The 72,089-nt window shown below is 36.6% G+C and overlaps 1 long non-coding RNA gene across 1 annotated transcript; it reads left to right on the top strand.

Annotated features, from left to right (window-relative positions):
• The first annotated feature begins 56,923 nt into the window (after positions 1-56,923).
• LOC123478539 (uncharacterized) lies at positions 56,924-71,319 on the top strand. The gene is made up of 3 exons (XR_006653757.2): positions 56,924-57,267; positions 60,006-60,079; positions 71,206-71,319. It is a non-coding gene; the product is annotated as an uncharacterized lncRNA (long non-coding RNA).
• Positions 71,320-72,089: the final 770 nt, after the last annotated feature.

Raw genomic sequence — 72,089 nt, 5'->3', positions numbered from 1 at the left:
ACTTTTTCATGGGTAATTCATACCAGGAGCCTTTGCCATCCAATCCCTTTGCATGGGACTAACTGCATATCTGTCATAGAGCATTGTAAAATATACTCATATAATTATATATTCCCAGATTCTGTTCAGGGTTAAATTTTAGTTCTTTGAAATAATGGATTGAATCTGTATCCCCTTATAGTTACTTTTAATGTTTTTGCATCATTTCAGAATCTGATGAACACTTTTGTAGCAAATGTATGTGAATGGAGAATTTTACCTTCCATATTAAGTCTTCAGAGATCTTGAAGTCATTCATGGGTATATGTACCTTCTGCTTTAGAGAAGTTATTTATGTAAACACTTTGTTTGCTATTAATGAAAAATTGAAAAATCTTTTTTCTCTCTTCTAGATTCATTCCAAATTCTTCACAGTGAACATTACTTTTATATCCAGGGAAATTAGTTATGTTCTTATATTCCACTTAATCTGTGATAAGGATGTGGATATTTATCTGAAATGAACAATAAATAGTTTTTTATCCTTTTATGGGAACATTGGTAGAGTAAAATAATGGAAATACATAAGTGTAGCCAGAAAAAAAAGAACAAGAAAGGATAGCACTAATGTGATATAATTTATAAAGTTAGGTAGGAAGTTCCAAACCACATATAATAAATAAAATACTGCATCTTGTAAGGGAATAACTTAATAGCATTATAAAAATGTGAAATAATACTTTGGGATGGGGTTAAAAGATTTGAGGAAATGAATGACAAAAGGTAAAACGTTTTCTCTTATAGCACTTAAATGGTCATAGCTGCTTTGAACTTTTGACATATAGTCATATAGTTACCTCTTCAAAATTGGCCATTTTATTAGGAAAGGAATCATGGAGGGACATCATATGAGAAAACTGAGAGGAATAAACTGTAAAAAAGCATGCACTGTATGGTTGCAACTATAATTGCAACTATGAAAACATCGAGGAAGAAAAAATGGAATAGAAAAGGTCAATGAGGTAGTAGGGACTCATTTCTAGCAAAATGAGGAAGATCAGTCAATTTTACACTTATGATAGGGCTAATTTGTCTCATGAGATTGTACTTGTTACAGTTTTAATTCAAAAAAATACTACCCAGCTTCAGTCTAGAAGCTTTATTTATCCCAGAAGGGTAAGTATTCTCATTTACAAAAATAAGTTTCTTCTACACAGTTCATAAAAGCCTCTCGTGTTTGCTGTGAAGCTGAAGAGTGAGAGTGGAACCATCTTGTCGACCCTCTTTCATTCTGCACAGACAGGGAGAGTTGGAAAGGGAAGTCCTGGCAAGATGTTCTTCAATTCCATCACAAGATTGTTCATTTTTCCATTACATACAGTAAGACACAGCCCTGCATTTAACTATTTAACCAGCCAAGGCTAAAGTGATTAAGCTCATCTTTTTTTGATGTCCTAGAAGAGATGGTTAGATGAATGTCAGCTGCCCTGTGGTGATGGAAATGTACTTCCAGCTGACTGGAGATGTTTTTACAGTTGTCCTCCCTTAATTTGAAACTCTCCAAACAAATAAAGATTGGTTTTGCAGCTTTTATTTTTAACTTACCCTCGGACTAGGAATCATGTTAGTTGGTTCTGTTTAATGTACTCTACTGATTAGTCCATTTCTTTAAATCAATTTAAGCACTTTAAAACAACATTATGATGCAATACCTATTTGTAAAGATTTCCTCTTTTTTATTACCTTCTCAGTCTTTAAATTTGCTTTTAAAGTTCTTCACTATCTAACTGGTTAGTTTCCTTAAAGGATACTCTCCTTTTGAATATAATTTCCCCCTTTTTTTTCGTTGTAAGTGACCAAGGAAGTAAAGAGTACTTGAGATATTATGAGGATATTAGCTACATAAAAATTAGAAAATTGGAGGTGAGCTATAAATTTACAAAATAATTTGATACATGGACATATGCCAAAAAGAGACCATCAGAGGAAGTCAGGTAATTGCAACGGTAAGTTACATTTTCTCCTTTGCTATTGGTTTAAGAGAACTTTCCCTCTCATGAAAGGAAATTATCAATAGCTATTTACTAGCTGAGAGGTGATTTCTTTCCTACCTATAGTCAAAGACTAAGCCAACTATTTACTAAAAAAAACATGAGTAAGTGGAGGGCAGGCAGAGAGGGAGAGGAGAAGAGAGGAGAGCAGAGGAGAGGAGAGGAGAGGGGAGGGGAGGGGAGAGAATTGAATTAATTTGGTCATTAGCAACAAAGATCTATTGATGTTTGAGAAAATTATTTCAGCATTTTGTGACGTTTTTTGCCAGTAGGACTGGGTGTTACTTTTGATGCAAGGAAGAGGACCTCTTTTTTTCTACAGCTAAGCAATTCAGAAATAAATGAAGATGAAGATGATATAGCTATTAATCCCAGACCATCCTTGAAAGAAGCCACAGAATAAATGCAAAGGAAACTATGACTAGCCTTGACTAGACAAATCAAAGCATGGGAAAAACACCCTGGAGTCCCTGCAAACATGGCTCTGTACTTGTATGCTTCTCACTTTAATAGCACTGAGACAAATCAGAAGGCAAATTATCATTTACAGTCATACATTTCTCCAATTTCGTTACCTGAGAATCATTACATATTGGTTCTACAAATATGGGGTCAGACTTTATGAGTTTTCACGAGTTTATTTGATTTTTGTGAATTTAGCAAATATATTCTGAATCTCAATAATTTACATATAATTCCACTTAAAGGAGGCATACTAAAATGTAAGACATCAAACAGAGGGCAATCAAGACAGTTCATAATCTATTATTTTTTTAATTAAAATTTCAGGATTTTGATAGCAATTTCTTGGCATTTTTCCCAATAGTTATTCATATTCACATTTTTGTCACTGCTTTCCAGAACAATGAAGAAGGAAAGACTAAGAACAATTCAGCTACCAACTCACTTTTTATATATTTTTAAAAGGTCTCTATTTTTATTTTAATCTTTCAGAAACTTTTCCTCATCATCAAGGAGTCCTGAAAATGATTACATTGAGTAAGAAAGATCATTTTCCCCTAAGTCTCAAGTAGAAATTGGCAGAATGCCCTTTCTCATCAGTTAGGAAAGATGTTATTTAAGTAATTGAGTCTGTCTCATTATTCATCTGTCTGAGAGTTATCTATATTCTCACAAGCTCTTTTTTCTTAGGCCATTGTGAAAATTTCTTTATACAGTTTTAATTTTGCTTTCATCTTTCCTGCTAATTGGCTATCCCATACTCTTGAATCAAGGAAAAGTGAAATCTTCTCCTGAGTTAAAAAATAAATAAATAAAGCAAGTTAAGAATACTGGACTATTGATCTTCTTGAAGGTTGAATATCGTCCTAATCATGTTGATAAGCTATGGGAAGCACCCTCATTTAACTTCTTATCTTAAATAACTTCCTATTTCCAAAAGATTCTTTTACCTCCCACATATGCTACTTTAAGACATTCCATCAAACAGAAAATGTCAATCTGAGTATAGGAAACTTTCCCACATAAATGATTACTTCCCCAATTTTCTTTTGAAAAAATTCCAAATTGTTCCCTTGGTTCTGTGAAAATGTAGGCATTTGGTTCACCTTTCAGTCAGCTCCTTGATTCCAGGAAGTCCCTAGAGTACAGAAGTTATAAAACTAAGACCTGAACTTTCCTCTTCTTTGTAAGAACTTGAGTTCTTATGGGTCAGTCAACCTGACGTGGAGAAAATGGAATGGTTTAAGGTAAATTTTAATGGGAGATCCCTCAAGGACTCAAAGGCAAGGGAGGAAAGCTTCAGATACAGACATCTGACAGGAGGTATTACTTGAAGTAGAAAGTGAGAGGGGATGAAGTGGAAAATTAAGTGTAAAAATAAAGGGATGTATGATCAAATTTTTATTTTCAGAGAAGCTCTAACTATAGCTTGAAGAGTGTTTTAAAGTGACATGGGCCATGCTAGTATATGACTGGGTACTGGATCAAGGCCTGGCTGCTTATCACATAGCTGAATCCTTCCCATGGAAATTTTCATGAACTGTTAAGGTAACAAAAATATTTTATTTTGCATAGACATAAGAAAGTAGCAGAAAGAAGGAAGGAGCTCCTACCCTTCACAACAGCATGGATGGAACTGGAGAGCATTATGCTAAGTGAAATAAGCTAGGCAGTGAAAGACAAATACCATATGACCTTACCTATAAGTGGAACCTAATCGACAAAATAAACAAGCAAGCAAAATATAACTAGTGACGTTGAAATAAAGAACAAACTGACAGTAACCAGAGGGGAGGGGGAAGGGGGATAATGGAGGACAAAGGTGGAAAGGTTGTTAAGGAACATGTATAAACAATCCATGGACAAAGCCAAAAGGGGGTAGGATTGAGGGTGGAAGGTGGGGGTGGGTGGATGGGTGGTGGTGGGAAAATGGAGACAACTGCCCTTGAACAACAATAAATAAACATTGAAACCCTGAAAAAAGGAAAGTATGTATGCTCTGAAAAGCCACAACAAATGTATTTCTCTACTTGGTATGGAAAGTTAATCTAGCAATAGTATATTTCTATAGCATACAGAGATTCAGAAAGTTGACTTTTGTCTCAATCTTCAAGCTAACTTAAAACTTAAAATAATATTAAGCTTTATTGATTTATTGTAGCATATTGACCATGCTTCAAGTGTGTCCACAGGACCTCCAGGCCTAGCCCACACTCAGCAACAGGACACAACTTCTACATACAGACACACTTCACCCTTTTCTCTAGCTTTCATTTTTAATTTTCTTTTTAATGATAACTAATTTTTTTATGTATCAAGTTGGTTGGCCACTGTGCCCAGCTATATAGAAGAACCAGCTATATATTATTCTGGATATTTCTATGAGGATGTTTTTGAAAGATTAGCATTTAAACCAATGGACCTTGAGGAAAAGAGATTACTCTACATAATATGGGTGGGCCTGCTCCAATCAGTTGAAGGGTTGAAAAGAGTGACCACCCTCAAGCTAGAGGCAAATTATTCAGCCTGGTGGCCTCTGGATTTGGATTATAAAATATGGTCTTCCCTGGGTCTCCAGCCTGCTATCCCATCTAGCAGATTTTGAATATGACAGTTTCCATAATCACATGAGCTAGTTCTTAAAATAATTTGCTTTCTATGCTTATATGTATCCTATTAATTCTATTTTTTTTTCTGAAGAAAGCTAACACACTCTTCCTTCTCCTTCCTTCTCCCAAATTATGTTGCACCCATAAAATACTTTTAACTGATAACAGGTTATGGCAAAATGAGGATCTGTCAGGTCAAACATTACCTATCCCCATAAGGAAGAATGAAAACCTAGAACCAAATACAAAAATGGGAGGCATCCCTGATTGACACTAAAATCAATTAAATTTTATTGAGATAGTTATGACACTCATATGCCAATTGGGGTATTTAAATAGAATAGAGTATGTGGTCCATTTTGTTTTAATAAAAGGTCACTGTCTGAAAAAGTATGTCACCAAGAAGATAATAGAATAAAAAAAAATCCAGATCAACTTTCAGAGCTGTATGACCTGGGAAAGTGTAATAATGTCTCTCTGGACCTCTTGTATGTTAGAGATGGTGTCACCTTCTGACTGATTCTGTCTCTTATAGCATCCCACCTAGAGTGACCCTCATAATACCTTCTTATTTAAAAATTCTCCATGAGGTCCATTTTGGCAGGTGGATAAACTCCAGGGCACGTAGCCAAACCTACAAGGCTTTTCATTATCTACATAAGAGGCTAGTTTCTGTTTACTTCTTCCTCCTCAATCCCATCCTGTTTCAGCCACCACCCAATCAGTAAAATTCTCTGAGAGGTCATGTTAGTCCACAGCTCTGCCTGTGCATTCTCCCCTCCATGTACCCGAATGCCTTTTTCACTCCTACTTACCCCCCCAAATCTTAACACAGACATTCTGACTGTAGACTTAGCCTGAAAAGTGTGTTCAAATTTTTTCAAATTGCATAGTTTTATCAAAATATTTTTTGTCAGGGATGCATTTATTAACATACATGTCTATCTGTCTCCTAGATTCTGAATCCTTTCAAGGAAGTGACCATTCCCCACAGATAGGTGCACACAGCGATGCCTGACAATAAATCAGCACTCTGTTAAAGGTAAAAAGGAACACACACAGTTCTGACAAGATTAGCTTGATAGTAATATGAAGCCGTGGCCCACGGGAAAGTGAGGATTAGTGAAAGACAGAGAGGATCAGGTATATGGTGACAAAGGAGAATAAAACATAATGATGTAGAATAAAACATAATTGGCTAAGGTAGAAAACTGCCTTTTTAATTAGTTTAACAGTAAACACGTTCTGTATTCTGAGGTGGGAGCAGGAATTTGTTTGAGGTTCTCTTCTTTTATTCTGTGAGGAGACATTTAATGAGCTTTGGAATCCAGTAGATATGAAACATGGACCTGGGTACTGGAGGAACTTCCTTTACGCCAACACTCTAAGTGTTCTCTTTTTTAAAGTATACATTGCCTGGTAGTTTTTACCTCCTATATTTAGAAGAATGTTATTTTTCTTACAAATGGAGTTGGGCTCAACTGTCTTTGAAAAATTGTTTGCCCTAGATGTGTGTGTGCACTCACACAGGTGTGTATATACGCTCTGTCTAGGAGATAATTATAGCAGATAGTTAAAGTACTGAAAGTGCTTTAGCAGATAATTTACTACTGAAAAATAGTACTAAAGATTGAAGAGGCCACTTTTTACCTCTGGCTACACTGGAGACAAAGTATAATACTAAAGTCTTCCCTGTCATTCCTGCTGACAACTTTACATGGCCTCTCTGGTGTTCCACTAGCCCTCCAGGACAGCCCTACCTCAGGGCCTTTGCACATTCATCTCCTAATTAGCTGTATGTAAACTCCCTTACATCTCAGATGCCTCTGCTCAATTATATGTTCTTATGTTCTAAGTGAGTCCTTTCCTGAAAGACTCCATTTAAAACTGTAAATCCTCCTGTATATCTATTATCTTTTCTTGCTTTATTTCACTTACTCAATATTTTACTTATATATTGTTAATATACTATACTCCAAAAATTATAAATCCTATAAGGACATAAAATTTTAATCTTTTACAATTTATTGCTATGTCTCAATGTCTAGATTTTTGCCTAGTACTGTTACTTATTGAGTAAATAATTCTGGGTCAAAATAATGTTTCCACATGCCTATTCTTAAGAGTTATACATAGGTAGGAGAAACTTCATACTAGAATGATAGAAGAAATAAAAATTTTTCTCCATTATATGTGTTATAAAAGAGATTTATAGGGATGTTCTATACATTCTTGAGAAAAAATAGAATATCATATGGTAATTGAAATTCTGTAGATTGGAATGTTCCATCCTAGACCAGGCCTGGAGAACTTCTGGGAATACGGATGTTTGGAGAGGCTAAAGCTGGCTGGGGAGAGTATGCCAAAGTTGAGATTCCCTGCATCCCTCAGACTCAGGGATAGGCATACCTTGTTTCAATGATTGTATAGAAACACTTAGGGAAGTTTGGGTTCATTCTGAAATGCCAATAAACTTCTGAGAAAAGATCAACCAAGACTCCCAAGCAAGCAAAACAATCCACAGAAATGTTATTTCATGCTGTGTATATTGTATTTCAAAGTTAAAAATACAGTTTGATTGACATTTTATAAAGACATGCACTTTTATGAAATAGACAATATTAGAAATATTATATATATTCAGTAATGTGGGGGAGGAAAGTACATGGACAAAGAGAAAAATAAATGGGAAGCAGGGGTGAAATCAAGCAAAATAACCTGTAGGGGAGCCCATATGCCACCCCCTTACTATTGCTGACCTCTGTTTTTCTGAACTGCCACCTCTAGCTTCCTATGGGAAATAGCATATTTATAACCCACTAGCAACCTAAATTCCAGGTCTTTAAGGTAGCATTTAATCATATTAGGAAACGATTTTGTGTTTTTAAATAAGTCACCAGAAATCTAGCATGTCCAAAGCAGGACTCACCATCTTCTCCATTTAAAAGTGCCATGTGTCTCGTTTCTTAATGTCACCTCCACTGAGACATAAAATCTCAGGGTGATGTTTTATCTTCCGTCTACATTAATTTAATTGTCAGATCTTGCTGGGTTTGCTATTTAACTGTATTTTTTAACCTTAATTTTATACTCTCTCTGCTACTAGGACTTGATAATTTCTCTCTGTCTACTGCAGCTATCTCTTTCCTTCTGTTCTCTATTTCTTTCTTCTATCTTGGGTTCTGCTATCAGAGTTATACTTTCTGCCCAAAGTTCTCAATATTCCATGCACTGTGACTTTCACATACATAACACATTCACATGGACATAGCCAGATATTCACTCTCCTTCCCCACACTTGTGTGCAGAAATAAAGCAAACACAGCATTGCCACTTTTGGGGATTTGATAATTATTAAAATATTTTAAGACCATGAAAGTAATGAAATCAGCCATTCGAAGATTTAAAAAATATTATTTACTGGAAAAGTAAATAAATTAGCAATTTTGATTTTAAACACACTTTATTTTTATACGAAATAATTCACACATAGCAAAAATCAGTGAAAATAACATAATAGAAATCCATGTATAGACCACCCAGATTTAACAGCTGTTAACATTTTGCTACACTGCCTTCAGAATTCTCTTCTTTGTCTTAAAGGAAAAAAATACAACTAAAACTGGGCATCCATCCATACCCCTTCTATGCCTCTCTAGAGGCTGAAGTTTTGTGTAACATTGTGCATATGTTTGTGTCCTATGTGTGTGTACACTGATAAGAGGTTTATTTTATTGTTGTTTAAATTGTTACTTAAATCATATCACACTACATTTACCTTTTGCACCCGACTTTTTTTTTGTCAACATATGTGTAATACATGTTGATATAGTTCATTTAATAAATCTTCTTATGGGATTCCAATATCCGAATAAACTCATGTATTTATATATTCCCCTACAGAAAAACAGTGGTTTTTCCCAGTTTAATCATTATGTCACTGTTACAAACACTGCTGTAACAAAAAGCCATGTGAATATCCTTGTGCACACATGGCTGACTTCCTAGTCTAAAGGACAGCGATATTGCTAGGTAGAAATGGGACCCCTAAATTTCAGTAATACACATCTCTAGCTTTCCTAGGAATTACTGAGTTGCTCACCCAGCAGCATTATATGACAGGTTTCTTTCTCCTCAGTTCACACACAGACTAAGATTTCCAAACTTTAAATTGAAATAGAATTTCATCATTGGTTTAATTTGCAATTCCTGATTCCTAATGATTTTGCAGGAATGTATTTGTATTTTTATTGGCTATTCTCATTTTTGTTTATAAATGGCAAAATATTCATAATTTTTTCTCACTCTTCTATTAAATTGTGACTTTTTTCATTGTACATCCTAATCTCTCATAGGTATTTGTAATATATAGATTACAGATATTTTTTCCAGTATATAGTCTGTTTTCATTTTATTTATGTTGTTTGTTGACAGTAGTTTGTTTGAATTTTTAATATGAATTAAGCCAAATTCATCAATCTTTAGTTTTTCATTGCTATTTGTGTATATGAGCTTTATTTAAGAAAAACTCCTCAACAGTAACAGGTACCTTATTTTTTTCTAAATTTTAAAGTTTATTTTGTATTAAAAATCTGAATCCAAATGAGTGTGTGTGTATGTGCACACATGGTTGAGATAAGGATCTAATTTCATTTTTAATATTTGTATGATCTATGTTCTTAGCATATATTTTAAGTAATCTATCATATTTCTACTGATTTGTCATGCCATATCTATCATCTTTTGTTTCCCTGTATGTACCTGTCTTTTGATTAAATATATATTTTAACAAAAAAAATTATGTAAAAATAATTCTGAAATATACAATTATGCTTTATGTGCTTTTCTGGGTTTATATAATATTTTACAATAAAATATTTAAAACAATCTTGAGCTTAACATGTATTATACAAACACCAATTATAAAAATTTTTATTTTATTTAAAAAAGATATATACTTGAATTGACCTAATTTTAACATATTATTTGTAATATAGATACAACATTGCCAGTTTTAGATAAATGACCTTACCTTTTATTTTGTTAGAGTGATTGATATATAAGTATTTATAGAATTAATTTAACCCAGGTACAGTGCAGAAGTGAATGCCCTTTAATGGACATTTTAAACCCCTCTTTGTCTTCCTAAATTTATAGTTTAAAATTGAAATATAATATTACATAAGGTAATATTAACAGGCTCTAGGAAATAGGACATGGATATCCTTGAGGAAATGGTCACATTTTTCAGCCTAACATAGTAACTTTATAATGACAATGATTGGTGGACACCGGTGATTCATTAGAAGTTTCTTCCTCTCTCTCACTCTTTTTTGAGTTCATATAAAGTTTGAGAAACTTTACTATTATAGGAATAATATTGATTACTCTTTATATGGCAACAAAATCATTTTCAAATTTTGGTACTTCTGACATTCTTCCATAAAAATGGTGGCATACATCAGAATGTTAGCCTTATCTTGGATATGAGTAACTATTTTAAAAGAAAGAACTAATCACATTATTCTTTCTTAAGTTGTTTCTTAATGACTTTTACAACTTATCTCTTAGTTACCTTTCTAGTTTCAATTTTTTTTACTGCACTTCTGTATTTTCTTTTCCTTCCCCCTTACCTCCCCACCCATGCTGACACTCGGGAGCAACATGGTAAAAATAGTGGGGAATAATTGTCTATAATCTAGTTCAAACCAAAGCTCACCAAAGCCAGTCACTAGGGGTGGCATGGGGCAGAGGAGGTGACTAAAATAAGTGAAGGTTTTAAATGTGGGAATGTGGGGGTGAAGCAGTTCATCAACATGGGTGTGATTGGCACCCTCATATGTATCAGGCAAGGTTGAAGCACACCAGTTATTAAGAGTAATTGCTGTATGACTGATAGCTAACCAGTTGATGGTTCCAGAGAAAGAGTTGAATCCATTTATAAATACCTCGTCAAGATCTCAGGGATGGGTCTATGGGCAGGACAGGAGCTGACTTACAAGGGGGACCCCAAAACATCATAATTATCTTCTGGAGGGTGGGCCCCTCATATTACAGGCTTTATCCCTTAGGTGAGTGTTCTAGTAACTCATCTGTGTCAGTGCACCAGCTGGCATTGTCCTGAGAGGCTATGTTTGGCTTCAGTGAATTTTTTTGAAGAATTTTTCAACATGTCTGGACATTTCATGATGGGTGATTTACCAGTGCACCTGCTCACACTGTGCTGAGTGTTCAGCAGTTTTTGACCAAAACTGCATGACCCCTGTGCCGCATGTACCCTTCCTATTCACCTGATCTCACCCCAAGTGACTTTTTTGTTTCCCGGGACGAAGAAAGTCCTCAAAGGGAAACATTTGCAGATGTGGAAGAGCTGAAACAAAAAGTGGCAGAAGCACTAAAAGACATCAAAATTGATAAGTTCAAAAATTGTTTGGAATAGTGGAAAAAACATCTTGATAGGTGTATTGCATCAAATGGAGAGTACATTGAAGGTGATTGAAGTTTAAACATGTAAGAATAAATACACAATTTTAAAAAATAAATTTCAGGGATTTTGGGTCCCCCTTCATATATTTAGTTCGGATTTATTGATAGGTTTATTTCTTCTATCTGAATAATTGATAAATCTTAAAAAAATAAGGAATCACATTTATTGTTATTTTGTATTTATAATCATGAAGATAAAAATGTAGAAGCTCATTAAATACACTGATTGTGAATATCTTTAAGTCAGAGGTCATTTCACACTTTGAATGATTTCACCAGAAATTTGAAATTCTCCTAGAAAGAGAAGCTTCCAATAAAAAAAGATTCAATCTGAAAACTGACTAATAGGATAGAGAGACCAAGCTGAGATTTGTTTTTAGATAGGAAATTATGAGGTGGTTGGGGTTTTTGTTTGTTTGTTTGTTTGTTTGTTTTGGCTAAGTTCAAAGACAGCTATTGTAAACTTGAAAGATGTTTCTGGGTCAATTGGGTGGGTGTCATACCACACATGAAGCTATGTCCTTAAAATTCCCCTTTCATGTGAAGTTTTATTCTCAGTGATGAATTGGAAAAAAATATGGTCTAATACTAGAAATACATTTTAGTGAGAAAATCATGCTGTCTAAGAATTATATTGGCAAAAGTTTAAAATTAAAATAAATCTAAAACACTTTGTCTTAGAGGGATGACTTCAGGATTCCCTTGTGTTTGATTTTGGAGACTTTCTGAATTGATGGTTTCTGATGTGAAATATTCATGGTTCATTTCCATTCTTTACTGACAGTTAAGGGTAAATCTAATCAATAACCCACTGTAGATTCAGTTTGATTTTTAATAAAGCAATGCGATGAATATAATTCCATTTGTAGTTGCTATTTTATCATATATCACATGGTTCAATACTAGACATAAAATTATTTGATCACTGAGTTTCACTCTTCCTCTTGAATTTAAATCTAAGCGTCATTGAATACAAAAGACCACTTACCATGTCTTCTTCCTGATAACTGTTTAGCATGTGGTTAGGGTAAGCAGCCAAATGGGAAATAGTAAAGACATGGAGCTATGCCTTACTTATAGAATAGGTGTGTATATTGGTTTGCTAGAGTTGCAGTAACAAAAGACCACACGCTGGGTGGATTAAAACAGGGAATTTTCTTACAGCTCTGAAAGCTTCTTCCAAATCGAGATGTTGGCAGGCTTGGTTCCTTGCAGGGGCTTTGAGTAAAATCCTTCCTTGACTCTTCTCAGCTTCTGTTCATGGCCTTCCATCTTCAGCGTTCGTTGGCTTACAGCTGCACCACCCAATCTCTGTTCTATTCTCACATGGTGGTCTCCCTGGACCTATGTGTCCTGACATGGCCTGTTTTTCTCTGTGTTCATCTCTTCTTCTTATAAGGACACAAGTCACATTGGATTAGGGACCCACGCTACTGTAATAGGACCTTGTCTTAAGCTAACTGTAATTGTAAGGACTTTAATTCCAAATCAGGCCACTTTCTGAGGTATTAGGGGATGGGACTTCAACATGTCTTTTCAGGGGACACAGTTCAATCCTAACATGTTCTGTTGGAGAATTCCTTTCTAGAAACAACTCTGTTGATATTTAGAACAGCCCTTTTCACAAGTAATTTTGATATGTGCAGCTACTGGAAAGGAAAGGAGTTTGATTCATGGGTGACAGAAAACAAAATCACAAAACCTTAGCACTAAAAGGTACTTCAGCATAACTTTGGTGACTTCTTTTTCTTTCATTTAAAATGATGAAACTGATATATGTTTATGGTAAAAATATAAATATAATTGTATATAATAAAATATCTTCTTTATATACTCTTCTTGTTCTTTGCAGGAAATAAATGTTAGTTTTATATTTGTTCCTCCTGAAATATTCTATTGTATTTATTCAAGAATATATATGTGCACATGCATATATGTATAGATACATGTGTGTATAAACATATAGATATATGTGTATACATACATATATGTGTATGTGTATATATTTATATACATATATATGTAGAAATGGAGTATACTAAATATACTCCTGTGAAATTTGTCTTTTTATTTTATAATAAAGCTGTGGCCCAAAGGTATAGCACACCGGCTTTCAAATGAGCTCTGCACAACTCTGGGTTACACACAGGCATTTCTGGGGCTATGAAAATTAAACATTTATTTTTGCCAAATAAAATGTATACTTCAAGATTCCATTTTATCATATGCATCTTTTTTTTAATACTTAGGGTTTACTTAGTAAGATTTCATTTAAAAATAAGAGCTTTATTGCAAAAAAGGGGATGTAGAGAAAGATAAAAAGAATATATTTAAAAGGATCCCTATATTTTAATCCCCATATAAACTTTCTGAGGAAACAGAGGCCCAGATTAGGGACTGAGACACCATGCATGTGTCCTCCTTTGCCCAGCACTCTACTTACAATAGTGGGTAGCACATATTTGGTGGACATCTGATGCCATATTTTAGGTAGGACCTTTTTAAAATTCTTGCTTTTGTTTCCCAAACCATGGACCACTTGGCTCTAGGCACTTGGCTTTAGGATTCTTGATGAACTAGAATTGGAATTTTGTTGGAGGGCTGCGTGGATAGAAAACTAAGGATTCTGGTGAGAAGGTAGTTGAAGTGATCACACACAGAGTCTAAACCAGATAGAGGAGTGAGAGAATCTAATAAAAGACAAGAATATGCAGAGTGTGGCTTAGAAGAAGATAGAGTAGGTACAAGGGAGTGAAACCGATAGACCAGGAGGCTATTGGTCAGAGACTGAAACACCAGAGTTGAGAATATCATGGAGAGGAGTTCTGGGTGACAAGAGGCTGCAGATTCTGGCTGTGGGTGATGATAAGTGAATCTGAAAGGAAATGAAGGTCATTTTAAGTGACCGTATAGGAAACTCCATGTGGATATGGAAGAACTTCATGATGCTTGTGGAAGTTGGGGTATCGAAAAACACTGTCACCCTTATGACAAAACTTTCAATGACTGGATAGACAGCCAGGATCTTTGGACATGGCACAGACATGGAGGGATGTCAGAACATTTGTGTGAACAGAAATATCACTTGAGAAGTGCAGGAGAAAAAGTATGGAAGCAATATTAAGAAAAAATATTTACCTCATTGTTTGATTCCTTCATGGTATCTGAGGGATGTAGTTTCTGGATATGACCAGAAATAAAATGATGCAGGGAAGTATTCCAGAGGCAGCCATACAAACTCTGGGAAGGGAGGACATCTGTGAGAGGACAGCGTCAAAGAGAAAGCACAGAGAACTGAAGAGTGACAGTGTGAGTGACTGTCCTCAGGAGAGAACTAATGAGCAGTGACAGTTACATTTGGTAAGTAGAAAGGACGTTAAGGACACGGGACATGGAGTAGTTAGTTATACTTCAGTTTCAGATGGAATTCTTTTATAGAGGTTTACCACTCACAGGCAAGTTCATCTGATATGCCCGGGCCCAGAAACTAAGGAGATTGTTCTCAAAAAAGATTGAGGCTACATGCCCTCATCAGCACTTGTGAGTACTAGTCACAGGGAAGATAAAGACAGGGAACATTGCCCTAGTCCAGTGATTTTTCAACCTTTCTCACTTCATGGCACACATAAACTAATTACTAAAATTCTGTAGCACACCAAAAAAATATATTTTTTGCCAATTTGACAAAAAGTTAGGTATAATTTACATTGGTTTACAAAAAAATTAATTACTTACCCTTTTGGCTCTAAAGTGATTTTAAAAAAAAATCAGGTACCTGTACTTGTATATAAGGATTTCTGGTACCAAAAGTTAACTAATTAGATGCAACCTTATTATGTGACATGACTAATAAGATCTACTGCTCTTGTGAAAGAGGAGTGAGTTTGTTGTGGCGTCATGGAGGTAAGCAAGAAGTGAACAACACAGTAGAAATATGTAAGCACAACATTATAACACTGTGTAGAAGGGACTTTGACTTAGCTGGGCCCTGACCAGGAGGGCTTCATAGAAGATATTAGGCTGGAGAGCCTTGATGTAAGAGGCAATGGCATTGCAGGAGATTGGACACAGCAGTTTTCAGGTCTCTGGGTAGACTGGAGGGAGACACTTGAATGCTACAGTTATACAATGGCAAGGTCCTTGGTGCAGGTTTTGGGTAAGTCTTCTGGTTGAACCATTGAGCAGGAACCAAATAGTCACCTCTGATGTAGACATACAGGAGTCAGATATGAATGAGGTCCTGGCTTTTTGATTAGGACGGTGTTCTGTTCTTCAAATGGTTGAACCTACATAATTATTCTGTGGGCGGTCATTGAAAAACTCATCAAGATTTGTCCAAACAGAGGAGAGGGGGCCCACTTCGACGGACTCTACAAAACAATGTTACAAACAAGGTCCTATGGACAAATGCCTTGCCATCCATGTGGTGCATTTAGGCTGGTGTGTGTATATTTCATCTAGCAACACCAATATAATTTTCATGTTCACTCACTATTGTTAATGCATCCTTGTCATCTTCTGAGCATGTCAAAGGGCAGAATGTTATGAAACTGGTAGAAGGAAAAGATGAGATAAAACTTTTGTCCATCAGGCCATTAACCTTTGGGTGTTTTTAAAATATAATTCTTTGATTATCTCTAGCATGTGGAAAACCTTTCATTATGTATTGTTGTGAAGTGATATGTAGAGGATGTGGGTTTGATGAAAAGTTCCCCCTTGATAGATAAAAGAGGGTACCAATCAGGCCTAAACCTAGAGAAATAAGGTGTGATGGATCACCCCAGTTCCTCTGTCAGACCATTTTAACTGTGTTTTGTGATGGAGTGATAGGAATATAGATAAGGGAAATAAATAGTAATCTGTGTGGATTTAAGACTTTTAATCACAGATAGTACCTAGCAACTGATTCGGCACTGACCTTAAAAGTAAACAATGGCAAGATCAGAATTGCTTGATAGTTTAATAAATAATCTATTAAAATGAGGAATTGAAAAGCATTATTAACATGAATGACCATTAACACCAAAATAGATATGCTTGCTTTAAGTTTTCTGGAAGGGAAGAAGATACTTTAAAAAGAACCCTGAAGCACTAGAAATGTATTACAAAACAAAGATATTTAAAAAGATTATTTTATGGCCATAGATTTATTGGTCTTATATTTCTAACATTTTAACCATATTTATAACTTTGAATCTTTCTATGTGCTCTACATCAATTTTTCTCATGCTATTCATGGTGAGAAGCCAGGCTTTTAAATTTCCAACTCATAGCAAAACCATATATTTGTAAAATGTAAAAGAAGTCAAGCACTAAGAACAGAAAAAAAAGTATGTAAAATACAAACCTCACTTTTTTATTGCTGGATTCAACCATGTAAAACCAGGCTAAGTGTTCTACATATTTCTAAATGGTTACTCTACTCTCAGTTTCAGTACCAGTCTAGACAAAACAGGTAGCAGTTTGGGACCCGCATCTTAGCACTGAGCACGGCTTACAGGTATAAACTCTCTGAGTGAGGAGGCCCGTGGTCCAACCCTGCCGTGTTCACCGCGCATGGGTCAGGGAAAAACAACACACTGCCGCTGCCTCCTGGCAAGGTCATGCACGGTGAGAAAAACGCACTGCTTAGCCGTTAGGGCTCACAGTCTGATGCTAAATATCTGCTGAGTCAGGTGCTGGCTAACTTCTGTGATTTTGTTGGAAGCCTTTTAAGTTAAATAATTATTTTTAAATGTAAATAAATCTGATCACTTGAAAATGCTTTTAACCTCATATCTGTTTCTATAATGATTATTGTGTTGAATAATTGTCCACATGTATTCCAGTTCAAATCCTAGACTTTTAAAAACTTTTTATTTATCATTGGAAATGTCACCGTAGTCCTTTCTTTGTAAATGCCTTTTTTTTTGATGTTCAGAAAGCAAAAACTGTCCTTGTATCTTTTCCTCTGCTGCTAAACTTCACAGTGTTTACTATATCAGTGTTATTTTCAATTTTAATACTATTGCTAAAGGTGATAATTATATCTCTTAGATTATTGTTGGTTTATTTAATAAGTGTATAGTCTATTAACTATGTGGTAAAGTTGAAAATATTAAATCATACCAGTTCACTAGTGGGCCTCTTACAAAATCCTACTTTATTAAGTTACAAAATTGAAATGTAATTATTCATTAATTAATATTTTACTGAAACATCACAATTAGTCTTGTGCCATGTACCTTTAACATGACCTCCAATCCCAGTTCGTATTAACTCAGATTATATAGAAATGTTACAGGAGGCAATAAACTTTATTAGTGAAGAAATATGATGCTATTTCTGCCCCCTAATTTACCAGGCCATTATTATAGAAATAAATTACAAAACTTTGACAATATTTTGCTCCACGACTGTCTGTGAATTATTATCTAGTACTATGCACTCTCCTCGGTGCTTGCAAATTGATTTTTGGATGATTTGTTCTGGTTTTTCCAAATAAGAAAAATAAGCTGACGCCTGTAGTTCCAGGATCATTGTTCATCCCATTTTTTAATACAGATACTACGTTTGCCCTTTTTCAGTCCTCTAGCACTTCACCAGTGTCCTCCATGAGTTCTTAAAATAATAGCTGGTCATCTGATGAATAGTTCAGCCAAGTCTTCTGACATACTAATTTGCTAGTTCCATGCATTTGAACAAATCTATCCTTTTATTTTTCCAAGTAGAAGGAAGCAAGAAGACAGCATAACTAACAGGATAAAGATAGAAAACCATTTACTTACAGGAACCTATTTGGTTCTGATAAGACAACACCAACCAAGTAACGATTTTTGATAGGGAAGTTTCACTAAATGCAATTTTAATTTTTTCTTATGTAAACACTACATTGTATTAAAATAGTAGCATCTTAATTTTGTGCCCACTTCCATGATGAATGCAAAAAATGAATAGCACTTGTCACCTACCAGACTTTCAACCAGAATTGCAAATACATATGGTCCATAGACAAGACAGCCCCTTGATAAAAATTGGCTCAGCACATCAGAACTAGAACTGATGTGTAGGTGCAGGGGAAAGGGACCATGACCTCTGTGAGGGCAGAGACCAGGTTTTTGCAAGAGTCCCAGGACATTTAATCAGTGCTGTATGAGTAACTGCATGTGCTGAGGCCAGCTCTACTTGGGGTTGGCCCAGATGTCCCTGTGGCCTTACCTACCCTCTGGGAGGTGTAGATTCTTTCCAACTTCTATTAAGATGCTCTTAGATGTTCCTCCTTGAAATCAACTCTGTTAATACTCATCGCTGTGGAGATAAGATTTAGTAAAGAATGCTTTTTAGATTTTCATGAACCTCTCTGGATCAGCCTAATGAAGGGCTTAGACTGTCAGTGAGGCCTGTGTATTTACATGTAGTTTCTAGGTGGTTTGCAACCTCTGCATGGATAAGAACCTGAATACAGGGCCTTCAGATTCAGATTTATATATCTGTGTTTTCTGGCACTATTCCTGAAAAATAGATGTTGAACTAGTCATCTGGCAAGCTCAGTTTATAGGTTAACTTGCTTGTAAAATATTTAAGAAGAGAATATTTGTTTCCTGAAGCATATAGTCATGTACATACATAAATCTGGCTACTTGGAGCAGATTATGTTGCAAGATTCCTCCTAACTCTACATTTCTGGAAGAAATAGAATGCATGTTTTCTAGGCTTTCCAAACCATCTGGAGTTAAGGGGGCGAGGAAACAACATTTACTGAATGAAACTCTAAATTTTTCTGCTGAAGCCAACATTTCTTCTCTCCATGAAATCATAGCAAAGTGACAGGTGGAGTAGAGGTGTAATATATGTCTTTAAGTTTAAATAAAAACACCATTTCTACAATACTTCTGCTGCCCAAGTGAGCCATTATTTATAATCTATTTCTATTAAAATATCAGAGGCTTTTAGCACATGAGGATGCATCAATTATACCCAAGTCCCTAATGATCAATGAAGAGACAGTCATGTGTTTAGCATACTGAGACCAAAGTTCTGTCTGTCTTAGTAGTTTGAGAGAGTTAAGGTAACTATGGTTAATATGCATTTGTTTTCATGTATTTACAAGCATGAAACTTCCTTCCATCAGAGGAAATGAGAAAGTGTGTTTGGCAACACCAAGTACTTTAAGTTTCATTTGTCCCTATATGAAAAACAAATGTTTTTGTTTTGTCAGTATTGATGGTCATTTCTGTGTTTAATTTGAGGCAATACTGATTAAAATACTGTATATGCATTTTTGGTTAAGCCTGTTATGTATAGAAAGCCTGCAATTACAAGTCTGTAGAATTTTTATTGAGTTTAGTTGTAGCTATTGGGGAATCAAATAGCTACAACTAAAAACACTAGTTTTGTGTCATCAGGGGAATGTAAATCTTCAAGTAAAGGAAAAAAATAAATGGAAGGGTAGAGATAAAGGTAAAATGAGAGTGAGGGGTTGAGGGGGGAGAGAGAAAGAGAGAGAGACTTGTTTCATATTTTACCTAATTGCATTGAAAAGAAATAGGCACTTGGCATGCCTTGAACTGAAGGTGACCTGGCAGGGCCAATAGTAAGTAGCATTCTGTTATATAATTGAATGACCCTCACATACTTCTATCAAGGTGTCTGAGGCAGTTTTCCTCTTTCATACAAATCGCAGGGTGACCTTTGCTCCCCAGTGGTTTAAATCACATTCTTAAGGGATTAAATTGTTATGACAAAAGAGGAATGTTTAGATACTATGCTTTGCAGCTCAAAATTTGTCAGATTAGAAACTGTGTATTTTATAATCTTCAGATCAAAGCAGTTCTTCATCAAAGCTTTACGTCTACTACAATATTTTCCCAACCTTTGTTGAACCTGAATTGTTTTGGATTATCTCACATTGGGTTCACTGAGTATGCCTAGACTAATGTGGAGGGAAAAGTTTTCTTCCAAATATTTTAATCTCACATGCACAGGACTTGGGCACTAAGCTCCAGGTTTTCATTTATGGAGTGGTGCAGCCTGCCTTGACAGTTTTTTTAACTCTAGTTTTATATGAGATGCTTTTTGAGATTAGTTTGACAGATAGAACCCTATAGGGCAAACGTTTATCTTCCATTAAGAACCCTGCTCACTTTCTTTAAGTGAGCAGGGTGCTGACCAGAGTGCTCTGTAAAGAGGCCTTTTTATAGAGTTTTTACATCTCGATGGGTTAGGTATCATTACCCTGTTGGAAAAAGAACAGTTCAATTTTCTCAGAAGAATGGTTTGTCAGAGCAGTGCAGTTTGCCTTTATCCATCTCCAAATCCAGCAATCATGTTTCCCAAACAGGCACAAAGCAATGATCATTCCAAGTTCAAATTGCCAATTAATTTAGAATCTGTACCTTGAATTCCTTCATTATTGTACCACCATGAGTCCAGTAAGGCAAGCATTAGGTCAACATGATGGTATCTATTATAAATACCTTTTATGATAAAGGAGAAAAATCAATGCAATCTTTCCTTCAATGGAAGATATTTTTAAAATCTTATCTATTGATGGATAAAATGTTTTTAAAGACAACCAAAATTAAGATTAAATGTTTTAAAAATCACTTTGCTGATATAATGAAAAAGAGAATGCAAGGATGTAGCATGTGACAATAAAACTCAATAGCATTTATTTCTGCACATAAGATGTCTTTCATTCATATATTATAAACTATCATGTACATTGTCAAAGAGGGGAATGACATCATTATATACCTGAAAAGCAGAAGACTATATAGGTACATGAATTCTGTTTTCTCTTTAGACCATTGCCTTTATTGTAACATGCTGGCATTTTTCTTAAATGAGTTAATGAGGACTAGTTTTAAAATAATGTCATCCATCTATGTTACTCATAGAATTATGTTCATCACATGAAACCCACAGGAGAAATTTCTGTTTATACTTGTAGGAAGGGTTGTGAATCTTTTAGCACCTGCTTGGTTTACAACTTAAGAACACTGTGTAGTTCCTATATATGATCATTTCCTGTTATTTTTCTGACACTAAAACATTTTAATCTAGGTTCGTGATCTAGCTCCAGCAAGGTGCAGGGGAACTTAATGGCCTCATTTTGAAACCTAACTTTACTCCATTCTATTTTATTTTTCAACTTTTTATATTACCTTTACATTATTATTATTATTACCTATATTAACTTTATCTTGCTATAGTGTACATATTAACCTGCTCTTGGGAACAAGGAAATGGTAAATAAAAACTAGAGAAAAAGGAAAAAATTGAAAATGTCTAGACACATTGACATGAGCTGAGTGTACAGTTGTACTGGTCTAGAGTGGAGTCCAACAGTCTCTTATTTTAGTGGAAACTGTACATCAATGTTTGTTGGACTGGCCAGAATCTTCTGACAGGTTTGGGGCCTTTGTCTGGACCCAAACCAGCCAGTCAGGCTGTAATAAATCTTCTCAACAAAAGTCTGTACTATGACTATAAGAAGTCTCATAGCATCAGAAAATGTACTCTCTTTTCTTGAGGATGCAGAGCTTTGCTGAGAGAGAGACTAAATATACAAGAAAAAATGTCTATTAATACAACTACCATACATATATGTGTATATATACATAACCATTTGTAGTTTTACAGAAGTATCTTTATTCATACATGAAAATAAGCTACTGGGGTGGTAGAGGAAAAAGGAACTGGAGAATTCTAGGTGAAACCCTTGGAATCTTAACTTAAGAGTCAAGGAGAATACAGGAAGCACTCAATAGGATACTTGTCAAGCCTGGATGACATAGCTAGATTTAGTACACCTGGCTTTTTTCCAAGTTAGGATCATTAGAAGGTTAAGCTGATTCAGTTTGGGAAATTTTTTTAAAGTAAAAAATGGAAGAGATGTTTAAAATTACAGAATGCAGGAAATGACCACTTACTAATTTGAAACATAATGTCTATAACAACTACTATTTATTGAGTAGTATTTTGTCCTTGCTTTCCATTTTGTAGTCATTATTACATATAACCCTATGACTATTCTGAGATGTAGCCATCTGTATTCCCAACTTATAGATGAAAAACGCACACACAGACATACTTATGTATGGTCACTCAGCCAATAATGAAAAAACAAGATTTGAACCCAAGTCTGATTACAAAGACCATCTTCTTGACCACTCAGTGATATATTCATGGGTTGTTTTGTGTTGACTCCTATAAATAAACACCAATTTCATGCTTTTTAAGTTTTATTGAAATTTGCCTATTCTAAGTATTTCACATAAATAAATCATATAATATGTGGCCTTTTGTGACTGGCTTCTTTCATTTAGCATAAGGGTTATTACAACACACAAAATAAATGTAAGGCATTATTATTATCATTACTATGTTAATGCTACTTTTATGTATATTGCATCTATTTCTGTCCTATTTCCAACCACTTCCCCTGTGATGCAAATAGAAATAATGCAGAAAGAATGTATTTTAATATTTCAGTGCTCAAGGTGTGTTCTGTGGACCATCAGCACTTGTCAACATGTGCTGGGAACATTAAAAATGCAGAATCTCAGTCCAAACCTCAGGTTAAACACATTGTAACAAGACCTCCAGATGATTCTTATACTTTAGAAGAAAGGGTTTGACAGTACAGCTACTAATAATACCTAATATTCCTCTGAATGGCTTTTGTCATCATCCACACTGAGACCCAAATGACTCTCTCTGGTTTATTTTTCCCCTTTTCTATACACATCTTATGAGAAAGGTCATTGCTCAGACTCTGTCTGTCTTTGTTTTAATGTAAATTTTCATTCCCACATTCAAACTGTGAAGCTCATCTTACTTGCTGCCTTCTCCTCCACTGGACCCTATGTCCACTGGACACTATGTCCTGGGCACAAAGTCTCCTCTGGCAGTTACAGCCTGTATGCTTATAGATATGCTTATGATCTTTAATAAGCTGCAAGATTCAAGAACATTTTCCTCTTATTTGTAATTCTTGCTGTACCTGGGACATTTGTCTGTTCAGGGTGCCAGCTTGAAAGCAGGTCTAGTGAATTGAAGGGAACCAGAGTTTTCAGGAATGTAAACTGGGTTCTAGGAATGTTGATGCCCACTGTCTTCTGAACTCAGATTTTCTTCTAACCCAAACATTGCTATTCCTTGATATACCAGCATATAAACTTTAAGAAGAAAGGAGTGTAGTCCAATTGAACATTTTTCCTTTTCATTTATTAGAAAAGCTGTGATGGGATGTTTTTACATCTTAATTTCATAGCACTTCATACTACATTTACAACTTGAGGTTCAATTTTCTGCTCAGTCTTCATATTCAAAGTATTTTCTCTTGAACAAAACTAAATTGGCTCACCACCCAAAATGAACTTAGCTGTATAAAATAGAAGAACTTAGTCATGTGAGCATTTCTAGTCAAACTATTACAGTTCTCTGTGAACACTGGTTACAATAATAGGGCAGCAAGAAAACCTATAAAACCCCTTATAATCAAAGTAGTGCACTGTGTACTTTTCAGTTCAATTGAGCAAGAAAGGGCAATTCACACCACCTGAACATTTCAACTGAAGAACTTCTTAAACATGAATTAAATATTAGGATTAATATGGAATGATTTCATTTTTTATGATTCTCGGCTTTTATGGTAGTTTTATTTGTTTAGTAGAAGGTTTTTTAGGCCTAATATCTTTTTTTTTTCAAATACTGAAGGATTTATTTACTGAAATAAAACAAGTTATTTTGTTTTAATGTTACCTACAAAAGCATGTCTTGACTTGTTGGGCCATAAAAATATTAATGAATTTTTGATTTGTCATACAGATGAATTCCTTTGGACACAAAGAAATGAGTTGTAAGAAACAAATATGACTTAAACCTTCTAGAATACCTTCTCCTCCTCTGCTTTAGAATAGAGAGTAATGTATTGAGAATCAAGGGAATTTAAGGAACTCTCCTTGAGGTTAGATGGAATAAGGTTTCAAAACAATTTTGGACTCTTCATGCTTGAGTGGCATAAGGATAAATATTTGTCACAGCTGTTTCTGCCTAGGGAAATGATAAAATTAGGAAATTGTATTTTCAGAGAGATATAGTTTATCACTTTCCATGTTATTTTATTTTAAATTAAAGTCAATATAAAACTATAGGGAAGTCTTTCTCTCTTGTTCTCTCTCTCCCCTCCTCCCACTCCTTCCTTTCTTCCTTTCTTCCTTCCTTTCTTTTTCATTCTTCTTTCCTTTCTTTTTTTGAGTGATGTTAACAAGTTTATACACAGTATCCACCAGTCTATATTTGAAACTTTTCAAGTTTCACAGTAAGTTTAACCCAAATGCCTCTTAATGCAACTCCATCAGCCCCTGGTTAGCTTATTTGAGACCTTGGTAATTGATTGTCATCTTCTTAGTCATCTATCCTACCAACCAAGTTTCATTGTGTATTCACATTCTTAAAGGCAATGACCAGAAGAGATTTGCAAAATTGTGATTAGAACTAGGTTTGCCCTGGGATAACTGATCATTTTCTAATTCTTGCACATACACACTTGTCAAGGTCGAATAACATACCCTTTGGGTTTTAGTTCAAGAGTTTGTACTGGTTATTGTCTCAGATTGTGATTGCTAATGTTTGTCATACTATGTTTTAGGAAAATTTTGCATTGTGTGTGAATTACTCATTGTTCAGTATGTTTGTCATCAGGATCATGTAAGTAAGCTTCTCTGACATCACAGTACTCATTCATTTTCTTAAGACTTTTTGGGTTGGCAGCCGAAGTGTTTACTGAATAGCTGTATATGGTCATTGTGTATACTTAAAGTAGGGAACTACAGCATCGTTTAAATGATTATAATCTTATTTAAATGTTGACATATGTGGTATTTGTGTAATATATATTTATGTAAATATATTATATAGTTACACACATATGTTTTTATCTTTATATATTATGCCTCATTAAAATAATATTTAATTAAACATTTAACCAAACCTTTTAAAATTTATTTGTTATCATATTTTTTCCATTACCATTTAGTCTCCTTATACCACTCCACCCAGCAAACACAACACTATTGTCCTTGTCTAAGAGTCCTTTTCTTTTTTGCTCAATCCCTCTAGCCCCTAACTCCCCTCCACTAGCAGTCATCTGCTCTCTTATGAGTCTGTCTCTGTTTGCTTGTTAGTTCAGTTTGTTCATGAGATTCCACATATGAGTGAGATCATATGATATTTGTCTTTCCCTAACTGGCTTATTTCACTTAGCATAATGTTCTGTAGGTCCCATCCATATTGTTGTGAAGGGTAAAAATTTCTTCTTTTTTATGGCTGAGTAATATTCCATTGTGAATATATAATGTTGTATTGGGAAGAGTGACAATTATATCATATATCAACTACTTTTTAAATCCATTTAGAATACAAGAGAGAAAATCACAAAGGAATAAATGATCAAGGTTAATAACATCAAAGCTAATTTAAATTTATTGTTTTATTTATAAAACCAAATAAAACATATACTTATTTGATCAAAGTCTTAGACCAAAACCAAGTATAGAGCAAATAAGATATTTAAAAATTTGTTGATCCCAGCTAGATGATAGCTTTTTATTTTCAGATAATACAATTCTAATTTAATTACATTAGAATACAAGAAATATATATGTTGAGTCCATAGTTATCTGATTCCTTGTTAATGTAATTACAATAACATGGTATCCAATTATACTCTTCCAAAGTGAAATGTTCTTAAGCATAGAATGGTAGTTCATAGGTCATTTGATGCTTTAGAAATTCTTTGTTACACCGTCTCTTGGTGTATATCTTGGATACAGACTTTTGTGTGAAAAGCAGAAGCATGATACCCAGCATTTCACCAGCAGCTTCAAAATGTTCATTACCTGATAGTAGTTAGGAACCACTATCAAGCATTGTTTAGATAAGGTGGCTCCACTATCTGCAAAAAATGACCTTACAATGGAGCTGCTTTGATTAAATGGCTGTGGGTTTTAGTCAATAAATATCTTGGTGCTAAGGAAACTATCTGAGGCCAGCCCTTCAATGAAGGGCTGTGCAAAATGAGGCCAAATCCTTACTTTCTTTTTCTCCCTCCTCCCTCCCCATATCCAGATCCTCATTGTTTAATTAAGAGAAGACTCAAGTTCTCTAAGTCTATAATAAAAAACAAAAACCAAAGAATAAAAAAAAAAAAAAAAACAACAGCAATCAAGCCCAGGTTCTTTATTCCCTAGCTGATGTTAGATATTAATCCAAGTAAAAACAGTCGCCTACACAGTGGGTCTTAAACTTGAACCTGCATCAGAATTGGAAGGTAGAGTGGGAGTTGTTGAAGCACAGATTGCTGGCCCCACCCTCCCGGGGTTTCTAATTCAGTGTGTCTGGGGGGACCTGGGAGTGCATGTTTCTGACAATGTGCAGGTAGCACTAGTGCTGCTGAGCCCAGCCCGCAGTTGAGAACCACTGCTGTAGATAACCGGTGCTTCTAAGTGCAGCTTGGAAACAGTTTTGTATCATGCTTTTAAAACAGTAATGCTGTCTAAAAGAAGGTTTTTTACCTTTCTGCTACTCCAGAAATGAATTACATAAATGCTATTCATGTATTTTCTTTGCTTTTGTGATTCTGTTCTGGAACACCCAGTTAAATCTGACTATAAGATAAACAGCAAATAGCTTTTCAATATAAGCATATCATGTGAATAACTTTGCTAAATTTGGAAACTCTGCATTGTGTCATGAAAAATTAGTCCATAGATTATTTGTTCTGCTCCAAAGTATATCTTTTTAATTAAGCAAATTACCATTATAATGAAAAATATGTAGTGTCTATGACTATATTAAAGTTTCTTTAGTTTCTGAAAGTCTAAATAAAATTTGAGGTAGTTATGTATTTCAAATAATAATGCTGCTAATTGGAGATGATCACTTTTAGTTAATTATAAGGTTTAATTTTATTCCTAAAATGCCTCTTAAAATATTTTTTTTCCCAAATTAAGGCGAATGCTACAGTGTGAAATGAATAAATTGATTTAGCTTTCCTTACAGGGGTTTAGAACATGATACAGCTTTGTAGAACAAGAAAAACAAAGGCAACTGTAGAGACTTGGAGATGTGTTCAGTTGTAACCAACAGTCACTGCAGGACTTTGAGGAAGCCAATGGTCTCCATTTTCTAACTTGTAAAGAGGACTGCAAGGGATCAAGGCTGCACATTTGGTAAATATTAGACTTCAGAAATTCAATGTTGAATTGGGGCTCCTTGATCACAGTTGAGCTGATGGATGACAATCCAAGTTACAAAGGTGTTGCCCATGTGGATTTCAAATGATGATTGAATAGAGGACTCTGTTTCGTATTGATGCATAAATTCTAATAACATTGGTTGGCATTTCAGGAGTTAAACAACATCAGATCTATGATTTCTTAAATGTATCAAAATTCTACTGCACAACTCATGTTTTCATCTTCCCTTCCATGAAAACAAAGCTTTCTAGCAGTCAGAAATTGATTACAGTGCACTTTGGCATGTTCCCATATGCTTCTTATTCATTGTTATTATTAGAAGCCCAGTGGTGGCTATTACTAGTAAGATTTTATTAATATAGTTGATACAACATGGTTTCTTTAATTGTACAGTAGGGCAAAGATGAGAGTCCCTGGTACTCCTACCTTTCCAGGTAGAGAGCCCAGAGTATGTTATGTTCCTTTTGGCACAAAAGCTAATAATTGAGCCCAATGCCTACTACTTTAAAAATATGTTTTCTAACTTTTTCCTCTACAGTGCTTGAGGTTTATGTAGCTTTTATTTTTCCAGAGTGCAAATTTGAGTTGTTCCAAGGTTGAGAAATATTTTCCATGAGAGGCTATGGAAACTTAAAAAAAAAAAAGATATTGACTTTGGTATTTTGGTACTTATACACATACACAAAAAAAGCTTTTAGGAGGTTATGCCTAAAAAAAAGAAAGAAAGATATTCCAGCTTTCTAGTATTTCTTAGTAATCATACTCTAAACTACAGCTTTCAAGAAAAAAAAAATGCTTCAAACTTTTTGGATTAAAAGCTAATGTGAATGTTGTTTTGGAACATCCCAATCAAAGGAACTTTGCCACTGGTTTGGCTGTAAAGGAGACAGCATGTGTCAAGCTGCTCAAGTAACAGCACCTCTGTTAAACAACTGGCCCTCTGTCTTGCAAAAATTTTTACAAGGAAGCAACCCATTTATTTCTTTGGTAAAGAAATGGTGGGGGCGGGGGGTGGAAAGAGATTTAGTTCTTATTGCCAACCTGCTCAATAAAATAAAGTTTGGAGGAAAATACCTGGTATTTAAGAAGCCAATCTGTTTCTTCCCTTTTTCCCTGAATCCACTGAAATTTGGTTTCTTGCCATCACTATCCAACTCAAGGGCATCATTGACTTCCATGTTGCAAATCCAGTAACCATTCTGACTCCTTGTGTTACTTTTCCCTCAGTAGCATTTGATACAGATGATACTGTGCCTCAAGACATTTTCTTTTCTTGGTTTTCAGGATGCCATATTGACTGGATTTCCTCCCAACTTCCCAGCTGCTTCTCCCGGGGCTCCTCTGAAGATTTCTCCACCTCCCTGACCACCAGAAGGCTCAGACCTTATACTCTTCTTCTTGTTTATGCCCTAGGTGATCTCACTCAGATTCGTGAATTTAACTTTCATGTAGAGGTTGTTTTCCAGACTTATATCAGTAATGCAGATTTTTCCCTCATACTCAAGTGTCCAACTAGCTTCTTCACATTCCTACTTGAATTTTATACTGAAAATAGGTAATAGATTTGTAACTTACTGATATGTTTTGATGTTTGACACAACTGCTGACCCAACTCCTCTTAGATAATGGACTCTTTTTTTCAGTTGCTCAGGACAAATGCCAGAGTGTCATCTTTGACTACTTTTTTTCTCTTTTCTTATTATTCTTTGGGTCATCTTACCTAAAATGTTATTTCAATCAATCCCCATCTTGGTATTTCATATTCATTTTTACTACTTTGCATTTAGGAGTGTCTAAATATTATTCAATTACTTTTTATCTTAGTGCCTGTCTCTCTCCAGTCAAAAAAATGTTATCAGAGCAGAGATTTATGTCTTTTTTGTTCATTTTTAATTCCAAGTACTGCAGTGGGAGAAAGGAATTGTTAAAATTGGGTGGATGCAGAAAACTATCATAACAATCATAGCATGAATGTCTTCAATTAGGGAATCTTTCCAGTTAATACTCCACTCAGGAATTATTCTGTCTCAGCCAAAACAGAGAATTCTATAAAATTTACCTCAAACATTTTTCACCATTTTTTACAACTAATTTGTTTCAGAAGGCATTAACATTGAAGAAGATTGTTTTTTTCTGGCACTTAAAGGGTATGTGGCATAACAATTAGGAGGAGAAAGTGCTGAAATGACAAAAATTCCATAGATGAAATCAATATAACTTTAAGACATCTTCAAGATGGAAGACAGACTGACTGCAATTAACACATCCACCCTTGATAAGGAATTTGGATTCCTTACCAAGTCACAAGACTACAGAGAACTAATAGTGGAACCAAAATAAGAAAGTCATTCTTAAAACCGAGGATTTCATTAATGGCTGGTCATTTCTTTTTTAAAAAAATATATTTATTGATTATGCTGTTACAGTTGTCCCATTTCCCTGCCTTCCCTCCACTCCATTCTGCCCACCCCCTCCCTTCCACATTCCCCTCCTATAGTTCATGTCCATGGGTCATACTTATAAGTTCTTTGGCTTCTACATTTCCTATACTATTCTTACCCTCTCCCTGTCTATTTTCTACCTACCATTTATGCTACTGATTCTCTGTACCTTTCCCCCGCTCTCTCCCCCTCCAATTCCCCTGTTGATAACCCTCCATGTGATCTCCATTTCTGTGGTTCTGTTCCTGTTCTAGTTGTTTGCTTAGCTTGTTTTTGTTTTTATTTTAGGTGTGGTTGTTAATAACTGTGAGTTTACTGTCATTTTTACTGTTCATATTTTTGATCTCCTTTTTCTTAGATAAGCCCCTTTAACATTTCATATAGGTAGGGCTTGAAGATGATGAATTCCTTTAACTTGACTTTATCTGAGAAGCACTTTATTTGCCCTTCCATTCTAAATGATAGCTTTGCTGGATACAGTAATATTGGACATAGGTCCTTGCCTTTCATGGCTTGGAATACTTCTTTCCAGCCCCTTCTTGCCTGTAAGGTCTCTTTTGAGAAATCAGCTGACAGTCTTATGGGAACTCCCTGGTAGGTAACTGTGTCCTTTTCTCTTGCTGCTTCTAAGATTCTCTCCTTCTGTTTCATCTTGGGGAATGTAATTATGATGTGCCTTGGTGTCCAGCTTCTTGGGTCCAGCTTCTTGGGTCCAGCTTCTTTGGGACTCTCTGGGCTTCCTGGACTTCCTGGAAGTCTATTTCCTTTGCCAGACTGGGGAAGTTCTCCTTCATTATTTGTTAAAATAAGTTTTCAATATTTTGTTCTTCCTCTTCTCCTTCTGGCACCCCTATAATTCGGATGTTGGAACGTTTCAAGATGTCCTGGAGGTTCCTAAGCCTCTCCTCATATTTCCGAATTCTTGTTTCTTCCTTCTTTTCTGGTTGGATGTTTCTTTCTTCCTTCTGGTCCACACCATTGATTTGAGTCCCAGTTTCCTTCATATCACTATTGGTTCCTTGTACATTTTCCTTTGTTTCTCTTAGCATATCCCTCATTTTTTTCATCTAATTTGTGACCAAATTCAACCAATTCTGTGAGCATCCTAGTTACCAGTTTTTTGAACTGTGCATCTGATAGGTTGGCTATCTCTTCATTGCTTAGTTGGATTATTTCTAGAGCTTTGATCTGTTTTTTCATTTGGGCCATTTTTTTTTTGTCTTGGTGTGCCTGTAACGTAAAGGGGTGGAGCCTTAGGTGTTTACCAGGGTTGGCTAATGCTGGTCGCTGCACTGTGACACTGTTCGTGGGGGAGGGGCCAAGAGGGAACAGTGGCGCCTGCTTCACTCTACTGGATTTTAGTCACTCCCTTCGCTACCCACAATCAAATTGGGACCCTCTGGTGCTGATTCCTGAGTGTGTGGGCTTGCGCAAGCTCTAGGCCCCTGTGGGTCTCTCCAAGGAACTCTCCTGTGAGTCTGGGAGTTTCTCCTGCTGCTGCCTCAACCTCCATGGGTGTTTTCAATCAGAGGTTTGAGGCTTTATTTCCCTGAGCTGGAGCCCTGGGTTTTGCTGTCTGTTTTGCTCCCCTGCTGTTCCTCCCAGTTTATCTCTGCACGAATGTGGGGCCATGGGGTCTGCTAGCTCTCGCACTGCCTGCCCTGACCATTCGTTCCACAATCCACCACCTCTCTGGGTCCGGCTCTGTTGCTGTGACTCCTCTCCACCCTGGCTACCCTGCCGTCTCTGCCCCTCCTACTAGTCTGGATGAATATTTCTTCTTTATCTCCTTGGTTGTTGGACTTCCGTGTGGTTCGATTTTCTGTCAGTTCTGGTTGTTTTTTGTTTTTAAATTGTTGTTGTTCTTCTTTTGGTTGTGCAAGGAGGTGCAGTGTGTCTACCTATGCCTTCATCATGGCCAGAAGCCTCATTAATGGCTGGTCATTTCTTATGGCATGTTTCACATATATTTACTCATTAGTAATACTGCTAATATACTTCATCATAGTATTCCAGTATGCTCAATGTTGGCATATATGATACTCAGTTCAAAGAGCACTTAAGGTATTATTAAAGACAAGCTCTTGAACTTGTCTTTAACTACTAGGTATGTAGTTAAATGTTATACACAGTAAGGAAAGAGGGGAAGAAACACTTTCTTAAAGAATGACAAGCAAATAAGACCTTAATTATTCAGAATGTTCAGAAAAGATGCATAGAAAAATTGAGCTGTGAATTGGACCACAAAAGATTTATTGCTAAATGCTAATCTTAATTGATAGGACTCGTGGCATGAGCTATATTTGTCAATCTCATTTAATGCTAACAATGGCCGTAGGATATAGTAGGAAATTGGCATGAATGAAAGTATAAAGATAGAGATATTTGCAATGAGTTTTGCAAATAGTGATTAGTTTTAGTAAACACTAAGAATTTGTTTTTCAAAGTAAGGAAATTAAGTTGGGAAAGGAAGGGATGTGTAGATGGTAAAAGACACTGTTGGCAACTCATATTTCCCTTCTGCCCTGGAGATCATTTGGTATCTCTTCTACTTCTGTTCCTAATGTCTCCTACATTATAAAGTTTATTTCCTTGGCTAGTATTCTTGAGTAAAAGCATGAAAAGTTGTTCTTGGATTTTAGCACCAGAGAAAGAGAAGTTACCAAAACAAATCTCTTTTTTTTTTGCCTGATGAAGAGCTTTAATTATGTTTTCTTTTTTATTTTTATTATTCTTATTCAATTACAGTTATCTGCATTTTCTCCCCATCCCTCCACCCCACCCCAGCCAAAACAAATCTTAAAGGAAGTAGCCTTATGCTTGTGAAGCCAGGAGATTCATTGATGATATATAATAATCCTCAAATCCTTCAATGTAATCAAAATAATACAATCTATTCCAAAGACTTGCATACACTTGATCATTGTATGAGAAACAATATCTTAAATCAAGTAACTCAACTTTTGAAATCTTTCTTTTGGAATATCCATGACTCTTTTCTTTTTTCTTTTTATTTTTTTATCATAATAAAATATAATTTCTTAAAAATTGTTGTTCAAGTACACTTGTCTCTATTTTCACCCCACCGTGACTCACCTCCCACCCTCGAACCCACCCCCCTTGGCCTTGTCCATGCATCCTTCATACATGCTCCTTGATGGCTCCCCCCCCCCCGATTATCCCCTTTATCCCTTTCCCTCCCCCTCTCTGATTACTGTCAGACGTTCTTTATTTCAATGTCTCTGGTTGTATTTTGCTTGCTTGTTTGTTTTGTTGATTAGGTTCCACTTATAGGTGCGATCATATGGTATTTCTCTTTCACCTCGTGGCTTGTTTCACTTAGCATAACGCTCTCTAGATCCATCAATACTGTCATGGTAGGAGCTCCTTCTTTTGTTCTGCTGCATAGTATTCCATTGTCACTAAAATAATAAGATAGTCCTATTTCCTTCAATGTTTTTATAAATTTACTAGCCATGAGGCATAACAGGCATAACTTATTTCTACCCATATTTCCTCTTTTTTCTTTTTTTCCTAAGGTTGTCTAATCTGAAAAACTTAATAGAGGTTACCCCTTCTTTGTCCCCCCCACCAAATCTTTACTTCAGTCAACAAGTTCTTTGAGCATTGAAAGCTCTTAGCTCTCTGAAATTATCAGTAGTAGACTCTGTTCCTTAACATAGAGTTTTCTATTCCTTCTCTGTCTTCTGCCTCCCACCACCACATTGCCATATTGCCTTCTCCAGTGCTCTACACACATATGTAGTTAACATATGTGTTTTGTTGAGTATTTGTGAGGTATGTTGTTGCTATAATTGCTGCCAATAGAGGGGAAAAATGAAAGGGTGTTTTACAACAATGTGGTGGCATCACAAAGTTCACAGATACATTTTCCTGTCTTAATATTTTTAAATTAATGTGTGACACTTCACTGGATATCAATTTGAACACAGCTACAACTTCTGAAGAAAATAAATCACTGAATCAGACAGTGTTTATTAGCCAATGTGCTGTTATTTCCTAAAGCACTGCTTTCACTTGTGATAAAATTGGCAGCCAGGCAAGATAAAGAGAGTGTTTGAATGTGTTTTATCCTTGGGTTCTAGATGAGTTGCAGAAATTCAGTGTGTATTACATGACAAATTCTGTTCTTTAATTTCACCCTGACGTTTTATAAAAATACTATTTAAAATATTAATTATCTTTCCTCCAACTCTGTTTAATTAAAACATTTCACAGTTATATTAAGAGGGAAATCAGCATTCATTCATTTATTTTCTTTCTTCCTTTCAACAACTATATCTTGATGTTTAAAATTATATATTTGTTTTTTCTATGTTTTTCATTTCAGATTCCATAGTGATTATGCCACTGGTAACACTGCTTTCTCCCCTGTCATAGGCAGCATATTTAAATTTTATGATAGCTTCTTGTTGCTTTGGGGGAAAGAAAAAAGAGCCTGTCAGATCTCAAGAAATGGAGGGATAACAAGTCATAATATCTGTTGGAATCCCATAGGGTTCTCTAGTAATGGTAGACCTCCCCACTTTGCCTTCTGTTTCCTCAGGTGGACTTGCTAAAGACCCAACAATTTTTGGGTTTTGCCATGCATGTTGAGTTTGGGAGCTTAAGTGGTATATATCTCAGAAAACAATTATAGGGAGCAAGAGAGAGGTTTTTGTTGGTTGCCTGTGCCTTTCTGGCAAAGTCACTGCATCCATGGATTCTCCTGTGTTTACTCCTTTACTCCTGCCCAGAAGCTGAGAGTCAGCTCATCTACCAGCTTTGGCAGCACCTCAGATCTGTCCCTGAGAATTTTGCAAACATCCCATTTTCCAGTCAATTATCTTTCTTTCCCACTCAGAGAACTGCCAGAATCGGGAAGGCAGTAGGACAAGTGCTCCATGATGAATGATTTGGGGCTGGAATGGGAAAGGTATCTGATAAATTTCTGGGTCAAACAGGGAGGGGTCCTACAGTAGATCATTTTCTTTTCTAGTGTACATTCAAAGTTAGATAACAAATTACCCTTAAAAAGAAAATTGTAAATTCAAAACATAAAAAAATATATAGACAAAATGCATTCATCTTCATTGAAAAAATATAAAATGTTATCTCACATTTCTGAAAGGCCATGTGACCTTTTCACTTTGTAAGAGAATAGGCTGAGGACTTTCCCTAGAGGCCTTCGTCACATAATCTTTTTCCTGTATCACTAGCCTTTCAGATAGGTTTTGCTCTCCCAACACCTGTCTTTCAAAATGGACAGACTCTTTTCTGAATTTCATTTCACATTATGAGGTCTTTCTTTTAAAAAAACTATTACTGTAAATATTGTTTGGTACTTTTTTTTTTTTGCCAGAAACAAGCTACTAGATAAAGCTATCCTCTTGTACTGGGTCTTCTGGGTGTCTACAAATGAGAAGAATTTCCCGGCCCCCTATCTATGTGGACTGAGTTGTGTGCTGGTGGTGCTCCTACAGCACTGTCCCACATGTCTCCCTGCACTGGACTGAGATGTCCCCTTTCAGGCACTATTCACAGCTTGTTGCAATGAGTGCTTCCACCATCTCTTAACCTTATTCAAATGGAACCTCACAATCAAAATTATGTACGCGTACTGTGGATGAAACCTGCTCGTTGTTGTTTAGCTTAAGCTAAAATGGTTTAGAAGGAAAATTGGTGAACAACAACATTTGTCTACTTTCTCTTGCATAACAGCTGGGAGGAATCAGCTCATTCCACAAGCCCCGCCAGCTGGCAGGGAGCACAACCGAGCAAGAGTGCCAGATACTTAACAGCTGTATTACTGCACATCCATCTGTACCACACACCACATGCCAAACCCCAAAGTCAGTGGGGAGGGGACCCCTTTAAAAAGAGACTTTCAAAGCCACATAGAAAAAGCATTTTCTCCTCTAGTGTACCTGCTTTGATCTCATATTCTCATGCATCTTTTTCCCGTTCTCACACAGTCCAATGCCCCACCTCCTTTAGAGCTGATACAAAGTAGTAATGGAGCAGTGTCCTTGGTCTGCTTCAGGAAATCATTTTTCAGGTAATTTGTAAAGAAACCTAGTACCTGTGTGCCTTTTAAATAAAGAATCATGTAATCATGCAATTTGGAACAAATCTCTCATTGATGTTTAAAAATCATTATTTATGTCTTAACATTTCATCATAATGACACAAATAGAACTTTGAAAAGGACAGAATAAATACCTTTAGGAAAGACTCCAAGATTTTCTTTACCTTAGTAAGGTTAGCAGTTTTTAATCAGCAGTTAAGGAACACCACATCCCAACAAAACACTCTAGTCCTGTTCTTTCCTTTCCAAGGTCATGGAAGATCATGAGAATTGAAATTGTGGGACAGTCTGACCAGATATTCCATTTTATAAAAGGAGATGCCCGTTTAAGTAAATGTGAATCCTAGAATGATGACTGTTTGGAGTAGTCAATCACTCACAGAAATTATTTCCTTTTGGAAATGAGAAAATATTTTCCCACTCTTTTGTGAACATCTCAAAATACAAATGGCAAACGGCCAGTGGACACAAGAATGTGCAAGTACTCTCAGTGGTTACACAGGGATGGCAGAGCCACATTCTCACTCATAACTCTACTGTCTTTGGAGCTGCTGGTGAGTCTTTTATCAACACATTTGCCATTCTGTTTACTTTGTTTCAGGGCAGTCCTCCTTGCTATCTTACTGGAGGCAATAGGAGGAAGTAAATCTTTATCACATTTTCCCCCTTTCATCTACTTTTTACTTTGATTCTGAGTTCCCTCCCCATTAAGATCAACATTTCATATTTACACACTGCTTTACTGTTTAAAAAATGCCTATTCATAAAGTATTTTTGTTTAAGGAGAAGTTCAGTACAGAAAATTATGATGTCTTTTGAAAAATGACACAAGCTGGATGGAACAGACCAGCTCTATTTGCTGACACATTTTTATATTATCCTACATATAGGGCAGGGAGCCACATGGCATAGTCTTTTCATAGAATGGCATTCAAGAGAGTTTAGTTGCCAAACAGCAAATAAAAAGGCAATCTAAATTTTACATTCATTTTTCAAATAACACTGAAGAGAACCCATTTTCTAATTTTCAGCAACACTTCTGAAGAACTCTCTTTCTCCACATTCCAATTGTTTACTCATTCTCCAGATTCTGAATCATAAAAAATCCAGGTTAGCAGTATATTTTCCTGGTATTATAGGATTATAGATACAATGTGTTTGTATATGTGTGTGTATATGTATGTACATAAGCTCTCTCAGAATGTATACATACCTATAATACACATTCACTGGATATACTCATATATAATAACCATGAATATATAATAATAGTAAATTCATATACACAGACATGCAAACATTACAATATATGTGCTTCAGTTTAAGCATAGATACAGATATCAAAAAAGACTGGAAGTAATCTTAACAACATATTTATTACTTATCTTAGGATGGTGGGCTTACAAACAATTTAATTTGTATTTCCATTTATTCCCCCAAAGTCTACAATGGGTATACTAAAAATGTGCCCCAAATAGCATTATTGTTTATGGCAGAGACAGTTTTTGCCCCAATCATTCATTGCCAGAGTTCAGGGCATCCAGAGGAACCCATCAGTATGGTCCCAGATGCAGGAGGTATCCAGGACCTGCATCTCTGAAAGAGGCTTATGGCATATATGCTGTGTGGCTTAGACAGCCGAAATGGACTTTCTCACATTCCTGGAGACTGGCAGTGTGAGATCTGAGGTGCCAGCATAGGCAGGTTCTTGTATGAGCTCTATTCTTGGCATATAGACAGCTGCCTCCTGCATATGGACAGCTGTGTCTTCACAATGAGAGCCAGAGAGTGAGAGCACTCTGGTGTCTTGTCTTATAAAGGCTCTAATCCCATCAGGAGGACCTCCACCCTCTGACCTCACCGAACCTTAATTGCCTCCCTTAGACCCCATCTCTAAATACCATATTAGGAGTTAGGACTTCATCATATGAATTTGGGGGCTACACAAACAGTCCTTAGCAGAGGCCATCCATAGTTCAATTTCAGTAAGTATTCCTCCAGGCTTATAAAACAGCATGGTGGGAGATTTTCAGGGATGCACAGCTTTGTATCCATCTGTCCTCTGCACAGAGGTAGCTGCCTTGCAATGACCACATGATGCATGCATAGGTAGCACAAATGACCTTTTGGAGTTTCCTGAGGTGAAAGGTAATATTATTCTAGAAATGGCAAAAACCCCTGCAGCCCAACATACTATTTTCAATTCAGTGCAGATGATAGGAAAAAGAGGCATACAAAGAAATTAAAAGAAAAACAAATTTAAAACAGATGTCAGGAAATACTTTGCTCCCCAGAGGAGAAAAAAATAGATGAGAAGAATATTTAAACAAGTCAGTTTACTGAGCTAAGAAACCCGGATCATCATTTAAAAATAGAGACTGGGTGTTGGGCTGTGAGTGAGGTAGGTAGATGCTAAATTTAGACTGAGAAACACGATCTTCCATGGATGAAAATGAGCCCAGTGTGCGTTAGTCCTGCCGATTGCCACATTGCCCCATTCCCTTTTGTCTCTCCTTGGGTGTTTGAAAAGGTGTACTCAAGTTGTGTTTATGAGACAGGAAATACATGTTTTAGCAGGAAATAAATCTGTCCTTATAGACATAGATGGCTGTGTATTTCATTAAGTTGGGAGCCAGTTGTGCCCCTTTGCACCTTTGTTCCCACTTTTGATTCCATCACAGTGACAGAGTTTTCCAGACGAAGGTCTCATGGCTGGTTTTCTAAATGACTCCAGGTCAGGTTTACAGACAAAAATTTCCTGAGTGATTATCAGTGAGTAAAGTCCTCATTCAGCCTAGTGTTTAACACGCTCTCTTGTTTCAAGGCTGAGAGCAATATGGGTTGAGAACCCGAGGGGAAGTTTGGGACCCAAAAATTTTCAGTTTATTTTAGAAATTTAAACTCAAAAAGACCAAAAATACTAAGTTCCTCAGACACAGCATTGTGAATTCCTTCTTCTCTGCATCAAGTCACTCTGTAAGTGGCCCAAGAAATCAGGTTTTTTACAATTAATGTATGCATAGGGTAAAACTTTTAAAATAGAAGGTTTTCATAAATTCTGCATGAAATTTTTTAAAAAGCACAACAAAATGTAGTCCCTATTGTTGGAGTGTTCATAGTACAGTGGAAAGTCAGTGAAGTACTTGGGGCACTGTAGATTGATAAATCCTCACAAAATGTCCTACAAAGTGCCATTTTCTTCACTGACCTGTTCGCAGTGCTTTGCAGGAAACATGATGTATAAATGCTCTGTGCTTTATTCTGAAGGAGTAAATACTACACACTTTTAATCTTTGTTTAGATTACTTCTGTTTTTTCCTTTGTTTTTCATGTAGCACACTATTGTTTGATATATCTACCATCAGGATAAATACCTCTTCTGGAAACTTTTCAGGTTCCTTTTCCACTGCCCCCTCCCCACAAAGAATATGTTATTCTTTCCTCTGAGCTCCCATAAACATTTGGACATGCTATTATTACAGTAACTATAATATTCTATTGTGATGACATGTCTACTTGTCTTGCTCCTTCAAAAACAAACAAACACACAAACAAACAAACAATTTATCCTTGAGGTCAGAAGAATGTGTAACTCTATTGCTTGTCTTTAAACCCTAGCACATTTCCTTGCATAGAATTATAAGCCAATAAAAGTTTATTGAACTGAAGTGATATGGGAAATTGTCTTAGTTTGGGTTTACCCCAAAGGAAAACCTGCGAAAAGACCTTGGGTGCAGGTGGTTTATTTGGAAGAGATTCTAGGAATAAGGGCATAAGGGAGTGAGATAGGGAAGGGAAAACACCAATAAAAGGTACATTATTGGACTGTTTATCACCGTGAGCAACTGGGATTCAAATCCTCATGAGAGCCTCCAAGAAACTGGCTTGCATGTAGCTCAGAACTCACATGTGCAGAAAGAAAAGCTGGGGCATTTATCTACCCATCTCTGTAACTTCTGGTAGTGGTATTGGTTATCCTGGTAATAATACTCAACCACTTCTTGAATGCCCTGGACTGGTGAGCTTCCAAGCATTGGAGAAAGCCCAGAGAAAAAAGGGAAGCTGTCAGCAAGCAGGGATTTGTCCATCCACATGTAGTTGAAGTCAATGTTGAGCAGAGGTAGTGGTGGCATGGAGTATGATAGTGTCTAATTAATCCCCAGTAAGTACTTATTGAATGGACTGAAGACTGACTGAGGAATGAATGAGAGCCTTCGAAAACATTGTGAATGGATGGATGGATCACATACAGCTAACACCCTGTGATGAACCAGAGGGATACATTTCCAGGATCTCTTCCTCCCACCAGGATGATAGTAACCTCTTTAGAGGGTCATAGCTTAAGAAAATGCAGACCTATAAGTAGATTCACGACTGCATATGCATGTATTCTAGAGTTAGGAGAGAGAAATAAGATGTCTCTCCCCTGCCTCAAACAATTAAAAAAGGACATGCCTCCGTGTTTTGTAAATGTTTTCAAAGGCTTTAATCGGCTCCTGCATTCATGACCATCAGATTTCTAGGGCCTCATGTTAACTTGTGAAAACAATATAATGCATCATATTTTCTCTAGCTTCTTTGAAAACTCTTGGATATGTATTTACTGAACCTATTCATGTCCTGTCGTAGACCAGAGAACTCACTTCACAAGTAGGGAAGATATGAGACAGAAATGAAAGGCTTCACAATTAGTGATGATGACAAATATCCTGATCCACAACTTCAACAGTATATCAAATTCAGCAAAACTACTGAGTCAAGCAAACAAATCTCTTCATATCAAACAAAGTAAAGAAACTTCCTGAGAAGGACCAGTGAAAATTATCACAATAATAGGACCAACTAAAAAACTGATGGGAACTCTTTGTGGCAGACTTATCTCAGATAATTTTATTTGTAGAATATTTTTGCCCTTAAATTGTGTTTGACTTTGGAGTGAGAGAAAACTTGTTTTTTTATATGGCAGAGAATTAATCTGATTTAGAATTTAAAGGTTGGGATTATACACAAGAGAATGGGTAATATTTAAACAAAAGGGAATTTCAAAGATTTAGAAAGTTCTCTAACTGGAGATATAATTTAAAAATAGAGTAGCTTTGTGTTTTTTGAGAGAAATTGACTTGTACATGTTACCCATCTCCAGAATAAATCAGAAACAAGTAACAGGTTACACTTTTAACATCATATCCTGGAATTATACCATATAACATGGATCCACTAACTCTGCAACACTGAGCCACTTTCTGAGAACACATGTGAATTAAACCTAATGCTTGAGATATAAATGAATAAGAAAACCTTGTTATGCACAGGCTGACTCCAGAAAAAAGGAATGCAAGTGTTAGGTAATAATTCTGGAATTTCTCATCAAGGGTGTCTTCACAAGTCACCTGAGTTAGAACAACTCTATTGATGGACAACTTCAATTCTGTCCAATCACACTCTCAGAGATGACCTTCTCATGGATAAACCCAAGCTGTACAAATAATGATGTACTAGTGATGAAGATTAAAGCTATTTAGAAAAGATAAATTCTTAGCAGAATAGTTAATAATTCATTTGGTTAGAAATACATTCTTCATATCTGCAGAAGCCAAGCTGTGTAAACCAAGGACCTTGCACAGAATTGATCATGATCAGATGTTTGTAGAGGAATAGTGAACTATCCATATGCATATAAAATCTAAATACAAAGTGCAATTGTGTTTCATTCTCCAGTGAAGGCTAAGAAGACTCATCCCCCTCACCTTTTAGGTCTTGATCTTAAATGGGCCAGAGAGATAAAAAGGAATTACTAGTTTAAGGGAATCACAGCCCTCAGGGTTAACAGGAGCATCAATAATCAAGTTTAATTGCTAATATGAAACTTAAGGTTTTTCTATAATATCCTTATCAATGGTCTGTAGGAACGTGCTTGAGTTTCAGTATTATTGAAGCATAATAAACCTCTGAAGACCATTTATTCTATATTGAGATAAATGATTTCTCTGATAGTTTACAAGTTTTTGAGCATTTCCCAGCACATACCTAGGTATTCTAAAATGCAGTCTCAGGATATTTCAAAAATGGTCTTAAAGCACAAAGTATTAAATTCATCATTTAATAAATTATACAACTCTTAATGCAGCAGAAGATCAAATTGGTTTGGCAGTCAGTCACATAACACTGTTGATTTATAAAAAGCTTAATCTACCTATGACCTTCCAAGCCTCTTTTATGTCTGGTACCACTGGGACATGAGTTCTCAATTGCCTCCTTGTAGAAGTTTTGAAAATAGAAGTCTGTGTAATAATTTCGATCTGGCGAGTAAATTTTCAGATCCTAGGTAGGATCTATGGCTTGTGTGTACCTCTTTCTGATCTCACTGTCCTGGCACACCAAGGTCATATGAATGTGATGTGGGTCCAGATCCTTTCCTTACTATGGTTGCCTTTATGACAAACCTCTGTGCCTGCATTTATTTAGAACAGTGGATCTCAACTGGATGTGATTTTGCCCTACAGGAGTCATTTGGCCATGTCTGAAGACATTTTTGGTTGCCACAAGTGGGAGAGCATGTAACTGGTATCTAGAGGATAAAGGCCAAGGATGCTGTTAACACCCTACAACACACAGGACAGCCTCCCACAAACAAAGAATTATCCAGCCCCAAATATCAACAGTGCAGAGTTTAAATCCCCTGATGTCAACCATTATTATTATCATCAACATCAGTTAAGCACCCTCCTGTCTGCATTTCTGTGCATGAGTTGGATTTAGTTCTTGTCCTCAAGTATTTGTAATCTCAAACAACCTATCCTGATTAGTGGAGTATAGAACGTATTGAGGAAGAAACGCAACAGTAAGTACAAACATATTTATCTGTATTTCACACTGACACATTTAAAAAGAAGGGCTAAGAAACTAAGTGTCAGAAGTTCTTTAAGTTAGATTCATAGACACAAGTTAAAAACATGAACCCAGATGTGAATCTAGTGCTGCTCTCTATGATGTGGACTACAGGTGTTATAACTGATACTCAAGTAGATACGAGCTGTAACCCTTTTAGTCAGGTGACATTAACCGTAATTTCAGAGAGATAAAGCTTTGTGTAGAGCTTTACTGTATATTTTTAAATATAAATTTACCAGTGCATTCTCAAATTCCAGATTTTATTATTTTTTTATTTGCCTCAATGTGATTTACACCTTATGTAGCCCCTTTAGTAATGTATACTTTCTATGGAAACAATTCTCTAACACAGTAATCAATTATCCTGATGGAATTGTAAAATAACTTTATATACGTTATCTTTTCCAGGTGATGCCCATTTTGATTGCAATGTTTTTCTCTAAGATATAAAATTTTGATACATTCACCCATATCTGACCTGACCTTTTCTAAAAGCATTCCCTCCTGCAGGTTTCCATAACAACCCACACCACTTAGCACTCCCTCCATTATATTACAGCAAGTGGGCGAACGGTGTTGAGGTCTTGGACATTGTGCTGCTCATCCTCCATCCTCCACTTTGTCTAGTTTCCCACCTCTCACAGAACAGTCTACCTGATTCAATATTAGTTAAGTTAAAAATACTAATACTCAATATTTATAGTTTCTTGTCCAAAGTTCCTTAGAACAATTCCTTGGTCATTCATTAAATCATAATCATTAATATTTATTGTACATGTATTATGTGCTAGGTGCTATTCCAAATGCTTTATAAGTAAGAGTTTACTCAATTGTCATGACAACCATTATCCCCATTTTAGAGTTTAAGGACATAATAAATAACTTGACCATCTTACAGTGGATAGAAACTGAATCCAGTATTAAAAATGTAAGTTAATATTACAGTCTTTGGTCCTGTCCTTAAGGCATTTATAGCCTACAAATAAACAAATAGGGACTATGGTAATAAGCATCAATAGAGGTTATAAGGGGTGCTCAGAAAGGCATAACTAACTTAGACATCAGAGTACATTACAATATATTGCCGATCTGGGCCCTGAAAAACAGAAAGAGCTCATGAGGAGGGGCTGTGCTTCAGAGGAAATGACCTGAGGAGTCTCAGGTATGTAAAGAGATCAGCATGGCTACAGCACACACATTAGGGAAGAGTGATGGCTAATGAGGCTGTAAAGGTGGCAGGAGCCAGACTCTACAGGTCTCTTTAGACATGTTAAGTAGTTTGCATTTTACTCTAAGAGCAATTGGGAGCCATCATAAGGCAGTTGTTTGTTTGTTTGGTTTTTGTTTCCCATTGTAACTGTTTAAGCAGAAGAATGACATGATCAGACTAGCATTCAGAAAGGATCCCATTGCAATATGGATAATGTATTAGATGGAAGAAATACTAGGAGAGAACAAATTGGAACAGTTGCAGCAATACTGGTGGGAGGTAATAGTGAACATTAGGGCAGTGACAGTGGATATGGGGAGAAAGACAAGCTCAAAGAATATTTAGATGGAATAACTGATGTGAATTTGATTAGATGTGGGAAGGTGAGGGAAGCAAAAGCAATCTTGCTTCTGCATCTTGGTAAGTGCTGTTGCCTCTAACCAAAATTTGGGATCAAGAGAAAGCAGGTTTGGTGGAAAGTGGATGAGCTTACTTAGGAACATTGGAGTTAGACTTACTATTAGATGTTCAAGTGCCAAGCTCCAGTGAGAGCTTGGATTTCCTCTAGTGAAAGGAAATTTAAAGTTGAGGTTGTAAGGAGATTTTAGTGAGGGGAGAATGGTATCAATGGTGAAAAAACAAGAACCATGAACCACTGACAGGAAAGGGTTGGTAGAATTGGAAGGTTGAACAATCGATAAAGGTGCTGGAAAAGAAAGGAAGTAATGGCATACAGATCATAGGTGGAGTCCAATGTAACAAAATAAAATCTAAAAATGGCTTCAGTTCCATCCATGCCATTGCAAAGGGTATAAGCTCCTTCTTTCTCTCTGCTGCGTAGAATGGAACTGGAGAGAATTATGCTAAGTGAAATAAACCAGGTGGTGAGGGACACATACCATATGATCTCACCTTTAACTGGAACATAATCAACAAAAGAAAAAAGCAAACAAAATATAACCAGAGACATTGAAATTAAGAACAACGTAACAATAGCCAGAGGGGAGTGGGGAGGGGATAGTGGGGAGAGGGGTCTATAGGAGCTACTATAAATGACACAAGGACAAAATCAAGGGGGAGGGTGGAGGTGGGGGAGGGAGGTGGGACTGGCTGGGGTGGGGTGGAGGGATGGGGAGAAAATGCAGACAATTGTAACTGAATAAAAATAAAAATAAAAATAAAAAAAATTTAAAAATGGCTTCAGAGGTCAGAAAATTTACAATTTTGTCCTTGAATGTTGAAAGTGATCATCTCTCCCTTAATAGCATCATTTTCTCTCCAGAAGATTGTAAAGTTGTATATTGAGAATCCAAAACTAATTATTTTGGGAAATATATTTGAGCAATGGAAAATAATGTAAGAGATAGCAGTTGGCCTTGAAAATCCTTCCATTTTATTTTCAAATTTAAGATAAGCCAAAAGGGCATTTAATAAAGCCAAAAAAGACAGTATTTTAAAAAAATCATTCAACACGAAAATGAAAACCTTGACTAGTATGAAATGACGAGGATGCAGAGATGTGAATAAACTTGAGTGAATCCACAGTACACACGTGGTGATTGGAAAAGGGCACAGTCGGGGTAGAATTGTTGAATCGATTCCTCTGGGTCTGATTTGAGCAAATGCATCAATGGAATGGCCATTCACTAGGTTTTGAAGAGAGGATTATGTATTCAGATTTGGACATATCAAACTTGAGAAACCTATGTGACATAAATAAAATGTTCTCATTACATAGCTGGATCTAGAGCCCAGAAAAAAGGTCTGGGTGGAAGACAGGTCAGGGAATATGCATGAGAAGTCATGGGATTAAACCAGAACCTGCCTTTAAAATGCACACATTGAGGAAAGGATGCCAGCAAAGTAGACAGACAGAAATAGGTGAAAATCCAGGAGGGAGAGGAAACACACAAAGAGAACAGGCAGCCTTCAGGGGCAAGTCATCAACTACGCTGCATGTGGTGGCAACAGGACTGTAAACTGCCCTTGTCCATGGGACAGGCTTGCATGGATATAGACAATCACAGTTAGGGACAGACAATAAATTCAACAACAGCAGTGACTGAGCTTGGCACATTGCAAGAAGAAACTGAGGTGTGTGTAGTGAGTGAATTGCATTGAAGCCAGCAGTTAACCAGCCTCTCCTCTGTTGTGAGATGTGTCAGTGGACAATGGGATCAGAATGCTTACAATGCCAACACTGAAGGAATAAAGAACTCAACTATGCCAGCTACATTTTCTTGACTGGGACCTATATCAGAAGTGAGCAAATCACTGTGTAGCTAAGATCATGCTTCAGGTTGTCTGTCTTGCATGAGATTCCATTCAAGGCCCTGCAAGGGCCCTAGCAATGTGATACTTATCATTTTGTATTTTTTATTAAACAAGGTATAAATATTGTTAAGGTTCAGGCTATACAAAACCTTATTTAGTCCTGATCTTTACCATTACTTGTGTGAAGAAAAATTGATGGATATATTTCTTTACATTTAAAGAAACTGTTAGGCATAGCTTTGTTATTTGTAAAATAGTGTAAATTTAGTTATAGCCAACAAATTATTTTAAGTCTCAAAAAACATCAAATTAAAAAAAGCAGTACATGTCTTAGAAATTAAGAGCTACTAGATAAATCAATTGTAATATTATGTCACTCTCATGATATCAAAATTGTGTAAGGTAGTAACATCCATCCAATTTTTTAGAACAACATGTCTGTTTTCTGCTATTACACTTATTTAGCCTAACACAAGCAATATGTTTGGATTGTGACTACTGTAGTTTAAAAGGCAAATTTTCAAAACTGAAGCTGCCCAGGTTGTCAGCAAAACATTGGAGGATGAAGATGTGAAAAACTTTATTCAAGAATGCACTTGGAAGTTAATGCTTAGAGATACATGCTCACAGATTAGAATTCATGATGAAAATAAAAATTGAATGTCAGGTTTTGTTTAGTAGAAACAATTAATACATATTCCAAGCAGTAATGCAGAATGTGAAGAATGTTCATTTTATGTTTTATTTCCAGAAACCACTCTAAAGATTGGGAAACTAACCATCTATTGTTTGACATTTGCAGGAAGGATGTTGGATGAAATAACTTTCTTTGGCTTTCTTGTTTTGCATATGAGGCCTTATTTGGACATACTTTTCTGTGCTATATGAGCAGATGCTTCCTGGTCTGGAGACTCTGATGTCAGAATGCAGCCCTTTTAAACTCTACACTCAACATAGCAAGCACTGGGAACAGTGGAGTGGGCCTTCAGATATAATGGGCAGGGGTATGCAAGACCCAGCAAACTGGAGGTGTGGGAAGGGACAAATAAAAGTATCTTAGTCGACTCAAGCTATTGTAACAAAATATCACAAAATGGAAGGAGCTTAAACAGCAATTATTTCTCATAGTTCTGTTGGCTGAAAGCCTGAGATCATGACAACAGCATGGCTGGGTTCTGGTGAGGGTCCTCTTCCATGCCTGTGTGTTCACATGGTGAAGAAAAGATCTGCGGTCTCTATCATCTCCTTCTAATAATGGCACTGCTACCATCATGGGGGCCCCATCCTCATGACCTCATCTAAACCTAATTACCCCCCAAAGGCTCCACCTCTTAACACCATCACTTTGGGTATTAGGGCTTCAGCAAATGGATTGGGGTAGGGGGAATCAAATATTCATTACAACGAGAAGCAAGACCAAAAGTAAGAAAGAAAGCACTGCTGAACATGGGACTATCTGTTAACCCACAGCATTACTCCATTTTGATTTAAACAGTTCTATTGGTTTGATTTCCACTTTTTTCTCTTTAGTTTTCTTTCTTCATTTCCTCCTTTTTCTCTCCCTCCCTCTCCCCCTTGCTTTCTTCCTTTATTGCATCTTCTTTATTCCTCCCTCCCTTCCTTCCTTCCTTCCTTCCTTCCTTCCTTCCTTCCTTCCTTCCTTCCTTCCTTCCTTCCTTCCTTCCTTAAGTTAAACTACTCTTGGCATCAACAATACATGATTAATGGACTAAAATCTGTTTTGTTTTTGTTTTTTCCGAGGTCAAACACATTAATGTCAAATAAGCTTTAGGCAGCCCTTCATCCAACCATACCTTCATTTGTAATCTTCCATTTTTAATTTAGAAAACCCTATATGCACAAAGTTGAATATGAATTAAAGAAGTACTTCCTATTAAAAGATGAAAGTTTAATTAATAAAAAAAATTAAGCATGTTAAATTAGAAAAGAGGGTATACAATATTTTAAATAAGTGTTGTTTCAGATTTTTAATAGAACAAACCTGAGGGTACATGAGACATGAGGGATGATGGTTACTGCAACACTAATAATTAAACTCTCCAAAAGGAAAGTTTTGGTTGCATTCCTAAAGAATTTGGCCATCAAATATTGTAAAGCTTTCTCCTAGAAAGCACATATGTACATTTCTTTTTTTTTAAAGATTTTTTGTTTCTCTATTTTTAGACAGAGGGGAAGGGAAGGACAAAGAGAGGGAGAAACATCAATGTGTGGTTGCCCCTTGCACACCCCCTACTGGGAGGACCTGGCCTGCAACCCAGGTGTGTGAATCAAACCGCTACTCTGTGGTTCACAGGCTGGCGCTCAATCCACTAAGCCACACCAGCCAGGGCACATGTACATTGCTTTAGGTAAGTTCAGCATTGACCAAAAAGTAGGCCATTAGTTAGCTGTTTGACCACTTATAAAATCGGTGGGGGGGGGGAAGGCACTGAAAATCATTTAGAGCAGATTAGCACAGGAAGTACCTTATTTTTTGGACCATAAGACACACCCAGGTTTTAGAGGAGGAAAATAGGAAAAAAAAAAAACCAACCCACTGCTCCTCCCCCACCCCCAGTGAGCCAGGTAAGCTACATTCAGACTATAAGGCGCGCCCCCATTTTCCTCTCAAATTTTGGCGGGGGGAATGTGTCTAAGAGTCCAAAAAATACAGTATGATATGATGTCTCACCCTTTAGATTCCTATGTACTTGGAAGATTTCTTCACTTGTTCTCAGTTATTGATACACCATTTATTGTAATGTGGTATGTTATGAAATCTCAGGGCCACTTACCTTATGTTGTTATAGTTTGAAATATTGGACTCACAATTGGTATTTAAGATATTTTGGGGTGTAGATAGAGAGGAACGGATAGTTTATTTTTCTCATTTAAAGTCCTTCTTCTTTCTCCTTTTTCAGTTAGGATAACTTTAGATATATAGGAGTTTGAAGGAACATTTTGTCTATTTTGACATCTCACTAGACCCTTTGGGAGCTCCTTTTATTGCTTTGGCATCATGGAATTCCCTTAGACTGTATTGCCTAAATAGCTTATTCTTATGTATATACCCGTGTCTGTTGCCCAACTATTTTAACTTCCATGTTATGCTAAAAAGAAAAAACTGTCATAAAATACAATAGTTAACAATGATAGTATTGGATTCTTTGAAGAAATAAAGCTCTTAAGTATTAGAAGGCCCAGAGACATATGAAAAGATGCTCAGCATCACTAGCCATCAGAGAGATGCAAATTAAAACCACAATGAGGTATCATCTCACACCAGTCAGAATGGCCAACATAAACAAATCCACAAACAAATGTTGGAGAGGATGCGGAGAAAAGGGAACCCTCGTGCACTGTTGGTGGGAATGCAGACTGGTGAGGCCACTGTGGAAAACAATATGGAATTTCCTCAGAAAACTAAAAATGGAACTGCCCTTTGACCCAGCAATTCCGCTGCTGGGATTATACCCTAAGAACACTGAAACACCAATCCAAAAGAATCTGTGCACCCCAATGTTCATAGCAGCACAATTTACAATAGCCAAATACTGGAAGCAACCGAAGTGCCCATCAGCAAACGAGTGGATCCAAAAACTATGGTATATTTACACAATGGAATTCTACGCAGCAGAGAGAAAGAAGGAGCTTATACCCTTTGCAACAGCATGGATGAAACTGGAGAGCATTATGCTAAGTGAAATAAGCCAGGAAGTGAGGAACAAATACCATATGATCTCACCTTTAACTGGAACATAAGCAATAGAAGGAAAAAGCAAACAAAATATAACCAGAGACATTGAAGTTAAGAACAATGTAACAATAGCAAGGGCGGGGGTGGGGGGTGGGGGCGGGGACAGTGGGTAGAGGGGATTACAGGAACTACTATAAAGGACACATGAACAAATCCAAGGGGGAGGGTGGAGAGGGGGGAGGGAAGTGGGTTCACCTGGGGTGGGGTGAAGGGATGGGGGAAAAGGCATACAACTGTAATTAAATAACAATAAATAAATTTAAAAAAAAAAAAAAAAAAGCTCTTAAGTATTGGTTTTTAAAGCATTCTCATTTTTTAGGTTTATGTAACTTTATCCCAGTATAAAAGCATAATTATTAAGCAGAATGAATAAATAATTTTGAAATAATGACTAAATTGAATCATCCAGGCACTAAAACAGCTATATTTCTGATCACTCACCTACTCCTTTTAAGATCTGTTCCTCCCACAGTCCTCTAATTCCAGCTAATGAGAAGTCCTTCTTTTCAGCTGCTTAGGTAGAACACCCTGGAGGTATCTTCATGTCTCTATTTGCTTCACACCTCATCAGCAGGTCAATGTTACTTTAGAAATATCCTGGACCTGACTGATCTTTATTACCTCTCTTCATACTACACTGGTCCCAGTCATGATCATCACTTGCTGAACGTTCTACACTTGATCTTAGCCAAAAGGCTGAGAAACAATACTTGCTGAACATTCTGGTAGTCTCCTGTCTCTTCACTTGCCCCCTAGAATGCACGCTCAATAAATGAACCAGGTGATTACTATTATCTTTATTATCCAGACAGATCAAATTTCCTCTGCTCAATCTCCTGAGTCTTCCCACGGCAATTCAAGTTAAAGTCAGAGTCTCAAAAATATCTGCCTCTTCAAGTTTTGCATCCAATGCCTCCACATTTCTGACCTCATTCCCTTCTCCTCTGGCTCTTTCTCACTCCCATCCAGCTATACTAGCCCCCTTGCTGTGATTCCAACACTGCAGACATGTTCCCAACTCAGGGCCTTTGCACTCACTGTTCTTTTCACCTAGAATGTTCTTTCCTCATCTATCATTATACTTGCTACCTCCCTTCTTGCTCATTGGTTGTTACTCAACCACCACGTCAGTAATGCAATCCCTGATACCTTTTATAATGTTCAACCCTTACACAACATGCTATATACACACAGAACTCATATTATGTACTTATTTTGTTGTCTATCCCCAATACAACCACCACCACTGCAGAATGTAAATTCTATAAAGGCAAGGATTTATGTATGTCTTATGTCCAGTTGTACTGTCAGTGCAGAGAATAATGCTTGGCACATATATGGAGCCCCCAAATATTGGCAAAATGAATGATTACTAACAAATAGTTCTAAAATCTGTTCTCAAAAATATTTGTAATCTCATTTTCTATTCCCCACAGTATAGCTCCCTTTACATAACTTAAGCTCTCCTTCACCTAAAATGCCCATTCACCCATCTTTGCCTCAGTCCAGATGCTCCTTCTCCATCCAGCAACCTAGATGACACCTGCAGGGAATTCTTTCCTTCCAGAGACTTACTGGTACCATGTTGTACCTTGTTTCCTGCATATCTATGTGCCTACACTTACACATACGTTAAAATCCTCTAAAGCAAGAACATATCTTTCCCAGTCCTTGGTGCATATTGTTGTTACTATTTGCTCAATAAATATTTGTTGACTGGCTAAACAAAGATGTGAATAAAGGGAAAATAAAAGAATGAAAAAATGCTGTGCTCTTTAGCAAACAGGAGGAGCGTAGAAAATCTGGAAAGGATTTATTTACGGGTGTATTAGAAATATCCCGAATACACATTGATGGATTAGGCTGCTGATATTTTTTAATCATACACATCTTGGGTTCTTTTTCATCTGATTGAACTTCTTTTGGAAAAGATTATTTATTGAAAACTTATAATATCAAAGCTAAGAGCCACATTTTAAAGATGAAACATCCTTTTCCCCCTGCCATGATAATGATTCTTTTTGCATATTGGAAGGTAACTTTTTTATTTTATTACATTTAAGTTAAGTAAATTAAACTTGAAGGTATTTTTAAAACAAAGCTAAAACCATTGTCATATAGTTCTAAAAGAGAATAATTTTTACATACTAATTCAGGTGCTTGTTACAAAAATAAAATTTGAAATTCTGTCTAGGCCAATTCTCATACAGTTTTAAAAAGTTATGTATATTTAAGTTTGTATGAATTTATTATGTGTGTATATTTGTGTGTGTTTACACATAAAATATTTGTTTAAATGATATAGCTGTATAGAATCAGTCCATGTTTAAAAAATGAGAAACTTGATGTATTAGAATTAGTTCTTACCTGGAAATCAACACATTACTTCTTATAAAATAATATTTATGTGACTGAAACTATTTATTGAATGTTTATTTTATACTAAGTGCTTTGCATGTATACTTCATTAGTCCTTCCAAAACATGTAAAACAAACACTTAGGAAACCAAGGCACAAAGAAAATGAGTGATGATTATGATAATGACATCATGACCAAGGCCAATCAGCCGGTAAAAATGCCCATGTAACTCAAATGTCCATGTTCTAAAGCTTTGCCAAAAAGATCCAGCTGTCTCACCATCTCTGGTGTCTGAAGAAACTCATGCGACCACTACAAGATGAATGGTGCCCTCTGGAAATATGGTATACAACTGCCTTGCTTTTATGGTTCCTCAGTATCTTTACTTGTAAACTGGGGACATTAATAGCAGTTCTTATTACCTCATACTTGGTTTGTGGTAGAATTTTCACACCATTCAACAAATGACATCAGTGTAAAAGGCAGCAATATGGTTGTATTTAAAGGATGTAAAAGTATTAGAAAACACGAGTATTAAAAACATGCCAGTATTCCAGTTTGAATTAAATATTATTTAATTTAATTATTCATTATTAGTAACACAGACACTATTATCCTTAGCTCAGACAACACTTTTCTGAATACTAGTTTCTCTGTTTGTTATATTACTTACGTATTCTAATTGTTCTCATCCTAGATTGTTTGCTTATTTGAGGGAAGGAACTACCTATTTTTTACCATTTCAAGTCTTCCTAGGATGCTCAGTTCTAACATGCTTCTATGTCATTTATTTCCAGCCTGGAATAGATTGATCTCAAACTTTTCCTTAATTTATCTTTTCAGAATTTACTTAATTCCTTTAATTTTCACATTGACCAACCATAAAGAAATATCATCCAGTGGTCTCATTTCTACTCTACACTGTAGTCCTGGTACTCTAGATTCTTTCAGATTTTTTTGTTAAATACATACAGGTTAATAAGTGAATCCTTAAATAATATACTTTTACTGGTGCTGTTTTTACAAAGCATAATTAAAATTATTACTTAAAATTCAGGATTTAATTCTGCATTTCAAATGAGAGATAATGAGTAAGATTTCACTGTCATAAATTAATAATTTTTAATTATTTAAAATACATTCACAATATATGGAAGGGTTTTTTTTAACTTTTTGAAGTACTATTACATGCCACTGCTTTGAAGAATTCCTGTTGAAAAATGAATACTTCAGATCTACATAAGATGGCATCTGTCATGTAGCCACCTGGTGTGGAGGGAAGAGTTCAACTTCTGAAATTTGTTTCTAGCTTTCCTCTCCATCTCACCCACTAGGAAGGGTAGGAGGCTGCAGTGTGCTGTGTGGGCTCAGCTCTAGGTTGTGGGAAGCCAGGTGCTACCCCAGCTGTGACACAGCTGCATGTGCTCTCATCCTAAGCTAATGAGGGAGCTTAAGCCATCTTGAAGTAATCATAATTTTACCTTCTTGGAAGAACCTCCACAGCTGAATTTACACTTGACCTTGGACCAAGTCCTTCTTAGAGGCTCTCATGCATGGACAGTGATGGGGTATGCCAAAACAAAATTACAGTGATGATGCTAATCCTCCCCCATTACACACGATGTGAAAGGATGTGCCTTGTCAAGGTCTATACAAAACTAAGAATGGAAAGCAGAAACCAGTCTGACATTTTATCCTCTATTTCATTCTATTTAGTTTAGAATTGCCAATTGACCCTTAGATATTTCAATTCATGAATTGTATAGCCATTTACTGATTTTTTCTTTTTTGAGAAACCATGGCATCTTTGTTTTGGTAGCATCCACCCCTGAGTACCATTCAGCACCTACCCATTGTGCTTCTGACACTAGTATGAAAATTATGGATCTTGTCCTGGATAAAAGTGATCTAACACCTGTTTTCTATTTCACAGACTCTGAGGTCTATGTTAGCTTAATTGGGGAGTAGTTAATAGTTATGAGAAAGAATTTACCCATTTAGAGTTTTAATGGTCTTTTTATCATATCCCTACAAACTGTATAACCATAAAACATGATAAAGTCATTCTAATCTTTTACAAATAATTGTAGCAATGACAGGATTCACTGGCCAACTATGTCTGAAAACTTTTGGTAAGGAACAAAATGTAATATCCTCATCTTGACTTCTTCCAATTCATTTTTTGAAAGCTTATATCTCTCATGAAAATATATTGAAATGTAGCTTGCCTGGAATTCCATTGTCGTTAGAACAATGATTTCGGTGGATGTCCATATAAATCAAATGCAGTGAAGACATATTTTGCATTCTGAATCATGGAATGACATGTACAAAAGTAACTCTATCAGACACTAATTCCTGTGGCCAATATAAAGTTTTTTCCTTTTTACAAAGGACCAAAAAGTACATATTAACAAAATGAAGCAAATATGAGGTCTGTCCAGAAGGTATCCAGCCATGTAATATGAACAACAGAGACATTTATTGAAGAAGATACAAGATACTAGAAACATTGTTCATAGGACAATGACACCTCAGTCCCCTTCAAAGTGGGCATCTTGGGACCTCACACAGTTCTCCCATTAGCCATCAGCTGCACCATCGTATTTTCCTGAATCTCATCGACAGCGAAACCTCTTCCCTTTCAAAGGTGACTTTAGTTTTTGGAAAAGCCAGAAGTCACAAGGTGCCAAATCTGGGCTATAAGGGGGTTGAGTCACCTGGGTGATTTGATGTTTTGCCAAAACCGGCTACATGAGACATGATGCATGAGGGGGCACATTGTCATGATGAAGCTGCCAAACACCAAATGCCCATAGCTCTGCCTTCAGAATCATCTGAATAGTTTCCGTAGAGGAATGTTCAGGCTTAACACAAAATTCGATGCAGATTTGTTGCTCTTCTCACTCAGCCATTTTGAATGCAACAGCCACACAGTAGACATGTTCACTCAACTGTGTCTGACACCTACATTGACTAGTACAGTGAAGTCATCATTGTTCACATATGCTCATTCCAGTCCATTCTCCTTGGCTGCCAGGTTACGTTGATGTTGTGCAAACCATTCCCGTTATATTAACAATGACTTTCTGGACAGACCTCATTGTATAGCCATCCCAGTTAGTTAGCTAAAGACCAGAATTTAAAGTCTGTTCTATGTGCTTGATGCATGTACTTTGGCAAAAATAGTGTACTGTATCATATAAAAATTCAGGAAAATAGTTTTCTCAATTCAAATGGTAGTACCAAGTAGAATTCTATAATTAGCAACACATGAATTCAGATATAGAATCAAACTAGGCATGAAAATTCAAAAGAAGTATTTTGGCTTTAGATTTGAAAAACACACCAAACTGAATTATATTTATTTTAATAAGTATATGCTGTCAGCAAACAAGGCACACATACACATATATACACATGCACATACACCCAAATATACACACATGTGCACATACACCAGTGCACATACATAAACACATATACACACAGCATACATTTACATACCAATGTATGTTAGTATTAAGTTAACTCTTGGTCAATAATAATTTGCAAGCTATATTTGTTTCTACTGAATTGCTGATATTTTTTTGTTCCACAGGACCAAGCATGTGCTCGACACATATTAGGGACTCTCCATCAATGTTTATTAACTTAGTTGAAATGGATGAGTTCAGGACTATGTACAGGCTCCTTAATTTATGAAAAGGAATTTAAATTGGCAGTAGTGGACTAAGCTCAGTGAAAAATTTTTGGTGTCAAATTCTCTCACTGTCTCCCATAGTATGTTCAGCACTTTCATAGACGCAGGTACAGGGCACAGAATAATTTAAAGTTGTAAAAGTGTGCCAACTTTAGGTCATATCCTAAAGTTACGTCTTTAAGAAACAAAAGTAAATGAAGTTTTTGAATTCCTTTGTTTGTTCCTATTCCGACAATGTATCAGTTTTTCTAATAAGTTTCCAACTCAGAAAGAAAACAATGCCTGGCCTTCTGGAAGTGGGTGGAATTGTTAACATTCCTAACAACCAAAGGAGATTGCATCATTTTGCTGAAGTTGGAGAAAAGTTAGGGGAAAAGGGACAAGCTGAAACAATTCTTAGGGTTTTGTTGTGTGACTTTCCAAATTTGGTCTACATTTTCATGTAAGGAGATTTGTAGGCTCCAGATTTCTCTTTCAAAGCTTTCTCTTCATTTTTTTCTCATTAAGGAATAAACCAACTACGACGAGGGCTTCTATTTTTGCTCTTTGGGTTGAACAGGGAGAAGCTAAGGGTCTCTATTTTACTGAAGTGTAATGCTGTCTGCCTGGAAACCAGCGGTGTGCAACCTGCGGCATGTGAAGTGATCTTTTCCGTGAAGGTTATGGAAGCAGGATGTCCCCTAAGCGACACCTTCCAAAGTGCCTAATCTAAGGTAAATAATGTTTCAATATCCTCAGGTAGAGAACCCACATTCCTGGAAGCTTTCCTGGGTGAGGTAAAGGTCAGCAAAAATAACCAAAATAAAACAGCAAACCAGATAAGATTATCACATAACAGACATAAAAACCACTCAGTGGTGACCATCAATCTCTGTGAAAATGTTTGGTCAACAAGTGAGCCATAAAAGGACCCAGAGGGGCACATAGTTGATTGGTCTCATGGAAACAAAATATTGATCACACAGGTAATTCCACTTGATAATCTTCAAACACTGGCTAAATAACTGCTGACTGATTAGAAGAATAGAACAGGTAATTTTTAAATAATTGTTGTGTGGTGAAAAAAACTGTAATTTCAGTATATAGTACCCTGAATTATATGAAGAATTACGAATTGCAAATTCAAAATGATTTTATAGTAGGTGGATAATTTTCTTTTAAGATACAAATCTTTATCAGGAATATATTCTGTGGTAGGTCTTTCTCTGCCTTATGAAACTGTAAAAAAAAAAAAAGGCAGATGAAAGAGAAGAGCATATGTATAGCCAGCTACACACGAACAAGTCCCCATATACAGATATATTAATGCGGCTTCATAGGCTCTTTCCTCAAATTTGTATTTAGTGTAAAAGGATAAGGATTCTTAAATGTTAATTGTAGAGTGGATTTGACTCTCTAGATTTCAGGTAATAAGCATTTTCATGCAGACGGGACACTTTCAGAAAAGGGAGTCTTTTTGAAGTCTGGGTGAAAAAAAGAGAAACCAGGCTGAATGGCTTTTCTCTGGAAACAGATCTTACAGTCTGGCTTGTTGGATAATATGGACAAGGAAAATCATTTTCATAAAAACCAATATTGTTATGATTTTCAGTTTTCTTTTTAGAATAAACAAAATAAAAAATGTTATTTTCTGTCATAGAAAGACTGTCACTTTTCCCACCATTATATTATTGTCTGAGTTTTGAACCTCTTTGGTACTTAAATACCTTAAGAAAAAGTCTCCTCCCCTCTGTGTGTCTCTAACCCACTTGCAGTTTATTTTACATTAATAATTTCTGCAGAACTGCCAATTCGATGATAAAAAAAGAAAAAATGAAAAGAGTTTGTTTTGCTCCTGTGGTTTAAATTAACATCTGCCATCTTCCTGACCTGAATTCTGACAACACAATTGCTATGAAATATTGGTTTAAACTTAAAACCAGAAATCCTGAGCGTAGCTTTCTGCCAAATAGGTGCTAGTTAGAACCAGCTGCCTGAAGCGGAACTGCTGAATGCTTCAAGGTTGCCTGTGATCTGAGCTGGTCGCAGGCAGAGCCTTTTCAAAGGAGAAACTGCCAGTTCAGATATTTCTCCAAGATGGATTAGGATTCATCTATAGCCCAATCAATGTGTTATTTCTCCTCTTGTTTAATTTATCACTGAGTACATCTCAAACATAAGCAGAAATAATAAGTTATAACTATATTTAGTAACTTAAATCAATTATCTTAGGATTTAGGTGGTGGTGGGAAGGTGTGTGTGTGTGAAGGGTATGAAAGGAAAGAGGTGGAATATCAATAAATCTGCAAAGTATAGTTGTGGAACACACGTTTTGGAAAGAGAACTTAACTGTGGGTGTATAATAGAAATTACAAGTCAAAACAGGCTCAGATCACACCTCTACATATCTTTTTTTGTGCAACAGGTGATCCTGGACTATCCAAAAACAACCAAAAGTTTAACTAACAGCAAAAAGTCTCCATGGGTAGAATTGGCCATGGGCATCTCATTAAGCACACAGTTCAGTTCTCAACATAGTCATCTAATCAGTCATCCAAAATTAGTTAGTGCATGCATATGCTTAATTAACTATCATTTCATTCAAAATACCCTATTGGTAATGCTTTTGTTCTCTGTTCTGACAAATCAAATTACTGAAGGACAGATTTGATTTTGAAATTGGTTTAGGTTGAGTCTTATCATAAACATATTAACGTATTAATGAATAAAACAGTGAGAGTATTGATTTCCATAATAAAGATAAACCACCCCCAAACTGAAGTATTTTCAAGGAACACTGGTTTCAAACTTTAGAACCATAAATCCCCTGGAGTTTCAGATTGCGTGCTGAGACTGAAAGGGCAATATCTGAGTTCAAATACCTCCATTATTAGTGATGAAGTCCTGTGCACACAAGACTAAAAACCAGCATGTAGCACACTGGGAGGGGTGTAGAAGGCTGTCTGGTTTCTTATGATCAGTGCACATTGTTCACTATTATTTATCCATTGTCCATGATTAACCTGGTGAAATTACTCTAAAAGATAATCTAAAGGCTGTATGGTAGTTAATCTACAATTTTAGTATTATGCGAGGGAAAAATAGTAAACAGCTCTTTTGAGGGACTGATGAGGCACTAGTCACAACTCTAAGGGTTTTGGATTTTGATTCACTTAATCCTCACAATCTACCTTTGGAATAGAGGCACTATTGTTAGCCTCATTTTACAGAAGAGGAAACTGAGGCACAGAGCAGAAGATCCCTTGTCTGGAGCCACCAGACAGAAGTATAATAATAAAAACTTTATTCTTAGAGTATCAACCTTAATGCAATTTATTGAATATTGTAAGTTTTGTTTGAAAGCATCATGGAAAAAAACACCTCTGAATATAAAGATTTATTGTAAAAATATTAAAAAGGATTTTCTCTTTTACATTTTTTTGCTTAATTTGTGATTTTCATTCACATGCAGGCCTGACAATGAAAAAAGGAGTTAGACAAATGCCCACTACCTGCCTCAAAGTCTGAGAGTACTACTGGAACAATGTAAGAGAATGCAATCTTTTCTTTTTACAAAATATCAAGGGTAATTACTGAGGAGCTCTGCTTTGACATAAACTTGAATCTAATAGGTAATTAGAACATTAAATCAAAAAGCAAATACTAGTTGCATTCAGCAATGGCTCAGAGACATAGGAGTGATGGAACCTACTTTGAGATTTCTTATCTAAGAATAATTAGTTACTTATCTGTTACTAATTGCTGTCTTGACAATATTCACAATTCCTAAAATATTGGGGTGCTTTAGCATGGCCTACGTTTGGATCTGAATTACTCTCTCTACTTTACACTTATAATTTCATGATGTCCCTGGTATTTGCCAAGATAATTCAAAAAAGTTTATATACAAGAGATCTCTGCTTCATGACCTAGTTGAAAAGAAGACAACCATGTAAAATATCTCTATTTCAATGCTGGTGGATCATTGTGGGTTTAAATAAAAGGCAGCCTGATTTAGTGGCCAGAGAACTCTAAGAGGCCTGAGTTCTACTTTCAAGTTTGCCCCTAATTAGCAATGTAATTTAGATGAGATACTTAATTTCTCTGCACCTTCATTCCTCCTTTGCAAGATGAAGCAATTGATCTTTTTTTTTTTTTTTTTTTTTTTTTTTTTTTTTTTCCCTAGCTGCCCATAGCTGCCACCTTCTGAATCATCCAAAAACTTTCTGCAGAGGAATGTTTAAGCTTAATGCAAAATTTTATGCAAATTCATTGCTCTACTCGCTCAGTCATTTTGAATGTGACAGCCACACAGTACACATGCTCACTCACAGGCATCTACCACCCCCACTGACTAGTACAGTGAAGTTGTCATTGTTCATGCATGTGCATTCCAGTCCACTCTCCTTGACTGCCAGGTTACATCGATGTTGCACAAACCATTCTCAGTATGTTAACAATGGCTGGACTTTTTCTGGACAGACCTCATATTCCAGGCATGAAGATATTCTCCTCATTCTCGTGACTGTGCTAGGAGGCTTTCCATACATCAGCTAGACACTTGGAAACTATCCTTTAACATGGATGACCTTTCATCTATTTTTTTTTTTTTTTTTAAATTTATTTATTGTTATTTAATTACAGTTGTATGCCTTTTCCCCCATCCCTTCACCCCACCCCAGGTGAACCCACTTCCCTCCCCCCTCTCCACCCTCCCCCTTGGATTTGTTCATGTGTCCTTTATAGTAGTTCCTGTAATCCCCTCTACCTACTGTCCCCGCCCCCACCCCCCACCCCCGCCCTTGCTATTGTTACATTGTTCTTAACTTCAATGTCTCTGGTTATATTTTGTTTGCTTTTTCCTTCTATTGCTTATGTTCCAGTTAAAGGTGAGATCATATGGTATTTGTCCCTCACTTCCTGGCTTATTTCACTTAGCATAATGCTCTCCAGTTTCATCCATGCTGTTGCAAAGGGTATAAGCTCCTTCTTTCTCTCTGCTGCGTAGAATTCCATTGTGTAAATATACCATAGTTTTTGGATCCACTCGTTTGCTGATGGGCACTTCGGTTGCTTCCAGTATTTGGCTATTGTAAATTGTGCTGCTATGAACATTGGGGTGCACAGATTCTTTTGGATTGGTGTTTCAGTGTTCTTAGGGTATAATCCCAGCAGCGGAATTGCTGGGTCAAAGGGCAGTTCCATTTTTAGTTTTCTGAGGAAATTCCATATTGTTTTCCACAGTGGCCTCACCAGTCTGCATTCCCACCAACAGTGCACTAGGGTTCCCTTTTCTCCGCATCCTCTCCAACATTTGTTTGTGGATTTGTTTATGTTGGCCATTCTGACTGGTGTGAGATGATACCTCATTGTGGTTTTAATTTGCATCTCTCTGATGGCTAGTGATGCTGAGCATCTTTTCATATGTCTCTGGGCCTTCTGTATGTCTTCCTTGGAGAAGTGTCTGTTCAAGTCCTTTGCCCATTTTTTAATTGGGTTGTTTGTCTTCCTGGAGTGGAGTCGTGTGAGTTCTTTATATATTTTGGAGATCAGGCCCTTGTCTGAGGTATCATTGGCAAATATGTTTTCCCATATTGTTGGTTCTCTTTGTAATTTGGTGCTGTTTTCTTTAGCCATGCAGAAGCTTTTTATTTTGATGAGGTCCCATTTGTTTATTCTTTCCTTTATGTCCCTTGCTTTAGGGGATGTGTCTGTGAGGATGTTGCTGCGTGGAATGTCTGAGATTTTCTTGCCAATGTTTTCTTCAAGGACTTTTATGGTGTTACGGCTTATATTTAAGTCTTTTATCCATCTTGAGTTTATTTTCGTGTATGGCGTAAGTTGGTGATCGAGTTTCATTTTTTTGCACGTAGCTGTCCAGATCTCCCAACACCATCTGTTGAAGAGACTGTTTTTGCTCCATTTTATGCTCCTGCCTCCTTTGTCAAATATTAATTGATCGTATAGATTTGAGTTTATTTCTGGGCTCTCTATTCTGTTCCATTGGTCTATGAGCCTGTTTTTATGCCAGTACCAGGCTGTTTTGATTACCGTTGCCTTGTAATACAGTTTGATATCAGGTATTGTGATACCTCCTGCTTTGTCCTTCTTTCTCAAAATTGCTGCTGCTATTCGAGGTCGTTTATGGTTCCATATGAATTTCTGTAATGTTTGTTCTATATCTGTGAAATATGTCATGGGTACTCTAATAGGGATTGCATTGAATCTATAAATTGCTTTGGGTAGTATGGCCATTTTGATGATGTTAATTCTTCCAATCCATGAACATGGTACATGCTTCCATTTGTTTGTATCTTCCTTAATTTCTTTCTTCAGTGTTGTGTAGTTTTCTGAGTACAGGTCTTTTACCTCCTTGGTTAGGTTTATTCCTAGGTACTTTATTTTTCTTGTTGCTATATCGAATGGGATTTTTTTCCTGATTTGTGTTTCTGCAGTTTCGTTGTTGGTGTACAGGAATGCCTTTGATTTCTGGGTATTGACTCTGTATCCAGCTATTTTGCCAAATTCATTTATTAGGTCGAGTAGTTTTTGAGTGGAGTCTATAGGGTTTTCCATGTACACTATCATGTCGTCTGCAAACAGTGACAGTTTCATTTCCTCCTTTCCAATTTGGATGCCTTTTATTGCTTTTTCTTGTCTGATTGCTGTGGCTAGGACTTCCAATACTATGTTGAATAGGAGTGGTGAGAGAGGGCATCCTTGTCTTGTTCCTGATCTTAGTGGGAAAGCTCTAAGTTTTTGTCCATTGAATGTGATGCTGGCTGTAGGTCTCTCATATATGGCCTTAATTATGTTGAGGACTGCTCCCTTTATTCCCACTTGGCTGAGTGTTTTTATCAGAAATGGGTGCTGTATCTTATCGAATGCTTTTTCCGCATCTATTGATATGATCATGTGATTTTTGTCTTTGCTGTTGTTGATGTGATGTATTATGTTTATTGATTTGCGAATATTGTACCATCCTTGCATCCCTGGGATGAATCCCACTTGGTCATGGTGGATGATCTTTTTAATATATTGCTGGATGCGGTTTGCTAATATTTTGTTGAGAATTTTAGCGTCTATGTTCATCAGCGATATTGGCCTGAAGTTTTCTTTCTTCGTTGTGTCTTTATCTGGTTTTGGGATTAGGATGATGTTGGCTTCATAAAAAGAGTTTGGGAGTCTTCCATCAGTTTGGATTTTTTCGAATAGTCTGTGAAGGATAGGGGTTAGTTCTTCCTTAAATGCTTTGTAGAAATCTCCTGTGAAACCATCTGGTCCAGGGCTTTTGTGTGATGGGAGTTTCTTGATGACTGCTTCAATTTCCTTTGCTGATATTGGTCTGTTCAGGTTTTCTGCTTCTTCTTCAGTCAGTTTTGGAAGATTATATTTTTCTAGAAATGTGTCCATTTCATCTAGGTTTTCAAATTTCTTAGCATATAGGTCTTCATAGTAATTTCTTACGATCCTTTGTATTTCTGTGGTATCAGTTGTAATCTCTCCACTTTCATTTCTAATTCTGTTTATTTGGATCCTCTCTCTTTTCTTCTTGATAAGCCTACTTAAAGGCTTGTCGATTTTGTTTATCTTTTCAAAGAACCAGCTTCTGGATTCATTGATCCTTACAATTGTGCTTTTAGTCTCTATGTCATTTAGTTCTGCTCTGATCTTGGTTATTTCCTTCCTTCTGCTTGCTCTGGGCTGTCTTTGTTGTTGTTCCTCCAGTTCTTGTAGGCGTAGGGTTAGGTTGTTTGTGTGAACTGTTTCTAACTTCTTAAGGTAGGCCTGTATTGCTATGAACTTCCCTCTCAGGACTGCCTTAGCTGTGTCCCATAGGTTTTGGGTTGTTGTGAGTTCGTTTTCATTTGTTTCCAGGAAGTTTTTGATTTCTTCCCTAATCTCGTTCTTGACCCATTCATTGTTTAATAGCATGCTATTCAGTCTCCATGATTTTGAGTGTTTTGGGTTTTTACCCTTGGGGTTGGTTTCTAGTTTCAGACCCTTGTGGTCAGAGAAGATGCTTGATATGATTTCAATTTTCTTGAATTTGTTGAGGGTTGCTTTGTGTCCTATCATGTGGTCTATCTTTGAAAAAGATCCATGGACACTTGAAAAGAATGTGTATTTTGCTTCTTTGGGATGAAAAGCTCTGTATATATCAGTTAAGTCCATTTCCTCTAGGGTATTGTTAAGTGACACAATATCTTTGTTAATCTTTTGTTTGGAAGACCTGTCCATTTTTGATAGTGGGGTGTTAAAATCCCCTACTATAATTGTGTTGCTGTCAATATCTTTCTTGAAATCCTCCAAGATTTTCTTTATGTATTTGGGTGCTCCTATGTTGGGTGCATATATATTTATAATGTTTATGTCTTCTTGGTGGATTCTTCCTTTGAGTATTATGAAGTGACCTTCTGGGTCTCTCTTTATGGCCCTTCTTTGGAAGTCTATTTTGTCTGATATGAGTATTGCTACCCCTGCTTTTTTTTCCTGTCCGTTTGCTTGGAAAATTTGTTTCCAGCCCTTCACTTTCAGTCTGTGTGAGTCTTTTGTCCTGAGATGGGTTTCTTGTAGGCAGCATATGTGTGGGTCATGTTTTCTTATCCATTCAGCTGTTCTATGTCTTTTGATTGGAGCATTTAATCCATTTACATTTAAGGTTATTATCGATAGGTAGTTATTCATTGCCATTATTTCCTACCTGTGTTCCTCTGTCTTTCTCTTTTCCTTCCTTTCCTTAAAGCAGTCCCTTTAGCATCTCTTGCAGAGCTGGTTTGGTGGAGCTGTATTCTTTTAGACTTCTTTTGTCTGGGAAGCTCTTTATTTGGTCTTCTATCTTGATTGAGAGCCTTGCTGGGTAAAGTAGTCTTGGTTGGAGGCCTCTGGTTCTCATTACTTGGAATATTTTTTGCCATTCTCTTCTGGCTTGGAGCGTTTCCATTGAGAAGTCAGTTGCTAACCTTATTGGGGCTCCCTTGTATGTTACTTCCTTTTTCTCCCTTGCTGCCTTTAAGATCCTCTCTTTGTCTTGGAAATTTGCCATTTTAATTATGATGTGTCTTGCAGTGGGTCTCTTTGGGTTCCTCTTGTTTGGGACTCTCTGTGATTCCTGGATTTGGGTGACTTTTTCTCTCCTCAGATTAGGGAAATTTTCCATCATTACTTTTTCAAACAGGTTTTCTATCCCTTGCTCTTCTTCTTCTCCTTCTGGTATTCCTATTATACGGATGTTGTTACGTTTCATGTTGTCCTGCATTTCCCTTATTGCCTCTTCATTCTTTCTGAGCCTCTTTTCCTTTTCTTGTTCCTTCTGGGTGTTTTTTTCTACTTTATCCTCCAGCTCGCTGATCCGATCCTCTGCTTCATCAAGTCTGCTTTTAATTCCTTCTACTGTGTTCTTCAATTCAGAAATTGTATTCTTCATTTCCTCTTGGCTCTTGTTGATATTTTCTATTTCCTTTTTCATGTTGATATAGTTTGCAGTGAGTTCATTGTAGTTTCCTTGTAGTTTCTGGTAGTTCTCTTTGAGCTCAGAGAGCTCAGTGAGCTTCCTGATGACCATTGCTTTGAACTCAGTATCTGATAGTTGACTTGCCTCTTTTTCGGTTAGTATTCTTTCTGAGACTTCCTCCTTTCCTTTCATTTGGGAATTGTTTCTTTGTCTTCCCATTGTTTGTGAGGCTCTTCTTGTTGGCCTCTGCTTCTTAAATTGCTTTGTTCTGAATCCCTGGGTTTATGATATGAACTTCTATGGTAGAATGCCAATGGGATTCGGTGGTGCTGTCTCCTTACTCTCCTGTGCTCACTGGTCTTGAGCTGACGTTTATGTGTTTAACACGGTCTAACTCTAGTCTTTTCAGCACTCCAGGTTTTGTTGTCGCACCTGTGGGAAAAATAGAAAGGGGGGGAGAAAGAAAAGGAAAAAACAAACAAACAAACAAACAAAAAAAAAAAACCAAAGATGGGAAGGAGGGAAAAAGGAAATAGGAAAGGAGGAAAGGGAGGAAGGAGGGAAGAAGGATTAAAGAAAGATCGGAGGCAAGATAAGAAGGAATTTTAACAAAAATTAAAACATAGAAATAGATAAAAGAAGGGAGGAAGAAGACATAAAAATGGTAAAGGATGGGAGGAAGAAGGAATGAAAGAAAAAAAAGAGAGAGAGAGGAAGAAGGAGTTCAGGGGGAAAGGAAAAGGGAAAAAAAAAAAAAAAAGGGGAAAAAAAAAAAAATCTTCTGTTGGCTTTAAACCGTTCAGGTTATTTCTGCTGTTGTCCTGTCTGTGCACGGGAGGCGGTGGTTGGAAGGATTGGTTTCACTTTTCTTCCTTCCTGGGTCACACTCATCACTGTTTTGTAGGTGTGGTCCCTGGCAGGCAATCAGGCCGTTGATCAGCCAATCCAGCAGCTTTGTTCTTGGGACTCTCGAGTGGCCGCTCCAGCCGCTTTGGCTCCGGACGCGTGCGCGCGCAGCAGGGGAATCCAGCCGCTTCGGGTTTGTGACGTTATTTGGGCTCTGAGCGCGCAGCCGGCCGACCGATCGAGCCGCCCAGGCTAGGGAGGCTGGCGCGCCGCAAACTGCTGGTTCAGCCGCCTTGGTGTTACGTCTCTCGCCAGCCCCTTTGTGCTTGGGAAGTGCGCATCCAGCCGGCCCTACGCTTGGTGAGCGCGCAGCCCGCCGCCGAGCCAGAGGCTCTACGCTTGGGGGCCCGATCCAGCTGTCCGGGGCTTGAGACTCTCGGGTGGGCGGGGCCGCCCTGGGACCGAATCACGCGGTCCTCGGTTCCGAGGTTTTGGGTCTGTGGGTGGAGCAGCTAGTCTCTGCTCCAAAAGATCTCGGAGGTTTCAGGTGTGGGCGCCCCTCCGGGGTTTCATGTACGGGCCCCGTTCGCTAATCTGCGCGCGCGCTACCGCGCGCAACCGGACCTCAGGTGAGCGCCGGTGCTGCTTATCCCGCGTTCCCCGTTCGCAGTCCAGGGGCGGAGGGGGGAGGGGCGCCAGGGGCCTCGGCCACCACCGAGAGTTCTCTAACTAGCCCCTGAGTGTCTCTATTTTCTTTTTCTTTTTGAGAAATTCCTCCTTTTCAAGCCCCCCTGGTCCAATCAAGCACCTGGCTGCTCACAGCGCAGCCTGGCCCTCTCTCAGGACTCCTGCAGCAGCCCCTGCGCCAGGGCTGGCGCCTCTGCAGCCCTTGTACCGCGCGGTCCCGGGTCCCGGGGACCTTATTGTCCTTGAGCACTCTTCTTACCGTCAGATCTTTCAGTGTCCTCTATCTTTGGTCTCTAATCTTCGTATATGCTGGAGTACTGTTGGCTGTTCGCTCTGCTCCTCAGATCAGCTAGGTATTTCCCTGGCACTGAGGGGAAGTGAATTCTGCTCCCACCTATGTTGCCGCCATCTTCCAATCGCAATTGATCTTTTTAGGTCTAAAAATATATAACATGAATGACCCAGCAAAAATGATTTAATTTGAATTGCTTTATACACACAATGGTAATAAAAAATAGAAATAATAATAAATATACATAATACTAATAATGTGTAATAATAATGAGTAACAGGAATTGCTGTGGGGCAATAAGTGAAATGACTATTTTGGTAATATAAAATGACTTGACGAGTATTGTTTGGATGTGTAACATAATATTAGAGCACATCGTTAGTTTTTCCTCCCCCATTATTCAGAAGTAGCAGTTAAATACATTCCCTGGATGCTTTATGCACAAGAGAAGCCCTGGCATGAATTGGGGCTATTTCATTTCTAAATGTACTGTAAACTATGTTTTTAAAGATCTACTTTTTCAAAAACTGGGCCACTGATTCATCTTTGTATTATAGTTATGAAAGGAAAATTTTAAACTCCTCAAGGGAAAGAGACAAAGCAAGAGAACCCAATTACCCAGCTAAAACTGTACAAATATCAGTTCGCACACCCAGACTCAGAACAATAGGTACTGTAATGAATTATCCTTTTTCTTGAAAGCCCTCTGTTTCTATCCCCTGGTTTGCTATTTTCTCCTAAGGTTGCCATCCCGTCTGAGCTATAAAGAAATGATGCATGAGTTTCCTTTCCTCATTTCCCTTCTTGAATTTGGTGCAAATATTAAACCATTCATTTTCATTCTTCTCAAGAGTTTTCTTGCCTTAGTGAATGTTTTTATGAGAAGAAAAGAAAGACAAGAATGAAGATGAAATATACTGAGACTGAAGAAAATCTTAAATGGGGATAAAAATGTGAGGGGAGAGAGTAACAGCAATGGGATTGAGAAAATTAAAAGTGAGAGGAAGGGGCCAAGAAGTGGGATTGTGTGTTCATCTTTCTTCATTTGTTAGTTTCCACATCCCTCTTTCCTTCCCTTTCATCTTCCACTTCTCCTCTGTTTCTGATTGTGCCCTTCAGAACTCAGCTGTGCTAGAAAGGCTTGTCTTTCTTCCCAGATCCTCTTTGAATGATGAAATAATATGAGGTTTGTGCATAATTTCTCTGTGCTGTTCAAAAGGCATTTTCTTAAAGGGAGCTTTACATTTTATCCATTTTGCCTATTAATGTGAGTATTAAATAATTCCTAATTATTTTGTCACCACTTTGTTAACAGTTCAGGATCTACATTTGAACTAAGACACTTTAATTATCAAATTAACACAATTTCATGGTTGGTATGTTTAATTTCTCACCACTGGCCTTTTATTTATTTATTCTTTATTATTAACTGGCTTCTTTCAGTCTTTTCTCCTAATCATTCAAAGAAGTGAACAATGCCCTTGTTTCACACTCATGAATACTTTCCATAAATATCCAGAAATTATGGGTAGCTAAAGAGTGCCTGTTCTTGCAACAAAGCCTTTCCTTGTGGTTTTTCTTCATTGATTTCTAACCCATCAATGACATGTATTTATTCACAGGTTAAGAGCTTCAGTTCAGTTGGAAATATAAAAGTTTTCATAGCTTTTTCTACAACTAATTGCTTGAACTCAGTAGTTTCATGTACAAAGAGAAGGGAACTTTGCATTAATGAAAAGGAGCACCTATAATGCTAGCTGACATTAAACTATAAAAATAAGAAAGATAAGGGATTATTTTTTAAAAGTTGTCAAACAGAAATGATAGAAGTGAAGGGGTAATGGCTGAATAAAAGAAAGTAATTATAAGATCCAGAATAATTGATATTTTAAATTCTCTGTAGAGCTTATTCATTGTAAAGTACTTTGCACAGTTTCTATCCTGTATTAGGGGCCCAAACACATTTATTCCTACACACTAGAATTGCAGTTTGCCTCCCGTGAAATTCGGTACCGGCTCTGAGCAGATTCAGAAGCAAAGCAACTATAATAATTCCCAAGCTCAGAAATTCATCTCAATAATGCCAAACCGGCTGAGTTTAGCTCCCTGCACAACCTGGTTGACAAGCATTATTTTAAAAACAGCTCAATTGAAGTATAATTTTACATATACTAAAATTCACCCTTTTATTTGTATAATTCAATGAATTTTAGTAATTTACAAAGTTATGCAAACATCATCATAATCCAGATTCAGAACATTTCCATCATTCCAAAATAATCCTGTGTACTTATTTATATTTAAGCCCCCTTTTCACTCCCTGGCCTCAGGCATCACTGATCTTTCTTTATTAGGAACATTTTATGTAAATGGAATTATATAATATGTCAGTTTTTGTATCTGACTTCCCTCAGTTAGCATAAGTGTTTTTGATTTATAGCAAGAATCATTTTATTAGACTTTTTTATTGTTGCAACAGTTCTTCCAACAGATTTTGGTCCAAATTTTGGACCAAATTAGTTTGGGTTATAATTAGTTTGGGTTATAATTATAATTGGTTATAATTAGTTTTGCTAAAGTCTGTTATATTGTGAGATACATTTCACTGGTTAGAAAAATGAACAAAATCCAAATTAGGTTAAAAGGAGAAGACTATTTTCTAAATGTTCCAAAGAATATTACCAAGAGTGAGATGTGAGAACAAGTACAGTATTGGGTTGTAGGTACATATAAAATACTTAGAAAGAAGAAATAACATTTAGTGACAAAATGTTTGCTAAATAAAGCTGCTCTGAATGGAGATATAAAGGCAATGTTTGTGAAAAATGCTTAGGATGAAATATTTGTGTATTTCAATGTGAAAAAATTAGAAATGGGAATATCCCATTTGGAGAATGAAGAGGTAAGACTCAGATGATTAATTAATAGAAATAAAGTGAATGTTAAATATTTATGGAGTATCCACCATATTAAATATTAGGGAAATGAAGAAAGCTGTCTTTTGTTCTGGAAGTATTCACAAAATAAAGAAATTTCTATATGAAGAAAATGTGGAAAGTAAGTACCCTGTCACTGAATATGCTTCTATAAAATCAAGAGTAAATACAGTAGAAGTTATTTGCAGGAAGGAGAAAAAAACTGCAAAGATATGTAACTCTGTGTCATTAATATTTTTCCTAAGGAATTTTTTCAATATGGTATAATTATTTTTAATTTTAAAATAAAAGTTCTAGCAGTGTTTTTTTAAATTTATTTTGTGGTTGCTAAATTTGAAATTGGTTATTCTTTTCAGATGACAGCAATGATGATGATTTTTTAAAAATAAAATATCCATTTATTGAGGGGTTTCACCACTCAAAATCATAGAATATTGTCATGTTTTTACATATTCAGGATTGTTTCTGGGGAGAAATCCTACATAAATGCAATGGAAACACATCTACCATCATAAAATGAATGTACAGAACATTGGGACCTTGCAGTCGAATCAGTTGGGGATCAAGCCAGGGACAGGTGAGCCATATCAGAGCCCCAGGTAAAAGGGAAAATATATGCCCTTATAAAACTGGTATACATGGTTTTATATATTTTCTAAATCTACTTTTTAAAAAAAGTTTTAAAGTAATGGAAAAATTTAAAAGAGTGTTCTCATGTACCTCTTCTCCCAGTTTCCTCTGTTAATATATTCATTAATATGTTGCATTTGTTCCAATTAATGAACCAATATTGATATATTATTAACTGAATCCCATAGATTATTTAGATTGCCTTAGTTTTTGCCTAATGTTTTTCAGTTCCAGAACCCTATTCAGGAGGTCACATTACAGTGAACCATCACGTGTCTCTGGGCTCCTTATGGCTGTGATAGTTTCTTGGACTTATTTTTGCTGCCCCTGTCAGTTTTGAGGAGGAAAGATCAGATACTTTGTAGGATGCTCCATAAGATATAAATCAGTTTTATGTTTAAAAACTGACCTATATCTCATTTTAATATTATGTTTTTTAAGTGCATTTCCTGAGGTTATATCAAAACTACTCCCCCTTGAATTATTCTTGGATCCATCTTTACCATTTTCCTGGTTCCCTCACTGATTGAAGAGTTCCTTGAACACCTTTATTCTATATGAGACACAGACTATGTTTTTAACTTTTTGAAAGTGATACATTGGCACTGGAATATTAAGAACTTCTGGTGCAGAGGGCTGTGTGAAAACCATGGGATAAGCTTCTCCTCAGTTCCTTGCCCTCACCATGGAGAAAATCATGCAAGGATACGG

The sequence above is a fragment of the Desmodus rotundus genome, chromosome 13 (genome assembly GCF_022682495.2).
Source record: "Desmodus rotundus isolate HL8 chromosome 13, HLdesRot8A.1, whole genome shotgun sequence".
NCBI lineage: Eukaryota > Metazoa > Chordata > Mammalia > Chiroptera > Phyllostomidae > Desmodus > Desmodus rotundus.
This window is presented reverse-complemented; position numbering and strand designations above follow the sequence as displayed.